This window comes from Ictalurus punctatus, chromosome 3, assembly GCF_001660625.3.
Source record: "Ictalurus punctatus breed USDA103 chromosome 3, Coco_2.0, whole genome shotgun sequence".
NCBI classification, from domain to species: Eukaryota; Metazoa; Chordata; class Actinopteri; order Siluriformes; family Ictaluridae; genus Ictalurus; species Ictalurus punctatus.
The window spans coordinates 37,572,866-37,644,954 of NC_030418.2; the positions used below are offsets into that span (position 1 = coordinate 37,572,866).

At 39.5% G+C, this 72,089-nt stretch overlaps 3 protein-coding genes across 6 annotated transcripts; 2 read left to right on the plus strand and 1 right to left on the minus strand.

Moving 5' to 3' along the window:
* The first annotated feature begins 3,687 nt into the window (after window positions 1–3,687).
* On the plus strand, window positions 3,688–13,521 carry LOC108263794 (macrophage mannose receptor 1). Of its 4 annotated transcripts, XM_053679964.1 has the most exons (8): window positions 3,688–3,847; window positions 4,162–4,821; window positions 4,999–5,396; window positions 9,489–9,545; window positions 10,131–10,502; window positions 11,426–11,758; window positions 11,868–11,959; window positions 12,172–13,521. In XM_053679964.1, exons 4-8 carry the CDS (start codon window positions 9,509–9,511, stop codon window positions 12,295–12,297), a joined length of 960 nt encoding a protein of 319 aa, XP_053535939.1. In that variant the 5' UTR covers window positions 3,688–3,847; window positions 4,162–4,821; window positions 4,999–5,396; window positions 9,489–9,508; the 3' UTR covers window positions 12,298–13,521. The 4 variants fall into 4 exon arrangements, with proteins under 4 accessions (XP_053535939.1, XP_047009257.1, XP_017320437.1 ...); XM_047153301.2 differs by having other exon boundaries at window positions 3,688–4,821; XM_017464948.3 differs by lacking the exons at window positions 3,688–3,847; window positions 4,162–4,821; window positions 4,999–5,396 and adding an exon at window positions 7,198–8,486.
* An 11,437-nt stretch (window positions 13,522–24,958) lies between these two features.
* On the plus strand, window positions 24,959–28,821 carry LOC108263798 (putative C-type lectin domain family 20 member A). Its single transcript, XM_017464955.3, has 6 exons — window positions 24,959–25,081; window positions 25,576–25,632; window positions 26,059–26,430; window positions 27,371–27,703; window positions 27,813–27,904; window positions 28,122–28,821. The coding sequence occupies exons 2-6, from the start codon at window positions 25,593–25,595 to the stop codon at window positions 28,245–28,247; spliced, it is 963 nt and encodes a 320-aa protein (XP_017320444.1). The 5' UTR covers window positions 24,959–25,081; window positions 25,576–25,592; the 3' UTR covers window positions 28,248–28,821.
* Window positions 28,822–51,679: 22,858 nt separating this feature from the next.
* LOC108263788 (zinc finger protein 883) lies at window positions 51,680–68,416 on the minus strand. Its single transcript, XM_053679959.1, has 7 exons — window positions 68,244–68,416; window positions 65,646–65,729; window positions 65,246–65,408; window positions 64,562–64,833; window positions 59,864–59,931; window positions 57,527–57,717; window positions 51,680–53,455 (listed from the first exon to the last, which is right to left on the minus strand). Exons 3-7 carry the CDS (start codon window positions 65,394–65,396, stop codon window positions 52,587–52,589), a joined length of 1,551 nt encoding a protein of 516 aa, XP_053535934.1. The 5' UTR covers window positions 65,397–65,408; window positions 65,646–65,729; window positions 68,244–68,416; the 3' UTR covers window positions 51,680–52,586.
* Window positions 68,417–72,089: the final 3,673 nt, after the last annotated feature.

Sequence of the window (72,089 nt, forward strand, 5' to 3'; positions counted from 1 at the left end):
TTCAGTAATTTTCCCAACACAGAATGTTACTACAATATGCTCAATTTTAAAGTATTTGTATAGCATATTTCTTTATTTGTTCATTGATATATTATTATTATTATTGTTATTATTATTATTATTATTATTATTATTATGTTAGCAGTTGCAGCTACATTTGCAGTTAAAGGAATCCTGAATGTCAGGTTGCTGCAGCAGCTTCCTCATCACTCATACTTCCTGCGTCCTCGCCTGAGTGTGTTCACCCAACCACACTACTTCTACCCAAACTCTGATTTGGTTTAATCAAGGTTTTATTTAAAGTAGGACAAAGGTACAGACAGGTTTGCATAAGCCAATTTACATGAAGGAAGCAAATGAGCAGCTCAGTTTATTACCAAAGGGAAAAAATCATGTGTATTCTCCCTTTGTACCCATGCCTGTTGATCCTGTTTTGAATAGTTTGTGTTCTAGTTGCATCTGGTAATTCTTATTGATGTCTGCGGCAATTCCTTGCTGCTGTTTCTCACTTGTTTTTCTTGATTTACTCATAATTATCCTGCACAGTCTGCAGCTGGTCTTTCTGGGTCAGCTTGTACATTGTGTCTTACAGAAGTCCTACAGAGGAATAAAATTATGTATCTAATGTACCCAGGTGACCATGGACACCAAGCACATCACACAGGGAAACTGATTTTCTTACGCAAAGCAAAGTGTGTCTGCAACTTTTAGCCAGAATGTGCCAATGTGCCTAGTGTCATGTTGGAAAAGCAGGAGGGCATGTGAGTGTCAGGAAACCTGTAGGGATTATACAGCATAACGCAGGTCACTTTTTGCTGGAGCTAATCAAGTGTTAATAAAGAAAATGTTGCACATCATTAAAAGAAGATTCCGTGGCAAACAGAGTCGACTTACACACCACCTGAGTCATTAAAGCATATCACCGTTTTAAACAGTGCTACAATTTGTTTTAATTTCTGTGTTCATATTGGCTTGCATGTTGCATATATTTTCATATTTAATATTTTTTCATATATATATATATATATATATATATATATATATATATATATATATATATATATATATATATATATATATATATGTATATATATATATATATATATAAAATAGCTAGTTCCATTAATATGAATTGACTGGGTTTCACAAAATGTTCATCAAACTGGTGTGTTTAATTAAAATAGCTACATAAATTATTTAAACTTCATGTATATAATTCATTTGTAAAAGTACAGTAACGTTTCGCAAATTTCTGACTAGGGGCCGAATACTCAGGGTTACATTAGTTTGTCTTCTAATGCGTAAAAACACACTGTAGCACAATTTGGGTATGAATATTTTACAAAATTTACAGGATTTTCATTAATCCAAGAGCTATCCAAGATGGCAGCATGGTACCAGGCAGTGGCCACTTTGGGGCTACAAATATTGTGTACATTACATGTAGCCTACACCAATTGGAAAATGTTTACCAGTGTGCATCAGAAACACTGGTGCACATGTCTGGCATCTATGCTAGGCTAAAGTCCAACCATTCTCCTCTTCAATGTTCACTCCCTCAACAGTAAACTGAAAAAAATATTGAACATGCTAAGAAAAAGCAGTTCTCCAAGGCAAGGAAAGGCAAAGAATCAGCTGAAATCCGTAAGTAATTATACCTCCTATCTGTGCAAATTAATATCAGCTGGGTTAGTAAATTGATGGCCTATAAAAAGGCTTTTAATTACCCAGGTGTCACACAAGAAACATCTCATGATGCATAAAAGCAAAGAGTTCTACCAAGACCTTCACAACCTTATTGTTGCAAAACATTGATGGAATTGGATATAGACGTATTTCAAAACTTCTGAATACTCCTGTAAGCACCATTGAGGCCATTAACCACAAGTGGAAGCAACATCACTCCGTCATTAACCAGCCACACACAGGAGCTCCTCGCTAGTTTTCTGAGCAGGGAGACAGAAGAATAATCAGAAGAGTAGTCCAAGCGCCAAGGACCACTCAGAAAGAGCTCCAGAAACACTTGGAGGTACCTGCTGAATCCAAGTGTTTCTGGAGCTCTTTCTGAGTGGTCCTTGGCGCTTGGACTACTCTTTTCATAATTCTTCTGTCTCTCTGGTCAGAAATCTTGTGAGGAGCTCATGTGCATGGCCGGTTAATGGATAAATTCCACCAGCATGTTGATTTTGCGACCCATGGAACAAACACGTTAGACCTTATTACACCAACATTTATGGTGCTTACAAGGCATCATCTGTGCCCTACCTGAATGACTACCTGCCTGTTGCACTCACACCTATCATCATGAAGTGCTTTGAGTGGCAAGTCATGAAATGCATAAAGAGCAGTTTTCCCACCACACTGGACCATTTCAGTACGTCTACCATCCCAACTGCTCAACATAAGATGCTATTTCTGCTACCATCCACCTTACTCTGAACCATCTAGACAAAAGTGACAACTATGTAAGGAACTATGTAAGGTTCATAACTTCAGTATAGCATTGAAGACAATCATCCCACAACAGATGATAACAAAGCTTAGTCTGCTGCGTTTTACCACCTCCCTCTGCAACTGAATCCTGGATGCTCTGACTGGAGACCCCAGTCTGTTAGACCCCACTGTAGAGACAACAACCTATCTCTTAATGTTGCTATGAGACTAAGATGATTGTCGACTTCAGGAGAACCCAAGTGGACCACTCACCACAGCACATCAATGGACCATGTTTAGAGAAAGTCAAAAGCTCCAAGTTTCTTGGTGTTCACATGGCAGAGGACCTCCCCTCTCACTCTCAATACCAACTAACCAGCCAAGAAGGCCCAGCAGTGCCTCCACTTCCTGTGGAGCCTGAAGAGAGCCAATCTTCCCTTCCTCCCATTCTCAAGACCTTCTGTACAAGGACAATAGTGAGCATCCTGACCAGCTGTCTCACCTTGTGGTTCAGGAATTACACAGTCTCAGACCCCAATATCTTACAGCAGATTGTGAGAACAACTGAAAATACCATCGGGGTCTCTGTACCCACCATTGACATCTTATACACTTATATCACTACATCTTCAATGCCACCAGTATTGCAGACAACCCATCTCACCAGTCTTCATTATCTCAAGGTACAGCGGACTTCAACAGACTCTGAAACAGTTTCTTCCCTGAGGCAGTCAGATTACTCAACAGCTTGCTTCCTCCAATGCTCACCTGGGCTAGTCAAACACCTAACCCAGTTTGACCACATACCACTGCACTTTATAGTATAACTCTGCATCAGACACTATATGGAACATTAAACATACTGCTGCTACCCAACCAATAGTTTACAGTTTACAGTCAATGTCCTGTATCTATTGTCTTGTGCCTTTATTGTCTTGTGTATTTATTGCCTTGCTCTCATCCCACACTGTAGTGTATATGCCCTTTATGTAGTCTTGTGTACTGTTATGTGTTGCACCATGGTCCTGGAGAAATGACATTTCATGCAAAATTATTCAAACTATATAGATGAATGACATTAAAAAACTCACTTGACTTCACTGCATATTTCTTGTGTAAGTCCTTGTACAATTTACAACTAAATCAATTTGTACCTAGATTGATAAATAAGGCCCAGAATTGGTTTAGGGTCATTATTTTACTGGAATGTGCATTTTTTCCCTTTATTCTAAAAAATTATTTCCTTTAAAAGGATATACATACTGATGCAAACAGGTTATTTTAAGTTTTTTTTTTCTTTTGTTTTATTTGTTTCTATTTGTGTCACATCACAGCCTAACCACGACTCAGGTTCCCAGGAGGCTCCGTGAACTACAAACATGGCCGCTGAGGACTACACTTCCCACACACGCATGTGAGCACCTTCCCTGGAGTTCTAACTGCACACACCTGCAACCAATCTCTCACACTCACACACAGAATATAAGAGACTTTGGTAACTAAAGACTTTGCGAAGTAAACGTTCAGTAGACTTGCTCTCTGCCATTTTCCAAGCTATTTCATAGTGTGTTTTAAAAAAGTGACTTTGACCATTGTTTCCATCCCGACCTCGATTTCTGCCTTGCCTTGTTTTGTTTGTTTGCCTGATCACTGACCACTAACTTTGCCTTTCCTTTTGGTTCAGCGGAACCACGAAGAATTCATTATTCCCCCTTCCTGTTTTGTCAGTTCCCTGGAGTGGGAGTTGGACCAAACCTTAGAGAGCATCCCCAGGTCTTAGGTTCCAGCAGCATGCCCCTAGGGAAGACAATTTGTGCCCGAGCGGCACTGACAGGAACTTATTGTCTGGGCCCACATGGCTGTTGCCACAAGTCACCCAGGTGCACACTGCACTTACCATCTGTTGCGGGCTAAGTACTGGTGGTCAAATATGGCAAGGGAGGTTCACCATGTAGTGTCTTCCTGGTCATCATGTGCCCAATGTAAGGTTCCATGGACACTACCGGCCGGCAGGCTCAATCCCCTACTCGTACCGGAATGCCCCTGGTGCCACATCTCCATTGATTTTGTCACAGACCTACCAGAATCCCAGGGAAACATGACCATTCTAGTGACGGTGGACCGATTTTCTGGTGGACCCAGAAAGCCGTTTCATAGTGTGTTTTGACAAAGTGACTTTGACCAGTGTTTCCATCCCCGACCTTGATTTCTGCCTTGCCTTGTTTTGTTTGTTTGCCTGATCGCCTGACCCCTGCCTGTTTCACGACCACAAACTTTGCCTTTCCCTTTGGATTATATTGCTTTGATTCTGTATACCTGCAACTGCTTCAGTCTCCACCTACGGATCATGACAATTTGTTGTTTGCTGGTTACTATTTCACATTAAAGGTGGGAAAAGATCTAACATGATTTATTTTGGTTAATTTTTTTTTACATCACAAAAATGGTTGATGTGAATGTGATTTAAAAAAAAAATTTTTAACACCATTTAAATTTTTTTTATTCCATTTATATTTGAAAATCATTGTGTGATACTACATACTAAAATCTTAATAATATTTTCAGTGGTTTCCACTCAACAACCTTCATCGACCACGTGTGTGCGTACTGGGTCGTTCTATTGTCCCTACTCACATCATCATGGCTGCATCACACACACAGGTCAAGATCCACAGGAGAGAATAACATGGTAAATACACAAATTTATTTTTATTTTAAATGATAATTTCTATAAACCCCACACAGTTGATTACATAATCCATTAATTAAACTAAAACCTGGATATCCTGTAGTCTGTGTGTGTGTGTGTGTGTGTGTGTGTGTGTGTGTGTGTGTGTGTGTGTGTGTGTGTGTGTTTACGTGTGCATGATGCCAAGACCATCAACAAAGTGGCCATGCCTTATAAATACCAACTCATCACATCGCTCTGGTCCTTTTACTCTACCCACCTCGTACCAAAGCAGGTAACAGACTTCTATAATATCTTCATGGCAGTGGTTAGTGTATTCTTATACTTTTGAGGGCATGGAAACTATGGAGCTATTAGCTGAGTGGGGATACCTCTACTAGAGTTTTATCATCTAACTAACTAGCCTTGTTACTGTCACTACTGGTCTGTCTGGGAGTTCAGATGCTCAGTACGGCACTCGCCTCTCTGTCTGTTAACAAGTGGTTTCTGAGGTTTTTCACAAAGCCGAGTGTTTCAGGACGTGCAGGCCTGTGAAGACAAGCAGTTAGCATGGTTTAATGGTTCTCCCTCACTATACCACACTCTACTCCATTGAATGAAATTGACGGGATTCTGCTAACGCACATACACTGGCCGATATTGGGCTTCATCCATTTCCCTGTATTTGTGATGAGTGAGACTGCCTTCTTTACCAGGTCTGCCCCTGAAAACCATGTGCCCTAGTCCAGAATGCTGCTGGATGAATTGTGTACATTTTCCCCAACTCACCCTTTTGCCTCATCACCCTTTTGTTGTGTTCCATCCACAGGTTTTGTGTAGCTGCTGCATCAGATATAAAGCACCTCCAAATACTTACAAACTCACCTACAAAGCAAAAAAAAAGAAAAAAGAAAAAAAGACCAGTACCAGCTAATTTAAAGCACTAATCACACCCTGATCTGCACTAAACTCCCTCAGAGCCTCTAGCACTCTTCAACCCATTAGTTATCAAGATACAAGGAAAATCTATAAATGTTTCTCATTCACCAATTCACACATGCACACTCACACAAGGCACTAACCTGTCATTGGGAGCAACTTGTGATTCACTGTCATGCCCAGGGACATGTGGAGGCATGGGCGCCAGGAATCGAACCACTAACCCTGTGACCCACCTGAGCCACAGTCGCCCAGGGTTAGATCAGGTGTAGACCTATAAGAACAGTCTTCTCTGTCCTGTATCTGTCTCTGTCCACCCAGGTGGAGGAATGAGCTTTTCCTGTCTGTCTGAACAGTTCAATTCAATTCTGTTAATTGTATAGCGCTTTTAACAATGGTCATTGTCTCAAAGCAGCTTTACAGAAACATATTAACACAGGATACAAATGTTAAGTGTGTGAATTTATCCCTATTGAGCAAGCCGGTGGTGACAGTAGTGAGGAAAAACTACCTAAGATGATATGAAGATGTAACCTTGAGAGGAACCAGACTCAGAAGGGAACCCGTCCTCATCTGGGTAACAACGGATAGTGTAAAATTAAAGGAAAGTTCATTATGGTTTTAACATGAAGTCTGTTTGTTGAACTAGTCCACTGTTCACTAAAGGAGATCTGAGTGCAGAACTGCATGTGGTAATTGCAGTCCTAAGGCCATCACAGCAACCATAGTCCCAGCAACCACAGCTAGAATGTCCATGTGGAATTGTGGTCCAAAACCATTTCCATGGTACTTCAAGCGGCACTGTCCTCAGCAATCTCCAGGCCGCACTGCTTGGGATTGTCCTCAATGGCAGAATGTAGCCTCCAGTTGATGAGAGCTCCATCCAGAGGTAGGTCATCAGGGTGGATCAGGCAGGTCTGGAGAGCAGAAAGTGTCAGGATCACTGGCATCTCCATAAACTCATGTATGGCTCGACAGAAGGAGAGAGGGAAAGGGAAGTAAAGAAAGGGAGAGATTTTTAGGTATGCTTACTATCCTGTTATGGATAAGACTGTGTAATTTGCATGAAGCAAGTAAGCTTGAGTAAACAAATATGTTTCAGCTTGGACTTAAACACAGAGTGTCTGAGTCCCAAACACTAATTGGAAGGCTATTCCATAACTGTGGGGCTTTGTAAGAAAAAGCTCTTCCCCCTGTTGTAGCCTTCACTATTCCAGGTACCAACAAATAGCCTGCACCTTTCGATAGAAGTAGGCGTGGTGGATCATAAAAGACCAAAAGTTCTCTTAGGTGCTGTGGTGCGAGACCATTCAGTGCTTTGTAAGTCAATAATAGTATTTTATAATCAATATGAAATTTTACTGGGAGCCAATGCAGTGTGGATAAGATTGGGGTGATGTGGTCGTATCTTCTGGTTCTAGTAAGGACTCTTGCAGCTGCATTCTGGACTAACTGGAGTTTGTTTATGCTCCTTCTGAAGCATCCAGACAGTAAGACATTACAATAATCTAGTCTAGAGGTGATGAAAGCATAAACTAATTTTTCTGCATCATATAGTTCCTGAACAGTTTAAACATGTAACTGAGCTCATTTTAACTGATTCAGTAATGCCCAGTATTTAACCCATTAATGCATATGAAAAGCATATGAACATATGTGTTACACAACAGCGAACTCGCGGCTGCAGTTTACAACGTGCAGTGCCACCCAAGGACATGGCGGAAGAGGACTACACTTCCAAGTCATGCCTGCGCTTGAGTTCACTGGAGTTCTGATTATGAACACCTGCACTGCATCCAAAGTTATAAAAGGGCCTCGTTAACGCCAGCCGCTTGCGAAGTAACCGTTCAGCAACCTCGTCTCTGTTCGTTTACCAAGCATTAACCTCATATACGTTTACCTGGTTGTCTATATTCGCTTTCTTTAGATTACACTCCTGCCTACACCCCGTATAACCTGATTACCCGATTATACTGACTCTGATCTCTGATCCGTGTTCCGTCTGTCGTCCACCCCACGTTATCTCAAACGCCAGTCCGTGTTTGTCTCCGCCTAAGTGTCGTAACAATATGATACAAGCATCTGGGTTTGTGGTAAAAAACAAAGTCATAGAAACTATTTCGTCTCAAGTTTCTTGCCATCTGTCTATGAGAGTTTTATCACAGAGGACACACAAATTTAGTTTTGCACCCATCAACCAGAGAATATAATTCCATCTGGATGGGGTTCTTATTTTCAGTCGTGCCCAGCCCATTTCAGATTTCCATCCTATCTGTTTTGTAAAGTAAAAAAAGGAGGAGGAGGAGGAGGTGGTTTGCATTTAGTCATCAAGTCTAAAAGAAGATAAGATAGTAACTCAGTTAGTCAGATACTGCAGAACATCTCTGAAAGACACTGTGATCTATAAAAGCTACAACACTGATAGTTTACCTCCTTCACATTTCGGGTAGGTTTCAGTACTTTACTGAAATAATTCAGTTATTTCAGGAAATGTGTTATAGAACTTGACATGTGGTATAATGAATGTTTTTAGTATATTTGTGTTCTTAAGAGCAGGGCTTTACAGAGATCTTTACTCCAGCAGGAGATTACAGTTAAAAAGAGACTCGTGCATTGAGGTTTTAGAACTTTAGGTTTTAGACTACAGCATAAGAATCAGATCCACTGATAAATTTACATTAGATAGTCTGATGCTGTGTGGTATCTCTATTTATATAACAGTTTTTAATTTGAGTTTAAAATTTTAAACAAAAAAAACATGTTTTGAGTTCGATGTCATTTACATTGTGCGTGCTGGTCATTTAAATTTATTTATTGTTTATTATTATTATTATTATTATTATTATTATTATTATTATTATTATTATTATTTTATGATCAGCATCCTACACTGACCCTATATCACAATACTGGGTGATCTATCATCACTTTAATTTTTCTCATTTTTGTCTTTTTTTTGTTCTGTTTTTCCTTGTCATCTTCCTGACCTGTCTAACCACTGTGAACATATAACCGCTGTCCCTCATTACATATCCAACTAACCAACCAACCAAACGAACAAACAAACAAACTAACAAAAAAATAAATTGTCAATTTTTTTTCACATCCCATCAAGGTGAGCAAAACCTGGTTTTATTATGATCTAAACTCACCATCACATTCTTCACCATTTGTTCTTTTTTCTTGAGTCCTTTTTTTTTTTATATCTCTGTTACAAAATAACAATGTGTCATTTTGCTGTTATTACCTGCAGTGACCGTGACACTGAATCATGTTCCAAATGACACCACCTGAGGAATAATAATATTTCATTAATTACATTATTAACTACAATGCATCTGCATTGATTTAGGTTTTAACTTCAGATAGCATCATGTGTAGTGATGTGGTATGTGCAGTTATCAGTTTTACTGGAGTCACTGTTTTAATCACATTTATTATTTCTTAGTGAGTTTCAACACTTCAGTGATGGAGCAGCATCTGTTCATATTCCTGTTTTTTACAGGTGAGGGAATTGTGTCAAGACTCAAGTTATTTATTTGTCATTTGCACAGTTACACTGAGTACACTAGGCAATTAAATACTTGGGACAAGGCTCCGATTTAAACATTACAAAGTGTAAAGACAGTACAAAGACTTATTTGACATAAACAAACACATTTGGACATTAAGACTGAGCAGGGTGAGTTCAGTCCTTAATGATTTTGTGGGCCCTCCTCAAACAACGTGTTCGGTAAATGTCCTGTAAGACATTTTGTTACCAGTGGGGAGTTTGTTACCAGTGATGAGCTCTGCTGTTCTCATCACTCTCTGAAGATAGATGCAGGACAGGACATCTGTCTGATACAGGACATCTCTAAAAACATGAATTATAATATTTATAGGAGACACAGCACTAGATGTAGCTAGTTACAGATATATGAAGCTTATGTAGATGGTTTTATAAACAGAAATAAAATGTAGCATTTCATGTTTTACACTCAGTAAAAAAAAATGGGGGAAATCATTTTAGAACATTTTAAAGTAATTCAAATAAAAAAGTCTGACACTGAGCTGACATTGCATAAACTTTTAAAACTCTCCTTCACAGGAGTTGCCCCCCTCGTCTTGTCTGTCTCTCGTAAGTACTATCTGATCCAACAGGGAAAGACCTGGAGTGATGCTCAGGCTTACTGCCGAGCCGAACACATTGACCTGGCTATCATCGAAAGTAATGATGACATGGTCCGACTTCAGACTGAAATACTGAAACAACAATTCAGTTCCAGTGCTTGGATTGGACTGTACGATGACATCAACAGCTGGTACTGGTCCCTTGGACATGAGACACTGGGAAGTTGGAGACTGTGGAATTCAGGACAGCCTGACAACTGGGTGGCACAGGAATGGTGTGGTGCGGCAACTACGTCAGGTTGGTCTGATGTGCCATGTACAAGCAACTACCCCTTTGTGTGCTTTGATGGTAAGGAACAGCATTTGTTTTCTCATTAGTGAAGGATGTCCGTGTTCTCATTAAATTTAAATGTGCTCTAAAAATGATAAATACCACATCTTAAGTGGGTCAACAGAAACAAACAACCGATCTTTTCAAACTTTTACATTTGGCACTTAGCAAATAGTGTACTGGAGTTAATAGTTTTAGAATAAACTGTCTTTCTTCTAATTACATTTTTTTATTATTATTATTTAATCCATTTAATTTGGTGTGAAGTCTGTTTGCTTAACACCCATACACATGGGTGAAAAACTGAGCCTTCTGTTTAGATGAGGCTGGTAAATGTTATATTTCCTGCTTCTGTGATTGCAGAGGTCTTTGTGAAAAGAAAGAATAGAAAAGAACTTCTCTTTACTTATGGAAAAAAAATTATTTGATTTTCTGAGAAGATATTAGTTGGTGAATCGAGTAGCTGGTTGTCTTGTAGTCTTTGTTTTCCCTGCCACTGTTGTTTTGGCCTCTGTAATTTTTTTTTTGTTGTATTTTTGTTCTTGTTCTTTAAAATCTGCCGCTCTTATTTGGCAAAGTAATTTCCTCTGCCACGGAGGATCAGAGTTTGATTCCCACGGTTGAGCACTCCATTCCTCACTTTATTCTGTCTGAGCTCTCATCTATAGGCCTTTCTGGTATTCCTGCCACACCATCTATTAATGCTGGTTGGTGGAACAGTGTGTTAGAGCGTTTGTAACTGAAATCCTGAGAACCAGGTTTAAGCCCCACTAAGCACAAACTTCACTTCCCTCATTTTGACTAAACAAACTCTGCTATTGGTTCTATTCTTTGGGTGCTCTGCATGTGAGGGTTGTTAAAATGCTCATCCTGATTACAGGGCATCTTACAACCCCATTACAACTTATAATCAACAAATAATCATGTTTTTATTCTCACAGACACTAAAACTGGCAATCAGAGATACATTTACATCTCCAACACTAAGACGTGGTATGATGCTCAGGCTTACTGCAGAACGTATCATACTGATCTGGCCAGTGCTAGAAATGCAACAGAATACTCTGTTATACAGGGACTGGTCTCTGGGGTCACTTGGTTTGGTCTGATCAGAGACACCTGGAAGTGGATAGACAAAACCAACTTCTCTACAATCAGCTGGATCTCTGGAAAACCTGATAATGCCCTGGGGAATGAAAACTGTGGTTATTTAAATAACGGTCAGGCTGGTGATGCACAGTGCTCAGACATAATGCCTTTCTTCTGTTACAGAAGTGAGTTAAAGTTTTATTCAATCTCATATTAATAAATTTAAACTGATTTTAGAAAGTAAGTTTGTGTTCATGTTTGTGCTTGTATGTGTCTTTACATTCCTACATTCAGTAACCACAGGACAACAACAAATCGTAAAGGTGAAGGTGCGGTCCAATCAGGATGTGAACGATCCTGCAGTAAAGGCGGCCATCTTGGAGCAGGTGGGTCTCATCTTCCTCAAGACTACACTTATAATGTACATTCTCCTCCTCATTACTGCAGCCAGAGCCTGAGTCTTCATCAAACTCTGACATTTCTACACTGTACTGTAATCACAATCTGTTGTGTTCAGTATATGTAGCATTTTTACAGGTTTCACAGGGGATTAGTGCCTCCATCATGTATTACTGAGTAATTAAAGTCCTGTTTTCAGATCAAGCAGGAACTGAAGGATCATGGGATGGCAGAGAACATCACAGTGAAATGGAGAGAGCAACCAGATGGAAAGGTGTTTCACAAGGACACTGAAAAGAACACTACAGGAAAAGAAGAACTCTAAGTCTTTATCTGTGTCTCGAATTGAAAATAGTTATTTTAGTGTGAGTAATATCAGGGCAGGGGTGGAAAAAGTACTGAGAAGTTATACTTAAGTGAAAATGAAGATAATGTGACGTTATCTTACTCAACTAAAAGTGGAAGTATCCAGACAAAAAAAAGAAAGTAAAATGTTTCTACTTTTAAATATATTCAAAGAGTAAAAAAAAATGTTTTTATATGATGAAATTAGATCGGTGACAAATTTTCATATAAAAAGACATTTTTATTACTTATCTAAACCCATTAAACCCGTTTGTTTAAAAAAAAATTTACCCCATTTTGCCTAAAACATTATTCGATCTGTAAGTGTGCTGCACAGTTTACTAAAGAATTAATTAGAAGTAAAGTATCTCACAAACACCTGATATTTACTATTAGCCAGGGTCACTCATCCTTAAGTAACAAACTGCAGTTTGGTGGACTATCTGTATTCACACACACACACACACACACACACACACACACACACACACACACACACACACACACACACACACACACACACACAGATAGATAGAGCACTAACTACATTGTGTAGAATGAGAAGGTTAGAGAACGTGAAAAATTGGCATGAATGCAAGGTGTAAATAAATAAAATTACATTTAAAATTATGTTCTTGTTAGAGAATTAATATTAATTAAAAATACTTAGAGTATAAATACGCCAAAAATCACACTTTAGTATAGTAAGGAAGTACAATTACTCAAATATTTTGCACCCCTGACTCTGGGACGTTTAATGAGACGTAGTTCACTATTAAAGTTATGGTGAAGCATGATTTACACGAAGTTTTTATTTAAATTTAATTCTAAGGCAATATTTGTCATTTTCATTTAACCCTCTACAATGTCTCTTTCCCTTAAATGAAGCTAATCAGCTGGGCTGTTTTTTTTTTTTTTTTGGGTCTTTACATCTTTAGTGTTGCAGATACGATGCTAATGTAGCTAACATGTAATGAAAGTCTCTCACCGAAAATATTTTGTGTAAAAATCTTTATATGCTCACTTCTAATAAACTTTAGAGTAAGTAACAACTAAGTAATGTTTTCCTGTATATTAGCTACACTTATAATTTATATAACTCAGACAGACCTTTACTTCTTAATTTTACTGTTTTTAGAATTGCACTGATACAAAAAATGTCAATTTCAGCATTGAAGACCAATTAAATAAAAAAAAATGAGAAAAAGAATCAGTGTCCTGTAGTTCATGAAGAATTTAATGGTTAATTAACCTGAATGATGAAGTTGCTTGCAATTCTTATTTTTTTTAAAGGAAGGATGGTTGGGAGACAGACACCTTTCTCTACAATTCCACACGTTTTAATACTAATTGTACCTTCATCCAAAATAAGAGCTGAATTTTCACTTAAGTAAAATATGCAAGTCCAACAAAATGTACACAGGTAAATGGTAGCAGTTTAATGTTAAACTTCTTAAAAAGAAATAGGTACGTTTTCAAAATTGTAATAACATGGACATTGTATCAATATGTAAAAGCTACATATTTTACTTAAGTGGAAATTTGATTTTTGATTCAAATACATTGGAAAATGTATAATTTTTTATACATTTCATTTTTCATATTTTTATAATTTCAGTGTATTATTATATAAGTATATGATCTATCTGTCTAAAGAGGTAGAAGGTATGGACACAGTGTGCCAGGGGTGGATAAAACCTGAATATAAAGCCATTAAGTACATCTCCTTACGTCAGGCAGCAGAGATGGTTGCGGTTGCAGCTGTGGTTTACATGAAGCAAGGTCACACTCAGAAAGAGGGAGAGATTCAGATGATCAGCAAACCATATAGACAAGACAAAATGCAGAAATCATGGAACCAGGTAATAAACAAAAGTCAGAACCAGAATAGCGAGACAAACAAACAAACAAACAAAAGGTTAATCAGCCACTGATAAGTATTACTTCACAACTGGCTGCATATAAATAGTCTTTATATGAGTGTTTATATAGGTGCAGGTGTGACTGGGACCAGGTGTGCATGATTAGAAGTCCAGTGACTGAGAACATGTGAGTGAGGGTGAGTGATGGGAATCGTAGTCTGTGGCAACCAGGATTGTAAGCAGCAAGGCATTCTGGGAAGTGGAGTTTGCTGACATAAAACCTTAAAATAACTGAAACACTCAACAATAACGCTCAGGAGACCAGAACAAGGCTTAACAATATAACCTTCTGAACCTCCAGAGTCCAGGCACTGAAATGAGGATAAACATAAATGTCTTGTTTGTTTCTAATCCACAGCACATATATTCTCTTGATAATATCTACAATTATGTCACTATACCACATAATAAATTAGTCTTCGTATGATGAAATAGGCTGCTTTCGGTTCCTCTTCCCTTTCCAAAGTGAAGCAGCAAGGTTATTTAGTCTAACTTAGTTTAGGACAAAATAATTATTTAAGCTCAGCTGCATTAGAAGGGAACAGAAGGTAGCCAAGTGCATTTCAATAAGATATTCTTCTTCTTGTTCTGTATGGTTAAATCATGTTACAGGTATTCGTTCAGTAATATCCCATAAATACATGTTCACGATACGCTATATAAAACAGTTATTATAAAATTAAATACAAATTATTCTTTATATGACTGTATCATACATTTAAGTGAGACAGCATGGACTGAAAAACATTAAAAAGATTATTAAGAAGTCATCATGTAGCATCACCACAAGATGGCAGTGTGACTATGTCAGTTCTCCTGAAAGTTCTCAGTTCTCATGTTTTAATTCAGACAGGAAGGACATTAAAATGATTCTCTACTGAAGTGTTGCCTTAAAGATAGTAACAATAATAATGGTACAATAATACTAATAACATTAACGGTAACATAATTATTCATTATTTACATGCATAAGGAGGGGGAGGGGGAGACAGTGGGGAGTGATCATCATTTGGGTTACAGGACGACAAAAAGGGAGGGTACAATGCAGAGATGTGCTGGGTGATGGACTTGTAAATGGCCCAATATGGACCCTATTGAAGAAGCTGTTCAGCTCATTTGCCCTCATCCATCTGATTACAGAGCAGTTTGTAGCCTGACACTTTCATTATCCCATTCCATACCTCTTTCACCTTACACCTTTAAAGACTAACCTCCTCCTTACTCTCTCTAATCCTTATCCTCAACTCATGCCATCCCGGTCACCAGCATTATTAAAGACCATCTTCTTCTTGTTTAGCAGGGCCTTCGGTTCACCATTGTACCAAGTTTTGTTGTTGCAAAACTTTGGAAAGACTTAGATGACACAGCAGTGTCCACACAGAAGTTAGACCATCAATGTCCTCAGTGTGAAGTTCACTAAGAATGTCCCAGAAAGTTGTTTTAAGGCATCAATGGCATATAGCCATATAAGTCCACTGGCTTAATTTCAATGTTGGGGCAACTGACATACTGTCTGAATGTGGGCAGAGTAAAGGAGAGATTAGCATGATCAAAGCCCCAGAGCTAACAAACAGGGCTTGCGTGTGACAAGTCTGTAGTCCCCCCGTCATATTGTGGATGACATCACATACAGAGACACCGACAGCAGGATGTAAACTACTTTCGTGATAACATGCAAAAATTCCCTGGATAGGTAGCAGGTTGCATGTTAACTACTAATAGCTCAATGTCCTGAGTACACAGTTACTCTTTTACAGTAGTATGCCTTGGATTGCACCACTTACTGTTCATAAAAGCTTTACTGTTTACCAACCCACCTCCTCTCCACTTTCCACTCTCCCTGCGGATCCAGTCCACTCTCATCAAAGGGAAAAATCAGCGATGAGATCATCAGGTCACCAAACCGCAACCCCTCCCCACCATGACTATGCCTCGATATCCTGTCCATGAATATCACAAACAGGGTTGGCGACAAAGCGCAGCCCTGGCGGAGACCAACCCCCACCTGGATCGAGCATCCGGACAAAGCTCTCGCTTTTGGAGTACAGCGATTGGATAGCCCTAAGAAGGGAACCCCTCACCCCATACTCCCTCAGCACCTCCCACAGTAAACCCCTGGGGACCTGGTCATATGCCTTCTCCAAATCCACAAAACACATGTAGACCGGATGGGCATACTCCCAGGCCCCCTCAAAGATCTTTGCAAGAGTAAGGAGCTGGTCCATTGTTCCACGACCAGGAAGGAATCCGCATTGTTCCTCTTCAATCCGAGGTTTGACTATCGGCTGAACCCTCCATTCCAGTACCCTGGAGTAGACTTTACCAGGGAGGCTGGGAATTGTGATACCCCTATAGTTGGCGCACACTCTCTGGTCCCTCTTTTTAAACAAGGGAACTACCACCCCGGTTTGCCACTCCTTGGGCACTGTCCCCGACTTCCACACAATGTTAAAGAGGCGTGTCCCAAGACATCCCCTCCACACCCAGAGCTTTCAGCATTTCTGGATGGATCTCATCAATCCCCGGGGCTTTGCCACTGTGTAGTTGTTTGACTACCTCAATGACCTCCACCAGGAAAATTGACGATGATCCCCCATCATCCTCCACCTCTGCCTCTACCATAGAGGGTGTGTTAGTCGGATTCAGGATTTCCTCAAAGTGTTCCTTACACCGTGCAATTACTTCCTCAGTTGAGGTCAAGAGTGTCCCATCCTTACTGTACACAGCTTTGTTGTTTCCCCATTTCCTGAGGTGGGGGATGGTTTTCCAGAAACACCTTGGTGCCGACCGAAAGTCCTTCTCCATGTCCTCTCCGAACTTCTCCCACACCTGCTGCTTTGCCTCTTTCACGGCAGAGGCAACCTCCACAGGGGTGCGAGAAAAACTCAGCCGGAGGTGTGAGTTGAAGATCTTGTGGACAGGGGCCTCCATCTGATGTTCCCAGTTCACCCACACTACCCGTTTGGGCTTTCCAGGTCTGTCCAGAATCTTCCCCCACCCCTTGAACCGACTCACCACCAGATGGTGATCAGTTGACAGCTCTGCCCCTCTCTTCACCTGAGTGTCCAGAACATGTGGCCTCAGATCAGATGATACGATTACAAAATCGATCATTGACCTTTGGCTTAGGGTGCTCTGGTACAACGTACACTTATGAGCCTGCTTATGATTGAACATGGCATTCGTTATAGACAATCCATGACTAGCACAGAAGTCCAACAACAAACGCCCACTCGGGTTTAGATCAGGGAGGCCGTTCCTCCCAATCACGCCTCTCCAGGTATCTCCATAATTGCCCATGTGCGTGTTGAAGTCTCCCAGCAAAACTATGGAGTCCCCTACTGGTGCCCCATACAGGACTCCGTGCAGGTTCTCCAAGAACGCTGAGTACTCTGAACTGGTGTTCGGTGCATATGCACCGACAACAGTCAGAGTTTCCCCCCCACAACCCGTAGGCATAAGGAGGCGACCCTCTGGTCCACCGGTGTGAACTCCAATGTAACGGTGCTCAACCGGGCACTTGTGAGTATTCCCACACCCACCCAGCACCTCACACTCTGGTCAACTCCAGAGTAGAATAGAGTCCATCCCCTATCCAGGAGTACGGTTCTAGAACCAAGACTGTGAGTTGAGGTAAGCCCCACCAGATCTAACTGGTAGCGCTCCACCTCCCGCACAGGTTCCAGTTCCTTCCCTCACAGAGAGGTGATGTTCCACATCCCAAGAGCCAGCCTCTGCCACCCAAGTCTGGTCCGTCGAGGCCCCTGACCTTCACTGCCACCCATGTAGCAGCGCACCCAACCCCCACGGTTCACCCCACGAGTGGTGGGCCCATAGGATGGAGAGGGGGGTGCCACGTTGCTTTTTTGGGCTTTGCCGGGCTGGGCTCCATGGCAAACCCAGGCACCAGGCGCTCACAGTCGGGCCCTCCCTCTGGGCCTGGCTCCAGACGGGGACCCCGGGCTTCCTCCGTGCAGGGTAACTCCTCCTCCCTTTATTTCTTCATGAGGGTGTCTTTGAACCATTCTTAGTCTGGCCCATCCCCTGAGACCACTTTGTCTTGAGAGACCCTACCAGAAGAACAAGGCTCCAGACAACACAGCCCTCAGGTTCTTAGGGACACACAAACCTCTCCACCACAGTAAGGTCACGGTTCCCAGAGAGGTTTTCACGGAATTCAATTAAATTCAATTCAGTATTATTCATATAGTGGTTTTAACAATGGACATTGTCTCAAAGCAGCTTTACAGAAAAATATAAACAAAGGATACAGATTTTAAGTGTGTGATTTTATCCCTATTGAGCAAGGTGGTGGCAACAGTGGCAAGAAAAACTTCCGAAGATGATATGAGGAAGAAACCTTGAGAGGAACCAGACTCAGAAGGGAACCCATCCTCATCTGAGTAACGATGAATAGCCTGTGTGGATAGAAATGGTTGAATCTTTCTGAAGTTGTAAAGAAGAAATCAGCATGAGCTTGTCAGATTAGCAATGTGAAAGAAGAACAGAAGGTGAGATCTGAGAGTTGCCCATTTAGATCACAGCATCCTGACATGGGAATGCATCACCTGGGATGAACTGCATTTCCATTTTGCTGGGATTAAGTTTCAGCTGATGAGCTGCCATCCATGCTGAGATGTCTGCCAGACATGCTGAGATCTGAACAGAAACATGACTATCTGAGAGAGGAAAGGACAGTATAAGTTGAGTGTCATCCACATAGCAGTGGTATGAAAACCCATGTGAGGATTTGACCTCACCAAGAGATCAGGTATAGAGGGAGAAGAGGACCAAGTACTGATCCTTATGGTACACTATTGGATAGTCTGCATGGACCATATGTGGATCCTCTCCATGTCACCTGATATGACATAACCTCCAGTTACAGTAGGAAGCAAATCACTGTCAGGCTGTACCAGTAATTCCCAGTAATAACTCATAAGGACAGACAAGAGCGTCTTGTGGTTGACTGTGTCAAACTCTGCTGAAAGGTTGAGCAGGATGAGGACTGTTGATAGATTGGCTGATCTAGCAGCATTGGGCTTCACAGTGATGTCCACAAGAACAGTCTTTGGAAATGTGCCACTTTGAAGCCAGACTGAAAAAAAAGATTTTTTTCTTGCTAGGCTATATGCTGCAGTATCCCCAAATTTAAAAGCAGCATTTCAGGCTCTCAACATAGAACAGATTTCCCCACTTAGCCACGTTTCTTATTGGTGCGCCTCTTGATGATTTTGACCACTGTCACACCGTCTTTGCATTCATCAATACAGCCAATGACGGACTCTGTGCATTCCTGTAGGTCAGTAACTCTGCCATGTGTTGCTGCCTCTCAAAATCTCGCACTGTGTGGTTTCAAAAAAAAGTAGATTGTGGTGGCCACAATTAATTTCTGTGATAGCTGGCTTGGCCAGGCTCACCCTGGGTCTGTATGCTGGAGTGAGCATAATGGCCAGGTGGTCAGAGTTGCCAATTTGTGGAAGCTTTATATGAGTCTTTAATATTTGTGTACACCGAGTCTAGTGTATGTTTCCCCCTGGTTTCAATATTCACATGCTGGTAGAACTTAGGTAGAACAGATTTAAGACTTGCCTGGTTAAAGTCTCCAGCAACAATGAAGACAGCATCTGGAAGGTTTATCGGCTACTCACTGATGTTATTGTAGAGCTCTGACATTGCCTCCTTCTTGTTAGCACTTGGTCTATCATAGACAGTTGTTATAATGATTGCCATCAGCTCTCGCAGCATGTAGAAGGGTCGGCATCTTACCGTCATCAGCTCTATATTGCAGAGAGCAAAAAGCAGAAACCACCATGGCATCTTGACACCACAATTTATTGATGTAAACAGCCGTACTTTATCGGTCGCACCACCGTCTCAAGAAGGGGAGGAGGTCTTGTGAGATGATCTGGAGCATTGTGGAAAAGATTGGATAAAATGGTCAGGTGGTAGGATTGCAGGACAATATGACTTGCAGGATCTGTTCTGTTGATAGATGAGATAAATGTGTCAGAGAAAGGGAAAAGGAATCCTGAGTGTTACATGTAGGAGTTGGGGCAGGAGTAAAGTTCTGCCAGATTTTTCCCTTCATGAAAGATGGCTTCAGCAGTCAGGTGGGAAGGAAATGACAGCGTATTAAGAAGTGAAGAAAAGATATTTTGGAGTTTGAGAGGCTCTTGTGCATAAGCTTCCAGCTTTTCCTTGTAGAAGGTAGTCTTAGCAGAAGTCAGATGAGAATTTGGACAGGAGAATGGGGTAAGAGATGAGATCTGTGTTAAGTTGTGATTTCTTCTACTTTCTCTCTACTGTTAATCTTATCTGTTTGCTTCACAACACATCTGATAGTCAAGGAACAATGTGAGAAATCTACTTGAGTTTAGAAGATAGAGGGCAGACAGGTCCATGGATGATACAAGTGAGGAGAGGAAATTGTCTGTCGGTCACTGCAGCCATAGAGAGTTAAAGGAGGTAGGGCCTGGAAGGGATCATAGGGTGCAGGAAGCTACAGAGGAAGGAGAGATAGAGTGGACGTTTCAGGGCATGGGAGATATTGATAGGGTTAGGCAAGATAGGGAGGGTGATGGTGAAGGATACCAAATGATGATCAGAGATGTGGAGTGGGATAGCATTGATGTCTGTACCTGAAGATGGGTGACTGAACACTAGGTCCAGGACATTCCCTCCCTTGTTTGTGGGAGGGGCAGCTGTTGAATGTCAGGGAGAATGAATTCATAAGAGGAAGAAGGCAAGAGGACTGGAACTGTCAGATGGGAGGTTGATGTCTCCAAGAAGAGTGAGAAAGATGCACTTGGTAGGGAAAAGATTGAGGACCATGTCCATTTCTTCAATAAAGTCTCCTAGGGAATCAGGAGGGCAGTAGATGACAATGATAAGAAAGTTGATCGGAGAGGTAACTGTAACTGCATGGAATTCGAAAGATGAGATGTTGAGATGAGACAGGGAAAGACGTGTGAAGCACCATCTCTGAGACAAAAGCAAACCTGTAACGCCACCCCTGCCAGTTTCTCGGGGAGTGTGAGAGAAAGTATAAGCAGAGGACAGAGCAGCTGCTATTAGCATAGAACAACATACATTTCTAAACAACACAACAGAATCACTAATACTAGTGGCATAAGGCTCACTCCAACAAACTCCAGTAGATAGTACACAAAGGTCAGAATCCTACCTTACCAGTAAAGAATCAATCCAAGACAGAACAACTTAAAGCACACTGAAAAAAGATTTGAATATATTTTACATTAGGGTTGTTACAGTGTCACAGTTTCACTGTCAAAGTAACAAAATTAAGGTCAAAGTTCAAATTTATTTATATAGCATGTTTACACAACCACAGCTAGCAAGGTGGCACAGCTGGATATTGTCTAGAACACAGAAGGTAACCTGTCCACTAAAGATGGAGACAGACTCATCATATCTTCATGGCTGAAGTGAGTGTATTCTTATACGGTTGGAGACATTGGAACTATGACCTGAGGGGCTGTGAATACACACAACTAGCATGATCTAGTGGTTCTCCTCACTATCCCATACGCTACTCTACTGTGCAGCAACACTACAGGAAATAACCTGGCCAAGTTGTGTTTTTATCTCGTCCCTGACTGCAACTTGCTGCTCTCTCTGAGAGTCAAGTCCACAAGCAGCTGAACTCCAACACAATGATAGGAGAGTGTGTTTGTGTCTTCCAAATGCATTCATTTGTGGATCTTGTTTTAATTCTTTGTGGATCTCATGCATAGATCTTCCACACTGTCTGTCTGCACCCCTGTGAGTGAAAAAAAAAGAAATTATAGATATGTTACATAGTAGACCATTTAATCATCTCGCTCAATTCCAACAGAGGTGTCGGTGTAATGAAGGAACACCTGTATAACCAAACACAATAAATGTTGTGTCCTGAGAACAGGGACACAGGAAGGTGTTTTACATTTACGTCACACCCAAATGAAAATCAAATATTTTTTCTTTTAACAGAGAATGTGGAACATAAATGATTAGCTTAATGTGCTCATTCTAATATGTTATAAAGAGCCATATGTTTTTCATTAATAAATTCGCTGTGCTTTAAGAGGAATAATACCTACAACATTCAAACTCAAAAACTGCTCAAAAATATTAAAGTTTGTGTAACTTGTTTCTGTAAAATAACCAAATTTAAAGTATTTGTATAACATATTGTTTATGTATATATTATTATGTTAGCAGTTGTAGCTGCATTTGCAGTTAAAGAAATCCTGAATGTCGGGGGTTCTGCAGCAGCTTCCTCTGCACCCAGACTTCCTGCCTCCTTGCCTGAGAGTGTTCACACACACACTTCTACCCAAATCCTGATTTGGTTTAATCAAGGTTTTATGTAAAGTAGGACAAAGGTACAGAGAGGTTTGCATAAGCCATTTTGCCAGTTTTCCACATGGAGTTGTGTAATATAATTACAGTGGATATTCAAAAAAATGTCTACACATCCCTGTTAAAAGGTTTTTGCGATATAAAATATTAAACAAAGATTAGTCATGTCTTTTTCCACATTTAATGTTATATAGCAACCAACAAAATTCAAGTAAAAAACGAATGCATTAGGTGAAAAAAAAAGACTTATAATAACCCGGTTGCATAAGTATGCACACCCCTTAACTAATACAGGTTTGTGCAGGTTTTGTGACAAAATAGATTGGTATATGGAGCTATCCATGATTTCCTCTATCTTGACTAGAGCTTCAGTCCCAGCTGAAGAGATACAGCCCCATAGCATGATGCTACCACAACCATGATTCCCTGTGGTCTTTGAGTGATAAGTTGTCTTGTTGTCTTCCATCTAGCTACCGTACCCAACTTGTGAAGTATATGAGACGTTGTTGTCACATGTAGAGTGTGACCAGTACTTGCCAGATGTTACTGTAGTTTTCCTCTTCTCCTTTGGTCAGTTTTGTAGGGAATGTGGTGTCCCATCTCCTCCATTTGTTGATGATGGTCTTAATGGTGTTCCATTCTAATATTTTCGAAAATCGTTTGAACACCCTTTCCTGATCAATACCTTGGCACTATGACCTCCCGTATGTGCTTTGTAAGCTGTTTGTGGACCATGGCTTTAGCAGTTGGATAAAATCAAAAAAAAGTTACGAAAATTGTACAGAAATAGCTGATCTTTATTTGGGGTTAGTCAGGATTACTTCATTGATGACAGCTGTATGATAATTACTTTTGAACATGACTTTGTGTGTGATTTCTGAGCACAGTCACATGCTCCATTATAATAGGGTGTGCATAAAAAGATTCTATTTGTTTTTCAGTAGGATTTTACTGGTTGCTATATCACATTAAAGGTGGGAAAAGATAATAACATGATTTATCTTAATTTAATTTTTTACATTTAACAATGGTCATTTAATATTGTGATAGTCATGCTGTATAAGACAAAACCAGATCATACCCATGAACATTTCAAACCGTACCACCTCTACTTCACCTAGTGGCCCACAGTAGTGGCAATAGATGAAACAGGTTCTGTTTAAGAACAACAGCTGTGTCATACAAAGACACCTGATGGACATTTTCTACTGTCAACATATTTAAATTTAAAAGTTTATTGTTTATTACCAAACCGCTGAACACAGAGCTATCAAATTCAAAATTACCTTATTTTTTCCTTACAATGTTACATTTCTTCAGTTTAAACATTTGATATGTTTTCTATGTTCTATTGTGAATAACATACGGGTTTATGAGATTTGCAAATCATTGCATTCTGTTTTTATTTACACTGCTATTGTGACATCACGTATATATCAACCCTTAAAATAAGTGGAATCACAATACTACTGCAACATTTTACCAGAATAAAACACCGGTGTCACAGCTCAGATGTCGTTCAGATGACATGCACATATCGCAGCTTTTGGGAGTAGACCGACCATCGTGTTTCTGAATTTTTGGCAGAAATGTCCGGAAAATGTCCTTATTCCGGCCCCATTGAAAGTAATGGAAAAATGTGGACCCCCAAACTCCCACAGTGTCCATGACAGAGACATGAAAGATGTATCCGCGTTTTCGGCTTGGTCCAGAGAATCAGGAAATCACATTTGGGAATGGATCCCCCTGTGCACGTCACATTGAATTTCCCGTCAGAATTCCCAATAGGCAGTAATGTAAAATGAGTCTACAGAAGCAACAGAGGGCATAAACTAATCACCAAATTAATATCATACATCAAAACAATCAGATACATAAAAAATGACAAGAATTGCATTATGGGTATTCCAATGATGTCACGTGCACCTTAACCCCTAAAATAAGTGGAATCGCAAAACTACCTCAACAAAGACATGTGACATTTCAAAATGCTCGGCTCAGTGAGGAGAATTGCGGTATGGATATTCAGACTGCCATGAAACCTATTATATTAAAAACTCGAGTTAAATACATTCATTACAGATACCGATATATGTCAATTACATATGCGTCAAAAAACACATACACATATGCAGCTGCATGTCAGTGTCGAATTTTGCAAGCGCCAGTCATAATTTCTTCCGAAAATGTAAATTCTAGTTCTTTTTCAAATTACACACTATAGACAATGTAATAAACATCTCCAGTCCTCTGTGGGTGTTTTTCCAGTCGTGCCCAGCCCATTTCAGATTTCCATCCTATCTGTTTTGTAAAGTAAAATAAGAAGAAGGAAGAGGAGGAGGTGGTTTGCATTTAGTCATCAAGTCTAAAAGAAGATAAGATAGTAACTCAGTTAGTCAGATACTCCAGAACATCTCTGAAAGACACTGAGATCTATAAAAGCTACAACACTGATAGTTTACCTCCTTCACATTTCAGGTATGTTTCAGTACTTTACTGAAATACTTGTTATTTCCTAAGACTTAATAAGGGAAATGTGTTATAGAGCTTGACATGTGGGATAATGATTGTTTTTAGTATATTTGTGTTCTTTAGAGCAGGGCTTTACAGAGATCTTTACTCCAGAAGGTGATTACACTTTAAAAGAGACTCATGGTTCAAGGTTTTAGAAACAGACTACAGCATAAGAATCAGATCCACTGATAAATTTACATTAGATAGTCTGATGTTGTGTGATATCTCTATTTATATAACACTTTTTAAATGGGTTTAAAATTTTACAGTGCTTTACATAGTAAAATTAAACATAGTAAACAGATTTAATTAAATTTACAGTGAAGCACCTATATTGCTGGTATGTACCTTGCAGTTCCAGTGCTTCCTGTATAAACAGAACCATTTCCTCTACACAATCATATATACTGGTGTGTAGTGATGTGGTACTTGCAGTAATTACATTTCTTATTTCTTAGTGCGTTTCAACACATCAATGATGGAGCAGCATCTGTTCATAATCCTGTTTTTCACAGGTGAGAGAGAGAGAGAGAGAGAGAGAGAGAGAGAGAGAGAGAGAGAGAGAGAGTTTGTGTGTGTGTGTGTGTGTGTGTGTGTGTGTGTGTGTGTGTGTGTGTGTGTGTGTGTGTGTGTGTGTTGTTTTTAAATAATGGCTTCACCTGATTTACAGAAAGAAAGCACTTGGTAGTCCTGTCTGATACAGGGCATCTCTAGCAACATGAATTATAATATTTATAGGAGACACAGCACTAGATGTAACTAGTTACAGATATATGAAGTTCATTTAGATGTTTTTATAAACAGAAATAAAATTTTGTGTATCATGTCTTGAACTCAAGAATTTTTTTTTCAATTTCTTATTGAAAAAATGTTTCATTAGTTAGAATTAACATTTTTGACATAGCTACCATTGCATAAACTTTTAAAACTCTCCTCCACAGGAGTTGTCCCCCTTGTCCTGTCTGTCTCTCGTAAGTACTATCTGATCCAGCAGGGAAAGACCTGGAGTGATGCTCAGGCTTACTGCCGAGCCGAACACACTGACCTGGCTATCATCGAAAGTAATGATGACATGGTCCGACTTCAGAATGAAATTCAGAGACAACAATTCAGTTCCAGTGCTTGGATTGGACTGTACAATGACATAAACAGCTGGTACTGGTCCCTTGGACATGAGCCACTGGGTAGTATGAGACCGTGGGCTACAGGAGAGCCTGACAACTGGCTGGGACAGGAATGGTGTGGTGCGACAAATACTTGGGCTTGGTCTGATGGGTCATGTACAAAAACATTACCCGTTGTGTGCTTTGATGGTAAGAACAACATTTGTTTTGTCAGTAGAGAAGGTTGTCCTAATAAAATCATTGTCGACAGTCCCATAAGACCTACATCTCCTATCTTGCACTGCGAGCATTACTGGTAGCACCCTATTTATGTACATGGGTGAAAAACTCAGTCTCTGATTCTTCTGTTTAGATGAGGCTAGTAAACATTATATTTCTTGGTTCTGTGGTTGCAGAGGTCTTTGTGAAAATAAGAAAATAACTTCTCTCCATCCATCCATCCATCCATCCATCCATATTCTGTACCACTTATCCTACACAGGGTTGCAGGGAGCCTGGAGCCTATCCCAGGAGAATCAGGGCACAAGGTGGGGGACACCCTGGACGTGGTGTCAACCCACTACAGGGGACATTTCTCTCTATTTAAGAAAAATATCTATTTATTTATTTGATTTTCTGAGAAGATATTAGTTTGTGAATCGAGTAGCTGGTTGTCTTGTAGTCTTTGTTTTCCCTCTCACTGTTGTTTAGCCCTCTGAAATTTATTTTTTGTTGCGTTTTTGTTTGTGTTCCTGTAAAATCTGCCGCTCTTATTTGGCAAAGTAATTTCCTCTGCCACGGAGGATCTGAGTTTGATTCCCGCGGTTGAGCACTCCATTCCTCACTTTATTCTGTCTGAGCTCTCATCTATAGGCCTTTCTGGTATTCCTGCCACACCATCTGTTAATGCTGGCTGGTGGAACAGTGTGTTAGAGCGTTTGTAACTGAAATCCTGAGAACCAGGTTTAAGCCCCACTAAGCACAAACTTCACTTGCCTCATTTTGACTAATCAAACTCTGCTATTGGGTCTATTCTTTGGGTGCTCTGCATGTGAGGGTTGTTAAGATGCTCATCCTGATCACAGGGCATCTTACAACCCCATTACAACTTATAATCAACATATAATCATGTTGTTGTTTTTTCTCACAGACACTAAAACTGGCAATCAGAGATACATTTACATCTCTAACACTAAGACGTGGTATGATGCTCAGGCTTACTGCAAAACGTATCATACGGATCTGGCCAGTGCTAGAAATGCAACAGAAATCTCTGTTATACAGGGACTGGTCTCTGGTTGGACTTGGTTTGGTCTGATCAGAGACACCTGGAAGTGGATAGACAAAACCAACTTCTCTACCATCAGCTGGATCTCTGGAAAACCTGATAATTCCCTGAAGAATGAAAACTGTGGTTATTTAAATAATGGTCAGGCTGATGATGCAAAGTGCTCAGACATAATGCCTTTCTTCTGTTACAGAAGTGAGTTAAAGTTTTATTCAGTCTCATATTAATAAATTTAAACTGCTTTTAGAAAGTAAGTTTGTGTTCGTGATTGTGCTTGTATGTGTCTTTACATTCCTACATTCAGTAATTACAGGACAACAACAAATCGTGAGGGTGAAGGTGCGGTCCAATCAGGATGTGAATGATCCTGCAGTAAATGCGGCCATCTTGGAGCAGGTGGGTCTCATCCTCCTCAAGACTCCACTTATAATGTACATTCTCCTCCTCATTACTGCAGCCAGATCCTGTGTCTTCATCAAACTCTGACACTTTTACACTGTACTGTAATCACAATCTGACTGTTGTGTTCAGTATCTGTAGCATTTTTACAGGGTTCACAGGGGATTAGTGCCTCTATCATGTATTATGGAGTAATTAAAGTCCTGTTTTTCAGATCAAGCAGGAACTGAAGGATCATGGGATGGCAGAGAACATCACAGTGAAATGGAGAGAGCAACCAGATGGAAAGGTGTTTCACAAGGAGACTGAAAAGAACAGTACAGGAAAAGAAGAACTCTAAGTCTTTATCTGTGTCTCAAATTGAAAATAGTTATTTTAGTGTAAGTAATATCAGGGCAGGGGTGGAAAAAGTACTGAGAGGTTATACGTAGGTGAAAGTGAAGATAATGTGTCGGTTAAAAGTGGTAGTATCCAGACAAAAAAAAAAAAAAAAAAAAGAAAGTAAAATGTTTCTACTTTTAAATATAATCAAATATTAAAAAGTTTTTTTAAGAAATGTTTTTATATGATGAAATTAGATCGGTGTCATATTTTCATTAAAAAATATATATTTTTTATTACTTATCTAAACCCGTTAAACCCGTTTGTTTTTTGTTTTTAAATTATCCCATTTTGCCTAAAACATTATTCAACCTGTAAGTGTGCTGCACAGTTTACTAATGAAATAATCAGAACTAAAGAATCCCACAAACACCTGATATTTACTATTAGCTAGTGTCACTCATCCTTAAATAACACACTGCAGTCTGGTGGATTATATGTATTCACTCACACACACACACACACACACACACACAGAGAGAGAGAGAGAGAGAGAGAGAGAGAGAGAGAGAGAGAGAGAGAGAGAGAGAGAGAGAGAGAGATAGCACTAACTACATTGTGTAGAATGAGAAGCTCAGAGAATGTGAAAAAATTGGCATGATTCCAAAGTGTAAATAAATAAAATTATGTTCTTGTTATATAATGTAATTAATAAGACTTAAGTAAAGTATAAATATGCCAAAATCACACTTTAGTATAGTAAGGAAGTATAATTACTCAAGTATTTTCCACCCCTGACTCTGGGAAGTTTAATGAGATGTAGTTCACTATTAAAGGGATGGTGAAGGATGATTTACACTAAGTTTTTATTTAAGTTTAATTCTAAGGTAATATTTGTATTTTTCATTTAACTCTCTACAATGCCTCTTTACCTCAAATGAAGCTAATCAGCTGAGCTGGGTTTTTTTTGGGTCTTTACATCTTTAGCGTTGCAGATACGATGCTAATGTAGTTAACATGTAATGAAAGTCTCTCACACGAAATATTTTGTGTAAAAATCTTTATACTCACTTCTAATTAAATTTAGAATAAGTAACAACTAATAAGTAATGTTGTCCTGTATATTAGCTACACTTATAATTTATATATGTCAGACAAACTATTACTTCTTAATGTTACTGTTTTTAGAATTGGACTGATACAAAAAATATCAATTTCTGCATTGTCAATCATCTGATTCTAGATCATATTTACATGAAGACCATTTAAATAAAGAAAATGAGAAAAAGAAAGAGAATTCTGTGTCCTGTAGTTCATGACGAATTTATTAATCTCATGGTTAATTAACCTGAATGATGAAGAAGCTGCATGCAATTCTTATTTTTTTAAAGGAAGGATGGTTGGGAGACAGACACCTGTCTCTATAATTCCACACGAGTTAATATTAATTGTACATTCATCCAAAATAAGAGCAGAATTTTCACTTAAGTAAAATATGCAAGTCGAACAAAATGTACACAGGTAAATGATAGCAGTTTAATGTTAAACTCCTTAAAAAGAAATAGGTACATTTTCAAAATTGTAGTAACACGGACATTATATCAATATGTAAAAGCTAAATTTTTTACTTAAGTGGAAATTTGACTGTTGATTCAAATACATTGGACCATGAATAATTTCTTCAGTATATTATTATATAATTATATGATCTATGTGTCTAAAGAGGTAGAAGGTATGGACACAGTGTGCCAGGGGTGGATAAAACCTGAATATAAAGCCATCAAGTACATCTCCTTACGTCAGGCAGCAGAGGTGGTTGCGGTTGGAGCTGTGGTTTATTAAATTCAAGCAAACAATCCAAAAAATGAAGCAAGGTCACACTCAGAAAGAGGCAGAGATTCAGATGATCAGCAAACCATATAGACAAGACAAAATGCAGAAATCATGGAACCAGGTAATAAACAAAGTCAGAACCAGAATAGCGAGATAAACAAACAAATAAAAAGACTAGGTAAATCAGGCACTGATACAGTATTACTTCACAACTGGCTGAATATCCATAGTCTTTATATGAGTGTTTATATATGAGGCTGCTTTCGGTTCCTCTTCCCTTTCCACAGTGAAGCAGCAAGGACTGCGTAATTTTGTCTAACTTAGTTTAGGACAAAATAATTATTTAAGCTCAGCTGCATTAGAAGGGAACAGAAGGTAGCCAAGTGCATTTCAATAAGATATTATTCTTCTTGTTGTGTATGTTGAAATCACACGTTACAGGGATTTGTTCAGTAATATCCCATAAATACATCTTCACGATATGTTATATAAAACAGTTACTATGAAATTAAATACAAATTACTCTTTATATGACTATATCATAAATTTAAGTGAGAGCATGGACTGAAAAACATGATTAAGAAAAGATTATTATGACGTCATCATGTGGCATCAACACAAGATGGCAGTGTGATAATGTCAGTTCTCCTGAAAGTTCTCTGTTCTCATGTTTTAATTCAGACAGGAAGGACATTAAAAAGATTCTCTACTGAAGTGTTGCCTTAAAGATAGTAACAATAATAATGGTACAATAATACTAATAACATTAACGGTAACATAATTATTCATTATTAACATGCATAAGGAGGGGGAGACAGTGGGGAGTGATCATCATTTGGGTTAGAGGACGAAAAAAAGGGAGGGTACAATGCAGAGATGTGCTGGGTGATGGACTTGTAAATGGCCCAATATGGACCCTATTGAAGAAGGTGTTCAGCTCATTTGCCCTCATCCAACTGATTGCAAAGCAGTTTGTTGCCTGACACTTTCGTATAGCCATATAAGTCCAGTGGCTTATTTTCAATGGTGGGGCAAGTGAAATACTGTCTGAATGTGGCCAGAGTAAAAGAGAGATTAGCATGATCGAAGGCCCAGAGCTAACAAACAGGGCTTGCGTGTGACAAGTCTGTAGTCCCCCCGTCATATTGTGGATGACATCACATGCAGAGACACCGACAGCAGGATGTACACTACTATCGTGATAACATGCAAAAATTCCCTGGATAGGTAGCAGGTTGCATGTTAACTACTAACAGCTCAATGTCCTGAGTACACAGCTTTACTATTCACCAACCCACCTCCTCTCCTCTTTCCACTCTCCCTGTGGATCCAATCCACTCTCATCAAAGGGAACACATCGATGCTAGCATTAGCACTGGGAATCAATCCATGTAGCCACACCCGGCTATCATGTCATGTGTGTGTGTCCTGCCAAGACCTTCAACAAAGTCACACAATGACCCTGACACAGAATATATTAGAAATACCTTCTCATCGTGTTTCTCTGCTTCCTTTACACTACTCACCTTGTACAATGCTGTGTACAAATCTTGTGCATCTTGGATCTATGTGACCTATGGTCAGAGCTGCAGGTAACCTGTCCTCTATAGCTGGAGATCATATCTTCATGGCTGCAGTGACTGAGGTCTGTTTTTGATTTACTTGTGGGTGTTTTTGAGGAACTTCTGTTATTTGCAGATGATGATTTTTACAGAAATTCTCACATAGACCTTCCACACAGAACATCTGTCTGTCTGCATCCTCTTGTGCTCCGAGTGGAAACAGTAACATGTTGCTCAGTTATAGTGTTTTCAGTTTAATCATCTGGTTAATTTCTAAAGAGATTTCAATGTAGTGAAGAAATGCCTGTATAACTAGACACACTAAATGTTGTGTCCTGAGGGTGTGCAAACTTTTTCGCTCAGATCACTCTGTGTACCAGTCACTGTGATTCGGTTTAATCGGAGTTTATGTAAAGTAGGACAAAATGGACAGAGTGGATTGCATAAGCTAATTTGCCTAAAGTGTTACGGCCCAGTCTAGGTTAGGCCGCGCAGAGTAACCAGCTCAGGATTCAATGGAATTGACCTTTAAAAATGAGGGAGCCAGGAATAACAACACAAACAAGGTTGCTCAAAAAGGTTGTGGTATATTGTAAAACACAGAATTATATACATATAACTGTACAAGGAACCAAACCAGGCGTAACTTCAGGGTGGACCAAGGCCAAAATAATAGACAAAAGAATTCTATTGTTTAGGTAGCTAGCTTATCTAAAAGGAAAATAAAGAAAATACAAGTACTTCCCTAACTACCTAAGCCAAAAAACAGAGACAAAAGGACCCTGTCCCAAAAGAAATGGCAGCCACACCCTTACTGCTAGTGAATCAAGTGAACATTTATACAATGGTGGATATAATGCACATAAACAGGCACAGGGACAACCAAACTCAGAGTCAAAAATCCAGGCAAAAGTCAAAAACCAGAACAGCAGTCAGAAAATAGCATACAAACAACACAACCAAACACACTCTCTAGCCACCAACACATGTAACCACCTCCAACATCCCACACCATTCTCACCCCTCTTCCTCTTTAAATATGGCCACCATTTAGCGATGTCATCCTGGGAGGCAGGAGCAAGGCAGGCTAGGGAAGGTTGGAAACTCTAGGAGGGAGTTTGGACCTGCACACAAAACATGGCACAGCACACAAAAACTTCCCATCCCAAAGATAGCAGGTTGTAACAAAAGGAAGATTCATAAATGTCTGAGTTTACCACTAAATAGAAAAACGGCCTCTGAAGGTCACACAATAAAGTAAAAACAAAACATTTATGGCTTACCTCCAAATTTCTACTTCCTGCTAATACACTATACCAACACTCAAGCTATTAACACTTAATAAGGAGAAGTGTTTAGTGTCAAAGTCACAAAATGAAGGCGATGCAGAATTTGTTATAAATACCCACAAACGACTTCACAAGAGAGCAAGGGCAGAACGCCAACCTGAGACCCACGAGGTGGTCTTACCCACAGAGCTCCAGCCGGAGGTCAACATGGCGACCTCCTCCCCAGAGCTCCAACCTGAGACGCATGAGGTGGTCTCACTTGCAGAGCCCTAGCACGAGACCCACGAGGTGGTCTCAACTCCAGAGCCTCAATTGGAAGTCAACATGGTGAACTTCTCCCCAGAGCCCTAGCATGAGACCCATGAGGTTGTCTCATCTCCAGAGCTCCAGATTAAAGTCAGGTTCCAGTCTGAGGGCGAAGAGACGGCTTCTCAAGCCAAGTTCCTGTCCGAGGTCGAACAGAGAGCATGTCAATCCAAGTTTCTGTGAGAGGTCAAAGAGATGACCTCCCAAGACACGTTCCTGTCCAAGGTCGATGAGATGGTCTCTCAAGCCAAGTTCCTGTTCCAGGTCGACGAGGTGACCTCCCATGCCAAGTTCCAGTCCACGGTCGCTGACATGGAAAACCAAGTTCTGCTCACGCCCAAGTCTCCTGACACGGCCAGTCAGGTTCTGCTCATGTTTGAGACTGACAACATAGCAAACCAAGCTCTGTGTACACCTAAGGTTGGTGACACAACCAACCAAGTTATGCTCATGCTCGAGATTGACGACATGGCCAACCAAGCTCTGCGTACACCTGAGTCTGCTGACACAGCCAACCAAGTTCAGCCTGCAGAGTCGATGGAGAATGACGGTCAGCCTCTCTGCGGAACTGAGGATGCTGCTCAGCATCCCTATACAACTGAGGATGCCACTCAACCTCCTTGCTCAGCTGAGGACGTTTCTTCGCCTCCCGTTGCAGCCAAGAGCTCCATTCTGCTTCCCTACTTTGCCTCAGAAGTCACTATGCCAGGCTTCTCGACAGACGTTGCTCCGCCTTCCTGCTCCACTGAGGAGGTTGCTCTGCCTTCCTGCTCTGCTGAAGTCGCTCCACACTCAAGAAAGGCAGACGAGACGGCCCACCAAGTCAAGCACCTGTCTAAAGCTGACGACACAACTTCCCAAGCCTGGGTCTTGCCTAATGAGCCCCAGCCTCATGTCTGCTCCTTGAGGAACCTGCTACTTGTCGGACAGTGCCTGCATTGGAACCCGAGGGGCTGAGAAGACATTGTGCCCAGCGGGCCAGGACCACCGGGGGAGGGAGTGTATTGCGCCCTTGGGGGTGTGTGTTATATAACAGCAAACCAGTGACTCCATTTCCCAGGATGCACCACGAACTACAAACATGGCCGTAGAGGACTACACTTCCCACACACAAGCACACGTTCACCTTCTAAAGAATGTTAATCACACACCCCTTTTACCAATCTCACACTCACTCACTCCACAGTATATAGAGACTGTTTCAGCACAATGACTTTGTGAAGTATTACGCTTAGTAGCCATAGTCTCTGTCGTGTACCAAGCCTTTATTCCTAGCTTTATGTTTCATGGTTTTGATCTGGTTCTCGTCCTCATTATTTGAGTCTTGTCTTAGTTTAGTATATCTTGTTTGCTGATCGTCTGACCATTTGCCTGTTTTGACCACACTATTGTTTCATGATTTGTATTTGTCTGCCTATATATCCTATAATAAAACTCTTATCTGCATTTGCATCCGTCCTCAACCTCATTACTTGACAAAAATAGGCTGGAACAGACCCAGAGAAAAGATAATTGTTTACTACTGCTAAGATCCACATCGCTACACTATTAAAGATCTGTTTAAAAAAGTGAGTCAAGGGAAGAAGTTATGGGCATCAATTGAGCAACTATGTTCATTGAATAGGCCATAGAAATCATCTCAAATGTATTTACGAACATTGTGCAGCTGGGAGTGTCCAAAGGATTATCTTTTGAAGGCACAATTGACTGTCTGATTGCTATCTTCTCCACAAAGTAATTCAGAAAAAATTTCACACAATGTGGAAGACACAGCAGGATAGGTATTGCCTATAGGACGTATGACAGAATTTAAGATTTTGTAGCGTTTCACTACTAGTAGTAACCAGAGGGTTTCCTTCTCATTCAAGACTTTATTGAAGAACTGCAGGGTTACTGTTTTGGCCGTATCCCACATCGTACATAACAGAAAAAGAAAAATAGCTCGACGCTATCACTCGTCAACTCACTCTCTCCTCTCACTTCCCACTCTGAGCTATCTAGCCCCCTGACCCTGCTGAAACCCCACCCCTTAAAGTGAACAAGGAACTAACAGCTAGAACTGCTTCTTATTAAACTAACACTGTTGAATAACATCACATTAGCCAGTGTCTTCTAGCATTTGTAATGTCATTACAATATTTAACAGCGTTCTGGGTCTGTTTGAGTTCTGAGATATTATGTCGGTAATTTGACTTTACAGCTTTCACAACTTTTTGATATTTAATTAGAGATTTTTGTAAGATTTCAAAAGATACTTGTAGCTTGTTCTTTTTCCATCTACATTCTGCCTTCTGCAGGCTTGCCTTAATAACCTTAGTGTATTGCTGTTTAACCATGGTTCAAATTTGTTTTTATGATAATTCAGCTGTAGAGGGGCAACAGTATCTAAGATATTGTATATTAAACGCATTAAAAGATATTGAATTAAAGACTAAGAAACTCATCATCATTTTTGATGTGTGCAAGATGCTCAACAGAGTTCAAAGGACCAGCCTCACTAAAAGCTACAGCAAATTTTTCTCCAGTGTCGGACCAATTGTTCATGTCCATCATACAGGTCTAATGATTTCAGTATCATGATGAACAAGAGGAACAATGAACGTTACCGGCTTGTGGTCTGAGAAACTTATTTGGATGTCGGAGATTGACAGGCCATGGGACAACACCAGTTCTAAAATATGGTCATGTGAGTGTGTTAGTTCTTTCACTAGTTGTTCAAATCCAAAAGCATCAGTAAGACATACCCTAACTCTTTGGCTAATGCATTAGAGGCACAACAGGCATGAATATTAAAATAGCCAACAATTAAAAGTTGGGATATTTAGGAGTGGTAAGCCCTAAAAAGTATGAAAACTCACCAATAAAGTCTTTGTTAAATTTCGGTGGATGAAACACAACCACCATCACCAATAAGTTAAGTCTGGTCCATTGAAAACAACTGTAATTCAAAAAATGTATATGTCTCAGTTTCTAGCAACTGGCAACCAAAACTGTTTTTTTTTTTTTAACCTTTATTTAACCAGGTAAAGTGTTTAGATTCAAAATCACTTTTTCAAGAGAGACCTGGATAAGAGGGCAGCAAACAACATTTCAACAAGAAAATCAGACAGAGCAATGATACAATACAGTTAGCATGCCATCATAAAAAGAGTGGAGAATAGTAATTATATACCACAGCATTTATCGATAGAGCCATCTTCAATTAAATTTTCAATTCAATTCAATTCAGTATTATTCGTATAGCGGTTTTAACAATGGACATTGTCTCAAAGCAACTTTACAGAAAAATATAAACACAGGATACAGATTTTAAGTGTGTGATTTTTATCCCTATTGAGCAAGCCGGTGGCAACGGTGTCAAGAAAAACTTCCTAAGATGATATGAGGAAGAAATCTTGAGAGGAACCAGACTCAGAAGGGAACCCATCCTCATCTGGGTAACGATAAACAGACAAGAGTGTGGTTTACTGTGTCAAACATTGCTGTAAGGTTGAGCAGGATGAGGACTGTTGACAGTTTGGCTGATCTAGCAGCATTGGGCTTCACAGTGATGGCCACAAGAACAGTCTTTGGAAATGTGCCACTTTGAAGCCAGACTGAAAAAAAGAGATTTTTTCCTGCCAGGCTATATGCGGCAGTATCCCCAAATTTAAAGGCAGCATTTCAGGCCCTCAACAGTGAACAGACTTCCAGACTTCCAGGTTTCTGATTGGTGCACCTCTTGATGGTTTTGATCACAGTCACGTCATCTGTGCATTCATCAATACAGCCAATGACGAACTCTGTGTATTTCAGTAACTGTGCCATGTGTTGCTGCCTCTCTATAAAGGTCCCACTGTGTGGTTTCAAAACAGTCTTGCAGTGGTGAAGTAGATTGTTATGGCCACATTTAATTTCTGTGACCGCTGGCTTGGCCTATCTCACCCTGGGTCTGTATGCTGGAGTGAGAATGATGGCCAGGCGGTCAGAGTTGCCAATTTGTGGAAGCTTTATATGAGTTTGTAATATTTGTGTTATGTTTTCCCCTGTTTGCAATATTCACATGCTGGTAGCATTTAGGCAGAACAGATTTAAGACTTGCCTGGTTAAAGTCTCCAGCAACAATGTAGAAAGTGTTGGGATGGTTCATCTGCTGCTCGCTGATGTTATTGTAGAGCTCTGACATTTCCTCCTTCCCATTAGCAATTGGTGGAACATAGACAGTCGTTATAATGATTGGCATCAGCTCTCGCAGCATGTAGAAGGGTTAGCATTTTACCATCATTAGCACTATATTGCAGAGAGCAATAAGCAGAAACCACCACGGCATCTTGACACCACAATTTGTTGATGTAAATAGCCAGTTCACCTCCTCTTAGCTTGCCGGCTAGCGAGGCTACTCTGTCAAAAGGATCATATAAGCCCCTACAGCTGGATCGTGGTGGCCATAATGTTAGGATTTAATCATGTCTCTGCGAAAACGTAGACACCACAATCTTCACTGCATTACGAAGCTCTCCACAGTCTGAAGTAATCCAACTTATTTTCGATAAAGCAAACAATTGCCAGCATGAGTGCAGGTATGGCCAACTTGTGTGGATTAGAGGTTAGCCTGGCCATTTTGGCCAGCAACATGTGTCTCAAGATGGGGAGGAGGTCTTGTGAGATGATCTGGAGCATTGTGGAAAAGATTGGATAAAATGGTCAGGTGGTAGGATTGCAGGACAATATGACTTGCAGGATCTGTTCTGTTGATAGATGAGATAAATGTGTCAGAGAAAGGGAAAAGGAATCCTGAGTGTTACATGTAGGAGTTGGGGCAGGAGTAAAGTTCTGCCAGATTTTTCCCTTCATGAAAGGTGGCTTCAGCAGTCAGGTGGGAAGGAAATGACAGCGTATTAAGAAGTGAAGAAAAGATATTTTGGAGTTTGAGAGGCTCTTGTGCAGAAGCTTCCAGCTTTTCCTTGTAAAAGGCAGTCTTAGCAGAAGTCAGATGAGAATTTGGACAGGAGAATGGGGTAAGAGATGAGATCTGTGTCAAGTTGTGATTTCTTATACTTTCTCTCTACTGTTAATCTTATCTGTTTGCTTCACAACACATCTGATAGTCAAGGAACAATGTGAGAAATCTACTTGAGTTTAGAAGATAGAGGGCAGAGAGGTCCATGGATGATAAAAGTTAGGAGAGGAAATTGTCTGTCAGTCACTGCAGCCATAGAGAGTTAAAGGAGGTAGGGCCTGGAAGGGATCATAGGGTGCAGGTAGCTACAGAGGAAGGGGAGACAGAGTGGAGGTTTCAGAGCATGGGAGATATTGATAGGGTTAGGCAAGATAGGGAGAGTGATGGTGAAGCATATCAAATGATGATCAGAGATGTGGAGTGGGATAGCATTGATGTCTGTACCTGAAGATGGGTGACTGAACACCAGGTCCAGGACATTCCCTCCCTTGTTTGTGGGAGGGGCAGCTGTTGAATGTCAGGGAGAATGAATTCATAAGAGGAAGAACGCAAGAGGACTGGAACTGTCAGATGGGAGGTTGATGTCTCCAAGAAGAGTGAGAAAGGTGCTCTTGGTAGGGAAAAGATAGAGGACCATGTCCATTTATTCAATAAAGTCTCCTAGGGAATCAGGAGGGCAGTAGATGACAATGATAAGAAAGTTGATCGGAGAGGTAACTGTAACTGCATGGAATTCGAAAGATGAGATGTTGAGATGAGACAGGGAAAGACGTGTGAAGCACCATCTCTGAGACAAAAGCAAACCTGTAACGCCACCCCTGCCAGTTTCTCGGGGAGTGTGAGAGAAAGTATAAGCAGAGGACAGAGCAGCTGCTATTAGCATAGAACAACATACATTTCTAAACAACACAACAGAATCACTAATACTAGTGGCATAAGGCTCACTCCAACAAACTCCAGTAGATAGTACACAAAGGTTAGAATCCTACCTTACCAGTAAAGAATCAATCCAAGACAGAACAACTTAAAGCACACTGAAAAAAGATTTGAATATATTTTACATTAGGGTTGTTACAGTGTCACAGTTTCACTGTCAAAGTAACAAAATTAAGGTCAAAGGTCAAATTTATTTATATAGCATGTTTACACCACCACAGCTAGCAAGGTGGCACAGCTGGATATTGTCTAGAACACAGAAGGTAACCTGTCCACTAAAGATGGAGACAGACTCATCATATCTTCATGGCTGTAGTGAGTGTATTCTTATACGGTTGGAGACATTGGAACTATGACCTGAGGGGCTGTGAATACACACAACTAGCATGATCTAGTGGTTCTTCTCACTATCCCATACTCTACTCTACTGTGCAGCAACACTACAGGAAATAACCTGGCCAAGTTGTGTTTTTATCTCGTCCCTGACTGCAACTTGCTGCTCTCTCTGAGAGGCAAGTCCACAAGCAGCTGAACTCCAACACAATGATAGGAGAGTCTGTTTGTGTCTTCCGAATGCATTCATTCATTTATTTGTGGATGTTGTTTTAATTCTTTGGGGATCTTGTTTTAATTATTTGTGGATCTCATGCATAGATCTTCCACACTGTCTGTCTGCACCCCTGTGAGTGAAAAAAAAGAAATTATAGATATGTTACATAGTAGACCATTTAATCATCTTGCTCAATTCCAACAGAGGTGTCGGTGTAATGAAGGAACACCTGTATAACCAAACACAATAAATGTTGTGTCCTGAGAACAGGGACACAGGAAGGTGTTTTACATTTACGTCACACCCAAATGAAAATCAAATATTTTTTCTTTTAACAGAGAATGTGGAACATAAATGATTAGCATAATGTGCTCATTCTAATATGTTATAAAGAGCCATATGTTTTTCATTAATCAATTCACTGTGCTTTAAGAGGAATAATACCTACAACATTCAAACTCAAAAACTGCTCAAAAATATTAAAGTTTGTGTAACTTGTTTCTGTAAAATAACCAAATTTAAAGTATTTGTATAACATATTGTTTATGTATATATTATTATGTTAGCAGTTGTAGCTGCATTTGCAGTTAAAGAAATCCTGAATGTCGGGGGTTCTGCAGCAGCTTCCTCTGCACCCAGACTTCCTGCCTCCTTGCCTGAGAGTGTTCACCCCCCCCCCCCCCCCCCCCCCCCAACACACACACACACTTCTACCCAAATCCTGATTTGGTTTAATCAAGGTTTTATGTAAAGTAGGACAAAGGTACAGAGAGGTTTGCATAAGCCATTTTGCCAGTTTTCCACATGGAGTTGTGTAATATAATTACAGTGGATATTCAAAAAAAGTCTACACATCCCTGTTAAAAGGTTTTTGCGATATAAAATATTAAACAAAGATTAGTCATGTCTTTTTCCACATTTAATGGAACCAACAAAATTCAAGTAAAAAACGAATGCATTAGGTGAAAAAAAAGACTTATAATAACCCGGTTGCATAAGTATGCACACCCCTTAACTAATACAGGTTTGTGCAGGTTTTGTGACAAAATAGATTGGTATATGGAGCTATCCATGATTTCCTCTATCTTGACTAGAGCTTCAGTCCCAGCTGAAGAGATACAGCCCCATAGCATGATGCTACCACAACCATGATTCCCTGTGGTCTTTGAGTGATAAGTTGTCTTGTTGTCTTCCATCTAGCTACCGTACCCAACTTGTGAAGTATATGAGACATTGTTGTCACATGTAGGGTGTGACCAGTACTTGCCAGAGGTTACTGCAGTTTTCCTCTTCTCCTTTGGTCAGTTTGGGAGGGAATGTGGTGTCCCATTTCCTCCATTTGTTGATGATGGTCTTAACGGTGTTCCATAAAATCTTTTGAACACCCTCTCCTGATCAATACCTTGGCACTATGACATCCTGGATGTGCTTTGTAAGTTGTCTGTGGACCATGGCTTCAGAAGTTGGATGAAATCAAAAAAATGTTACGAAAATTGTACAGAAATAGCTGATCTTTATTTGGGGTTAGTCAGCATTACTTCATTGATGACAGCTGTATGATAATTACTTTTGAACATGAGTTTGAATGTGATTTCTGAGCACAGTCACATGCTCCATTATAAAAGGGTGTGCACGCTTATGCATCAGGTCATTATGTTTCTTTTTCTTTGTCCCCCATAAAAAGTTTCTATTTGCTTTTCAGAAGGATTTTGCTGGTTGCTATATCATATTAAAGGTGGGAAAAGATGATAACATGATTTATCTCAATTTTCATTTTTTAGCCATGCTGTGTAAGACAAGACAAGACAAGATCATACCAATGAACATTTCAAACTGTACCACCTCTACTTCACCTAGTGGCCCACAATAGAGGCAATAGATGAAACAGGTTCTGATTAAGAACAACAGCTGTGTCACACAGAACCTCATTACTGCAGCCAGATCCTGTGTCTTCATCAAACTCTGACACTTTTACACTGTACTGTAATCACAATCTGACTGTTGTGTTCAGTATCTGTAGCATTTTTACAGGATTCACAGGGGATTAGTGCCTCTATCATGTATTATTGAGTAATTAAAGTCCTGTTTTTCAGATCAAGCAGGAACTGAAGGATCATGGGATGGCAGAGAACATCACAGTGAAATGGAGAGAGCAACCAGATGGAAAGGTGTTTCACAAGGAGACTGAAAAGAACACTACAGGAAAAGAAGAACTCTAAGTCTTTATCTGTGTCTCAAATTGAAAATAATTATTTTAGTGTAAGCAATATCAGGGCAGGGGTGGAAAAAGTACTGAGAGGTTATACGTAGGTGAAAGTGAAGTTAATGTGTTGGTTAAAAGTGGTAGTATCCAGACAAAAAAAAAAAAAAAAAAAAAAAAAAAAGTAAAATGTTTCTACTTTTAAATATACTCAAATATTAAAAAGTTTTTTTAAGAAATGTTTTTATATGATGAAATTAGATCGGTGTCATATTTTCATTAAAAAATATATATTTTTTATTACTTATCTAAACCCGTTAAACCCGTTTGTTTTTTGTTTTTAAATTATCCCATTTTGCCTAAAACATTATTCAACCTGTAAGTGTGCTGCACAGTTTACTAATGAAATAATCAGAACTAAAGAATCCCACAAACACCTGATATTTACTATTAGCTAGGGTCACTCATCCTTAAATAACACACTGCAGTCTGGTGGATTATATGTATTCACACACACACACACACACACACACACACACACACACACACACACACACACACACACACACACACACACACACACACAGATAGATAGATAGATAGATAGATAGATAGATAGATAGATAGATAGATATAGCACTAACTACATTGTGTAGAATGAGAAGGTCAGAGAATGTGAAAAATTGGCATGATTGCAAAGTGTAAATAAATAATATTATGTTCTTGTTATAGAATGTAATTAATAAGACTTAAGTAAAGTATAAATACGCCAAAATCATACTTTAGTATAGTAAGGAAGTACAATTACTCAAGTATTTTCCACCCCTGACTCTGGGAAGTTTAATGAGATGTAGTTCACTATTAAAGGGATGGTGAAGAATAATTTACACTAAGTTTTTATTTAAGTTTAATTCTAAGGTAATATTTGTATTTTTCATTTAGCTCTCTATAATGTCTCTTTACATCAAATGAAGCTAATCAGCTGAGCTGTTTTTTTTGGGTCTTTATATCTTTAGTGTTGCAGATACGATGCTAATGTAACTAATCATTCTATACCTGATGAAGTAGAGTTCATAGACTATGTGATGTGAGAATAAGTGAATAATTTGCAGGATATTTCCCTCTGCTGAGTCTCTCCTGCTTTCTCCTGAGCTCCATCTGCAGGAGTTCCACTGTGTTCCTCGTTTCACTCACTGGGATCTATACCTCTGATGATGTCTGTAACGCTGCTCTGAAACAATCTCTACTGTAAAAAGCTCTATAAGAATACAACTCTATTCACAGCTCCACTATTCATCATGACACACATGCAATCACTTGTTTAACTAACATCAAACTGCTCACTATATAATAAGTGTGTGTTTTCCAGTGTATTAGCTGCACTAGTGATTTTAATGACCTTTCAGCATCTTTAATCATCTGTTTCCAGAATGTATTTTCATGAAGACCATTTAAATAAAGAAAAGGAGAATAAGAAACAGGATTCTGTGTCCTGTAGTTCATGAAGTATTTATTAATCTCATGGTTAATTAACCTGAATGATGAAGAAGCTGCTTGCAATTCAACTGCAGTTCGCTGACATGACACCTTATAATAACTCCCACATCTTATTAAGCTGTGTAGGTTCCGTATTGTTAAAAATCTAGAAACAAACTTGAGACCTCACATTAATTAAAATCACTGAACAATAATGTTCTGGAGACCTGATCAGTGCTTAGCATTATGATCTTCTGAACCTCCAGAGTCCAGGCACTTAAACAACAATACAGTGAATGGTAAATAGTCTGCACTTATATAGCGCTTTTATCCAAAGCGCTTTACACTGTGTCTCATTCATCCATTCACACACACACTCACACAACAATGGTAGCACAGCTGCCATGCAAGGCGCTAACTTGCCATCGGGAGCAACTTGGGGTTAAGTGTCTTGCCCAAGGAAACTTTGGTATGTGGAGTCACATGGGCCGGGAATCGAACCGCCAACCCTACGATTAGTGGACAACTAATCAAAACAAATTATCTGCTAATTCTTAGTAAATTGCCTGGTGAGTGAAAAAGTTAATTTCAAACCCTGATTACACAGTAATAATGTAGTGTATGTGGTGTTTATTATATTATCTTTTAAACGGCTACCAACGGAGTGTGTGTGCGTGTGTGTGTGTGTGTGTGTGTGTGTGTGTGTGTGTGTGTGTTGTAAGGCATTATGTAGCTGTGCTGTCCCGGCCGATGGAAGAGTCCTCTGTCACAATTTCATATGTTAATTACTATATAGGTTAATATCAAATTGAAAAATTACTTAAACATTCTATTTCAATTTATAATTAACAATATTAATTGTTTAAAATACATCTTACCTACTGAGAAATCCATGGTGTCTGAAAGTTTTGAAGGAGAGATTGGAAATTCTTTCAATACTTTGCCGGTTTTCCAAAGATGTGAAAACTCTTAGGAGTGTTAGCCTTTTATAGACAGGGCATATTCGTGTATGAGTTATGGGGGGTGCATCTGAATGTATTTATCTATGTGAAGGACTACTGATATTAATTATTAACCTATGAACTAAATATGTATCAGCGTTATGGAACACACCAGATTCAGTTTTAAAGCATATGTGTAATATAGACAATATTCATTTCGCTATGAACTTATTATTTAAACAGATTTATGCTTAGTCAACAGTTACTATCGACATTTTTAATGGAGGTTGGATGTTATACGTGTCTCAAAGAGGAGAAATAGATATAACTCACTTGAATGAGACAAACAGTAGTTAGCATTTCATCTTGTATTTACTGAAATGCCCGAAAAAGAGCGCTACCTCCTCCGCATACATGAAGACGAGTGGGGAACTGTATTACAATCAACTCAAGTCACACAAAATAAAAGGAAAAAAAAGAAATACAAGTTATGGTCTCAGTAGCATGGCTCCATTGGCTGTGACCCGGGACCGAGAACTTGAAAAGTTCCGGAGATGGCCCGGAGATCATGGGCATCCAATATTGATTTTCACCCTCGTCCCTTGCGCACAGAGATTTATCACTGTGGTATGTAAAAATCAGAGCTTTTAAAAAAATAGATGTAGTTAACAGCTGAACTCTGGGAAAATGGTGGAAGTTGAAATATACATAAACGTAAATTGCAGTATTTCTGAACATACGCCATTTTAATATCTTTGAGATTAGGCTATCCTATAACAATTTTCAGACTAACAAATTAATCATTCATCAATATCTAAGCAATGCTTTGAAAGATAGGATACCTATAAATTATAACTTGTCAAGCTATAAGCTTCTTATGATTTAAAGCAGCAGAGTGTTTACTGTGACTTTTTCTCCACAGGTAATTTGCATTTATGTTATTTGCACTGGGATGAACACACACCAGTCATTGCTAGAGTAGTGTGTGCAATTGTGCAATACTACACTGAGTGTGCCATAGATACCTGTCTCAGAAGCTGCATTGCTATCATCTGGGCTTGTTGTTGTCACAAACAAGTCTGCAAGTTTGGTACATTTACTTCAGTCTAACTCTAATGCCTTTCTCTTCCTTAATTTGGCCTTTTCCATTCCCCTTTTCTTTTTTTGCAGTCCATATTGCCATATTTGCTGTCTATAGTGACTGATGTTGTGGACAAATCAACCTTTTTAGCCTAAGTCAAAAACTTCAAAGACAGAGAGTTTAGTAGATGTCAAAAAGTAAATAAACTTTATTGAAAACCAATAAAGCGTGACAGTCTACAGAAAGTCCAAATTATGCAAACATACACAGCCCTTTATATACCTTTCTCCACAGAGTATCCATCTCAGGCGGGGTTTTGCTTTTCCTTATTAAAAACAGACCAATCTTCTTTGCCACAATTAAATATTCATGCCTATGTTATCTTAAATTTGTGGAGCATGCACAGTTAGTTGTTTTTTTCTCAAAATGATTTCTTAAATTGTTTTTTTTTTTTTTTTTTTTTTTTTTTTTTAAAAGGTTTCGCACAAACTGAGTCCTAACCTTGATCCACACTCGCCTTTTTTAAGTCTTATCCTAGCTTGTTATTTGGTATCAGGCCTCAAAGTTATTTGCTTCTGTGGAGAAAGATACAGGCTGGTACAGAAAGAACAATTATTGTACAGTAAGACACAGAGTAAAATCCAACTCAATACACACTCAGAATATAAATTGATCAAACATTGTTCTATGGATTTAGATTATGCTTCTAACTAATGATTATACATATAGATTCTGCTTTTTAACCAATATTGATCATTCGATTATGCTTAAGTAATAATTCTAAATGTTGGTTATACATATTGAATACACTTTATTAACATATCCAAATGTTAGTTACACATATTGATTATGCTTCATAAATATTTTCTATACTGACAACATCACAGAGTATTTAAGCATGAGAGGAGTGAAAGTAGAGTGACCATATTCTGTTTTTATGCTGCTATTGTCAAGCAACTGTTTGACGGCAAACACAACAGCGCTCCACCTTCATGCGTTCGCTGAGACTAATGAGACTGAAGTAGGCTAATGGTTGAGAGGCGTGAATTTGGTCAATAGTTGTTGCAAGCCTTTTATAATCAACCAATTGGTATGCGAGAAGGTGGGATTTACAGAGAGAAGTTAAAGCAATGCAAACATGTGCACACATGATGCAGTATTAGACCATAAACACATCATAATTTTCTCACATTTAGAAATCCTGGCCGGACGCTTTTTTAAGGGCTGAAAAAGAGGACGTATGTTTACCCTAGTGAAAGCCATTGGAAAGAGATGATGACTAGGATCAGATCATGGACTAATAGTTGTGTAATTGAAAAGTCAGTATGAGTCAGAATGTGCGTATTGGATTAAAATTTTAAGTGTAAGTGGGTACTGGCCTTCAAGCAGCCAAGTGAAATATTTGGCAGACCTACATGGGAATCTTGCAAGTAACAAGTGATTTTGACCGATTTTTTTTTTTTCCAAATATTTGGAAAATTAAGGACCCCCTCTTGTATGGTATCAACCACATATGAGTAATTTATTCAGCTCATGAGTGATCAAGTGCTCTCAGATTATTAGTGATGTTAAAATGGCCAAATATATTTTAAATCGGTGATCAGAATCAAAATGTTTTTATTCATCAAATACAAAGAATTCTATTTGGTTTAGTGTCACACATAATACAGGACAGAACATTAACCAAAAGTACAATACAATACAATACAATACAATACAATACAATACATCTGTGCAAGAAGACAATGCCAAAAAAAGTATAATGTGATATGTGAATACTGCTTATACAGACTCTGCCTCTTTAAGATACTCTTTTTATACCCAATTGTGTTACTGACCATTTGCCAATTAACTGTTGTGGCCATCAAATTCAAAATTACCTCATTTTTTCCTTAAAACATTTCCTCAGTTTACATTTATTCATTTATTCGTTTAAACATTTTGTGTTTTCTATGTTCTATTGTGAATAACATATAGGTTCATGACATTTGCAAATCATTGCATTCTTTTTATTCATATTTTACAGTGTCCCAACTTTTTTGGAATTGGGGCTGTATCTGCACTCCCAATGGTGCACTGTAGCTTTAAATTGGAGTGTGTTGTTGCAGTGCCCAGGAATCTGTGTGACTTTATATGTTGACTGTTCAGCAACTTATTTCTATAGGAACCTGTGGTGGATGCTTCCTTCTGAAGTCAATTATCATCTCCACAGTTTTTGCCAGGTTCAGATCTAAGTTGTTAGCATGACACCATACCACCAGACCTTTGATTCATCTTTCTCAATGAGTCAGACCAGGGTGGTATCATCTGCAAACTTGATGAGCTTGTTGGAGTCTCTCTCAGAATTTAGCATACACTAAATTCCAGGGGTTTTAGTACTGTAATGTAGAATAGGTGTTTCTGGAGGTATGGCGAAGACGCCTCCTTCCAAAAAAATTACAGTCCACTGAACATGCGCAGAATACTTGCGCGGCAATTCCTAGGACCAGTGATGCATGATGAAGGACAAAATAGTCATACCGATAACTATTTTTCCAATGTTTAAAAAAAATCTTGAATCTTGAAAAAAGACTTGAATCAACAGGTTCTTCAAACGTTTTTGTTGTCAACATTGCTCTTTCTGTGTAAATAAAGTTGTGTATGAAAGCGTGGATAATGATGAGTTTGTTTTTAATAATGGGAAACAGCAGTGGAAACAATGCTGAGGTTAAAAACAACTAAGGTTTCACTGCAGATTTTTAGTTTGACATGATTGGACACGTAATAGAATTGATGTAAAATCAGTAAGACTTTGAGCTTATTTAAGCGAAACAAGGATTTCATAACTGAATTATATTTTTCAAACTTGAAATCCCTGCGGTCATGGACAGGTATATGAAGATGTAGCAGAATCAGTGTAAAAGGGTATTTGGCAGGAAACCCCTGCAATCACAGAAAGACAACTATCCACTGCAAATGGCTTTACTTCCCAAGCTGCGCATGATCGTTGTCCTATGTAGATTCTTAAAACAGGCCACGCCTGCCTGATAATGCAATATCTGTTACGCTGTCCCGAAACCCCTGGAGAAAAGTGTGTGCCCTCAGAAGTTCAGCCATTGGTGTTCAGTGAATAAAACAGAGGAGAAAGCATGCCATCTTGTGGAGCTCTAGTGTTGAGGAAGAGCAGGTCTAAAATGTGGTCACCATCTTGACATATTGCTTCCTATTGGACAGGAAATTAATAATCCAGCAGCAGACAGACGGAGATATGTAAAATTGCTTCAGTTTGTCTGAAAGTAGGTCAGGGATGATATTATTGAAAGCAGAGCTAAAATCCACAAACAAAATGCAGGCACAGGTGTGACAGCAGTCCATATGGTGCAGGGAGTAGTGCAAAGCCAAGTTTATGGCATCATCCTTCAACTGCAGGGGATCTTGAAGGGCATCATTAATGTTTTTGAGATGCAGTAAAATCAGTCTTTTGAAGTACTTCATGATTATGGATGTTAAAGCAGCTGGTCTGTAATCATTTAAGCAGGAGATTGTCCGTTTATTGGGAAAATGAATGATGATAGAGATTTTGAAACAGCTTCACAGAGAACATCTAAGGACTCCTCTATTAGTTTTAAGGGAAATGCAAATTAGCAGGTTTTGCTGTTGTGCAACTTATAATCAATACACAGCCGCAGAATCCCACCCTTCTTCTTAGCCAATACTAAGCAGTACAGTGGTAGCTCAGTGGTTAAGGGTTTGGGTAAAGGGCACCCTTTAGAATTTTCTTTTAAGCCATTCTACCAAAGAATGGTTAAAGAAGAAGAAAGTTAATGTTTTGGAATGGCCAAGTCAAAGTCCTGACCTTAATCCAATAGAAATGCTGTGGAAGGACCTGAAGTAAGCAGGTCATGTGAGGAAACCCACCAACATCCCAGAGATGAAGCTGTTCTGAACTGAGAAACGGGCTAAAATTCCTCCAAGTCGATGTGCAGGACTGATTAACAGTTACCCCAAACGTTTATCTGCAGTTATTGCTGCACAAGGGGGTCACACCACATACTGAAAGCAAAGGTTCACATACTACCACTCACAGATATATAATGTATTTTCCTCGATAAGTAAATGACCAAATATAATATTTTTATCTCATTTGTTTAATTGGATTCTCTTTATCTACCTTTAGGACTTGTGTGAAAATCTGATGTTATTTTAGGTCACATTTATGCAGAAATATAGAAAATTTACAAACTTTCAAACACCAATGTATATGGCACATTGGAGCTTGAGACATACCAGATCAGCTACTTACAGTGCATCCGGAAAGTATTCACAGCACTTCACTTTTTCCACATTTTGTTATGTTACAGCCTTATTCCAAAATGGATTAAATTAATTATTTTCCTCAAAATTCTATAATACCCCATAATGACAACATGAAAGACGTTTGTTTGAAATCTTTGCAAATTTATTAAAAATAAATAAGCAAAAAAAAGCACATGTACATATGTATTCACATATGTCGTTTCAAATTACCTATGGTAAATTCAGTTGATTGGACATGTTTTGGAAAGGCACAAACCTGTCTATATAAGGTCCAACAGTTAACAATGCATGTCAGAGCACAAACCAAGCCATAAAGTCCAAGGAATTGTCTGTAGACCTCAGAGACAGTATTGTATCGAGGCTCAGATCTGGGGAAGGGTACAGAAACATTTCTGCAGCATTGAAGGTCCCAACGAGCACAGTGGCCTCTATCATCCGTAAACGGAAGAAGTTTGGAACCACCAGCACTCTTCCTAGAGCTGGCCGCCCGGCCAAACTGTGCGATCAGAGGAGAAGGGCGTTTGTCAGGGAGGTGACCAAAAACCCAATGGTCACTCTGACAGAGCTCCAGCGTGTTTCTGTGGAGAGAGGAGAACCTTCCAGAAGAACACCTATCTCTGCAGCACTCCACCAATCAGGCCTGTATGGTACAGTGGCCAGACAGAAGCCACAGCCTGAATGGAGTTTGCCAAAAGGCACCTGAAGGACTCTCAGACCATGAGAAACAAAATTCTCTGGTCTGATGAAACAAAGATTGAACTCTTTGGCCTGAATGGCAAGCGTCATGTCTGGAGGAAACCAGGTACCACTCATCACCTGCCCAATAATATTCCCTACAGTGAAGCATGGTGGTGGAAGCATCATGCTGTGGGGATGTTTTTCAGCGGCAGGAACTGGGAGACTAGTCAGGATCGAGGGAAAAATGAATGCAGCAATGTACAGAGACATCCTTGATGAAAACCTGTTCCAGAGCGCTTTGGACCTCAGACTAGGGCGAAGGTTGATCATTCAACAGGATAATGACCATAAGCACACAGACAAGATAACAAAGGAGTGGCTACAAGACAACTTTGTGAATGTCCTTGAGTGGCCCAGCCAAAGCCCAGACTTTAACCCAATTGAACAATGAAAATGGCTGTGCACCGACATTCCCCATCCAACCTGATGGAGCTTGAGAGGTCCTGCAAAGAAGAATAGGAGAAACTGCCCAAAAATAGGTGTGCCAAGCTTGTAGCATCATACTCAAAAAGACTGGAGGCTGTAATTGGTGCCAAAGGTACTTCAACAAAGTATTGAGCAAAGGCTGTGAATACTTATGTACATGTGCTTTTTTGTTTTTTATTTTTAATAAATTTGCAAAGATTTCAACCAAACTTATTTCACGTTGTCATTATGGGTTATTGTTTGTAGAATTTTGAGGAAAATAATCAATTTAATCCATCTTGGAATAAAGCTGTAACATAACAAAATGTGGAAAAAGTGAAGCGCTGTGAATACTTTCCGGATGCACTCAATAGGTCAATTACAGCTCATCCTTCTTTTATATATCTGTAGTTCTTCTTTATTGAATGACTTGTCTTATTTGTTTCTAAGTACAAATTTTGGCTTAGATGATTACTGTGTGCATTAAGTCAGTAAGAAAAGTTTTCGAAACATTAGTTTTTCAACAAAAAAAATTGTTACAGGAAGATGTACGTTAGTAAAGAAAGGAACACATTACATTACAAGTCACTTTCAAAACACATAATGAATGCTTTCAGGTTTTACCTGCAAAAAACAATATCTAATTTCCCAAAACACTTATAAATATATACTAGCCACAGGAACATATACAAGGCGCAGTGGCTTAGTGGTTAGCACATTTGCCTCTCACTACCAGGGCTGGGGGTTCAATTCCTGCCCTCGCTCTGTGTGTGTGTGGAGTTTCCTCCAGGAACTCTAGTTTCCTCCCCTGTCCAAAGACATGCATGGTAGGTTGATTGGCATGCCCAAAATGGGCATGTGACTGTGTCCCATGCTCTAGGTTCCCTATGACCCTGAAGGATAAGCAGGTGAAATGACTAAGCTTCACAAAATGTTAATTCAGTTGGTGTGGGTAAATATAAATAAATATGCAATTTAATCTTATACTGAGACAGTGCAAGGCATTTATAAAATCACAGTAACTCATAGCAAATTAGATTTGAACAAATTATGTTTACATTAATTTGTCTTTTATGCATATATTTACACAAACACACAAGTAGGATACATTTTGCAGAACTTTCAGGTTTTTCATGAATACCAAATTATGTACATGCTCCTATACACAAATTGTGAATAAATCTATTCTTATCCAGCCTGATAAATTATCTTTATGTTTAGATCAAACATGTCTTATATGCCTTTGTTTCTTTCTGCCAAAATTGAAAGTGCTGTTGTTGTTTTTTTGTTTTTTTAAAAAATACATTTCTGAACCATAAAGGTTGGGAGGTATGGTAATACAGTATAATCAGAATAAACACCACTAGATACAGTGCATCTGGAAAGTATTCAATTTCATTTGCTAAAATCTTTGCAAATTTATTAAAAATAAAAAACAAAAAAAAAGCACATTTACATAAGTATTCACAGCCTTTGCTCAATACTTTGTTGAAGCACCTTTGGCACCAATTACAGCCTCAAGTCTTTTTGGGAATGATGCTACAAGTTTGGCACACCTATTTTTGGGCAGTTTAAATAATGAATTTAGTCCATTTTGGAATAAGGCTGTAACATAACAAAATGTGGGAAAAGTGAAGCGCTGTGAATACTTTCCAGATGCACCGTATGAGGGAAGAATGATATTGTGTAGATTAAATTGTTATATCACACGAGCCTGGTCCTGTGAGCAGTGATCTTTTAAGCAGGCTTCTTTCCTGTGTGATTGCTCTGATGTCTTCGGAAATTACTGCGGTCAGTAAAACCCCTTCACTGTGAACAGTGATACGGCTTCTCTCCTGTGTGTATACGCTGATGTCGTTGAAGCGCACCCTTCTGAATAAAACTCTTTCCACACAGTGAGCACAAATACGGCTTCCTTCCTGTGTGAATGTGATGGTGTTGTTTGAGATAATCTTTGTGAGAGAAACTCTTCCCACACTCCGAGCAGTGATACGGTTTCTCTCCTGTATGGATGCGCTGGTGTAATTGAAGTTCATTTTTTTGAATAAAACTCTTCCCACAGTGCGAGCAGTGATGTGGCCTCTCTCCTGTGTGAATACGCTGGTGTCGTTGAAGATTACTCTGATGACTAAACCTTTTTCCACACTGTGAGCAGTGATACGGCTTTTCTCCTGTGTGAATGCGCTGGTGTAGTTGAAGATTATCCTGCTGAGTAAAACTCTTTCCACACTGTGTGCAGTGATAAGGTTTCTCTCCTGTGTGAACGCGCTGGTGTTGCTGGAAATGACTCTGTTGGGAGAAACTCTTTCCACACTGTGAGCATGGATACGGTTTCTCTCCTGTATGAATGCGCTGGTGTCGCTGGAAATGACTCTGTTGGGAGAAACTCTTTCCGCACTGTGTACAGTGATATGGTTTCTCTCCTGTGTGAATGCGCTGGTGTCGCTGTACAGAACTCTGATTAGTAAAACTCTTTCCACACTGTGAGCAGGGATATGGTTTCTCTCCTGTGTGAACGCGCTGGTGTCGCTGGAAATGACTCTGTTTAGAGAAACTCTTTCCACACTCTGAGCAGTGATATGGGTTCTCTCCTGTGTGAACGCGCTGGTGTTGTTGGAGATTAATCTGATCAGTAAAACTCTTTCCACACTCTGAGCAGTGATACAGCTTCTCTCCTGCGTGAATGGTAAATGGTGAATGGTCTGCACTTATATAGCACTTTTAAGCATTAACAGTTCTACAAAGCGCTTTACACTGTTTCACATTCACCCATTCACACACACACACACTCACACACCAATGGGACCAGAGCTACCATGCAAGGCACTAGCTTGCCACTGGGAGCAACTTGGTGTTCAGTGTCTTGCACAAGGACACTTACATTCATTTTTTGCATTTCACAGACTCCCTTATCCAGAGCGACTTACAGAAGTGCTTTGAAGTCTCTATCAATAAATAAACCCTGATACTAGTTCACTAGGTCATGGACTAAGAATATCATGAGTCTTAAAACTCTATTGGGAGGTAATATAGTAAGAATTTTGTTAAATGAAAAGTACTAATTTAAGTACTTTAGGAAGAGGTAGGTCTTTAGACATTGTTTGAAGACCGCCAGTGACTCAGCTGTTCGGACATCCAGGGGAAATTCACTCCACCACCTAGGCACCAGAACAGAGAAGAGTCTTGATGCATGCCTTCCTTGTACCCTGAGCGATGGTGGGACCAGTCTAGCGGTGATAGAGGTTTGGAGGGTATGTGGTGGAGTGTGGGTTGTGATAAGTGATTTGAGGTAAATGGGTGCTCATCCATTTTTGGTTTTGTAGGCAAGTATTGGAAGCCAGTGGAGGAAGTGTAGTAATGTGGTAGTGTGGGAGAACTTGGGAAGGTTGAAAACAAGTCAAACAGCTGCATTCTGGATCAATTGCAGAGGTTGAATGGCACTCACAGGAAGACTTGCCAGGAGTGAGGTGCAGTAGTCCAGTCTCAAAATGACAAGACACTGAACCAGCACCTGAGTTACTTGTGTGAGTCTGAGTAAATGGATGAATGTCCTGATGTTGTAAAGGAGAAATTGACATGAGCGTGTCAGATTAGCGATGTGAGAGGAAAAGGACAGTTGTTTGTCCATGGTTACCCCAAGGTTGCGTGCAGTAACTGAAGGTGGGATCAAAGAGTTGTCCAGGGAGATCACAAGATCCTGATATGGTGATCACAAGTTTTATCTGATGAGCTGCCATCCATGATGAGATCTAAGCAGAAACAAGAGTATCTGAGGGAGGGAAGAAGAAGATGAGTTGAGTGTCATCCGCATAGCAGTGGTAGACAGGGAGCAGATGGGTGGACAAGAGAGTCTTGTGGTTGACTGTGTCACACCTTAGCATGTGGAGTCATTTGGGCCGGGGCCAACCCTACGATTAGTGGATAACCTGCTCTACCACCTAAGTCACAGCCACCCTGTTGTTGGAGATCGTCCTTTCGATTAAAACTCTTTCCACAGTGCTGAATTTATTTCTGCATTTTGCTGGAAGAAGTGTCTGAACTGATAGTGTCAGATGATATCTCCTGACTATTGGAGCCTTTTGTGGGCATCTGATCCTCATATATAATTTCTCCTTCTTCTGCAGTCTTATATTACTCCTAGTGGCATGTCCTGATGTGTTTCTCAAGATAAATTTGAGATTTGAGAGGAAAGCGAGCATAAGGAGCAGGAGAAGATTTGCAACAGAGCTTCAGTTACTTCTGTAGAATTCAAAGTAAAAAAATATTACAACCCCAATTCCAAAAGTTGGGACACTGTGTAAAATGTGCAATAATTGGCAGTTGTCACAATCTCGTCGGCAGATGGCGCTGTGGCGGCCATGTGCACGGAGAGCGGGAGGGCGCGCGCGTGCACGAATCAGAACGAGCACATGCTCGCGAGTTACATAGGAACCATGGAGAGTTTGTTTACAATGGACATGTGTGTTTGTTTCTGTTTTGTCTCCGCCTTGTTTAGTTATTGGTGGATAAGCGAGGGCGCGTCTCAATTGTTACCAGCTGTCAGAGTTTAAGGAAAATGACATTAGTTATTTAAACCCCTCGCGTTGCTGCACACTTTGCGCAGTATTAAAGGTTTAAAGGAGTTAATTGTGTAATGGTGCCATGCAGTAGTGTTTCCATGCCCTGCTCTGGTTTTATGTTTCACACCTCAGTTCTAGTTAGATGTGTAAATGTGTAATTGTGCTAAGCGGTAGTGTTTCCATGCCATGCTCTAGCTTCATGTTTCATCCCTCGGTACAAGTTTTATGTTTAGACCTTGTTTCCCGTTTTCTGGTACAATGACTTTAATTGTAAATAAAGACTTTCATCTGCACTTGCTTCCTGTTCGAGTCCACTTAGAGTCCGTTACGTAACAGTTCTCATAAACCCATATGTTATTCACATTAGAACATAGAAAACATATCAAATGTTTAAACTGAGTAAATTTACCATTTTACGAAAAAAAAAAGGTAATTTCTTGGCTGCAACACGTCTCAAAATATTTGGGATGGGGGTCCCAACTTTTTCACCCTTGTCCCTTGCACACAGATTTCTCCAGATTCTTGGAATCTTTTGATTATATTATGTACTGTAGATGATGAGATATTCATAGTCTTTGCAATTTTACGTTGAGGAACATTATTCTGAAATTGTTCATCAAACGGAAGACGTAAAAATTTTTGCAGATTGGTGAACCTCTTCCCATCTTTACTTCTAAAAGACTGTGCCTGTCTAAGACCCTCTTCTTATACCCAATCAACCACCAGATGTTTCTTTTTACTAACACTTACTTTTACAGCCTTTTGTTGCCCCGTCCCAACTTTTTTGTGTTGCGGCCAAAGACCAAAAAGGGGGTGAGGCAGTTCCTGGGGCTATATCGCAGGTTTGTGCCTAAATTTTCGGTCATCACCAGTCTGCTGGTGGTAGCTCAGTGATTAAGATGTTGCACTACTGATTGGAAGGTTGTAAGTTCAAATTGAAGAACCACCAAGCTGCCACTGCTGGCCTATGAGCAAAGCCCTTAACCCTTAAATACTCCGCTGTATAAATGAGAAAATATAAGTTGTTCTGGATACGGGCATCTGCCAAATACCATAAATGTAAATGCTGACTGACCTCACTAAAAAGGGAGTGCCTGTTCTGGTCCAGTGAAACCATGTGGGGGCCTAATGTTGCATCCTCCTGACTTTTCTCTACATTTTGTTTTATAGACTGACACATCAGACACAGAGCTGGGGGCCGTTTTCTTCCAGGTGGTGGAGGGGAAGGAGCTCTGGAATGTCTGGCCATCGAGTCCTCAAACTCTGGTACTACCAACTTGAGCACCCCTTTACCCTTTGTCCCAATCACACCCTGCTCCAATGGCTCCACTGCATGAAGTACACCAATACACAGATCACTCTAGCCCTAGATCCATTCTAGCCAATCGAATTCAAGGTGGTCCACAGTCCAGGGGCACAAATCGTGATGGCAGATTATCACTATCACCTTACATCATGCCATCTAATGTCTTATTGCTTTATTACATGGCTACTGATGTACATTATAAACATTTTCCTGATTTGGGAACGCTATTGGTGTTTCGAAACAGAGTTTGCTTACTTAGACACATAAATTAGAAGACAATTAGAAGTTTGCCAGAAAGGTCCAATAAGCCTCTGGTTATGTTCAAATTGCCATTTGTTGTAATGTATTGTGAATGAAAATGACTTATTTTTCTATTATTTCAGTGTTTCCAGGGAACAGTGGTATAAACATGAATACAAATATAGGGCTAAACAGATACAGATAGTGGTATTGTGTTAACCCTTAGTGTAAATAATAAAACCAAAAAGAATCTGTGTTAGGAGGGTATTGTATTACTTTACACATCAGTGTAAAGTTCTGACCTCTTAAATAGGCATAGAAGCATCCAGTGTGCTTTGCATCACCTCTAGCAGTCAATACGAATGAAAAAAGAAATTCAATTCAATTCAGTTTTATTTGTATAGTGCTTTTAACAATGGACATTGTCGAAAAGCAGCTTTACAGAAATATATAAAATTAATTCGTTTGGTAATTCTGTGTTCCTGTTGAGGAAAACCTCGAAGCACACAGCATCCTTGAACTCAACTCAGTTCAAGAAAGAATTTAACACAATTGAGATTTTAGCTTTACTGAAGATTTTAATCATAAAATTAGTTTTAAGACAAAATAAATATTGCAGAATCACTATGTATGAACCTTACCACTGAGAGAGCACTTTATATTCCAGAGCTGGGCAAATATAGGGCCTACATCACTGGCATATTTCTCTTCATACCACACCAAGAGCTCTTGTCCTGGATTAATGGGTCGACAGCAACGGTACAGAATCCCTCCTCGATACTGAAACGCCACAAGATTTTGCTCGCCATCACTATGAGCACAATTCACATACCTGAGAGTTTGAGGTAAAATGGCAGAAAGAGGAACAAAGAAAAAAAAAACATATTGTTCTTACATAATGCAATTTAAAAAATCAGCAACTTATTTATAGTTTTTTATTTATTAGGGTGGACTTTGGAAAATGTAAATGATCAAAAATAGTAACAGCAGCATCTATAGCAAATAGTGCAAACAAAAGTAAAGGGGGGGGCACAGTGGCTTAGTGGGTAGCAGGTTTGCCTCGCACCTTCAGGGTTAAGGGTTCAAACCCTGCCTCCACCCTATGTTTGTGTGTGTGTGTGTGGAGTTTGCATGTTCTTCCCATGCTTCAAAGGTTTCCTCTGGGTACTCTGGTTTCCTCACATAGTCCAAAGGCATGTGTTGTAGTCTGACTGGCATCTCTAAATTGTCCACAGTGTGTGAATGTTTGTGTGATTGTGCCCTGCGATGGGTTGAGACCCAGTCCACCCTTACAAATCGCGCCAGTTATAATAAATGACAGAAATGACACTGCAAGTGCACAAATACAGCATTTAATGACAATAAGAATATAATGACTTAAGGTTAGTGTTAACCCTAACCCAACTCACACCAGTTTCTCCAACCCCTTGCAGACCGGGTAGCATTTTGGATATAAACATAAATTTCTGCTCGAGCATCACTGATGTGTGTCTGTGCTACGCAAGCTCCACTTTGTAAAGTTTACAGGTTACAGTCTTCTTCATTGCACTTAATATAAAATGCACCCCTGCCTTAGAGGACTTGGGTCACACACTTTTTTCTGTCACTCAATGATTACACCTTCGTCTGATGGTGACTGAGGTCATGTTGTGCCTCAAAGGTAGCGCTGACAAACAGTAAACTGAAGACATTCAGTTTTCATTTTCATTGACATGTATTGTCATGTCTCTGGGGATTCTGCTAAAGCTAGTGGTGTCGCATTACCTGCGTTTGCACCTATGCGATAAGCTCAGTTGTCAGCAAAGTGCTGCCTGTTTATCTTGTCGTTTATTTATTTATTTGTTTGTTTTTAGGGATGCACCGAATATTTGGCAACCGAAATTATCCGGCCGAAAATAGCAAAAAAAGCACTTTAGGTGTTCGGCCAAATAAGTGAAAAGGCTTAATAAATTTGACCGAACAGTGACATGTTTGATGATGCAACCAAACAGCCTAGCAACCAGAGTGAGACGCGCGAAGCTTTAATTGCAGCAAACATGTCAGCAGCGTGGAAGTGTCAGAGAAAAATGTAAGAATGGTCGTTAAAGAAGTAGGCATATGTCTTGAACAATTATTCATTTGTTGTGGGTCCATCCACTTTTTTGCACTCTTGCCAATGCACATTTTTTTGTAGGCTACAGAGTGTTACATTCTTTCAGCAGTCAGTTATAGGCCTAACATAGGCTATTCAAGGGGGGCTCAAAGATGATCTCACAAAAATATTTTTACTTTACTAATTTATTTATTTAAAGTTATATTGTGCCTTGTTGGTAGCCTATGCCTGCTGGAATGAAAAAAAAAATTGTGTTAAATAAATATTAAAAAATTGTAGTTTTTGTAATTGATTTTTTCTTTGAAAAGCAAGACAAAATACTAAAAAGCACATTTTGACTATTTAATTTATGCAATGGTGAAAAAAAAAAACACATTTTGACTATTTAATTTATGCAATGGTGAAAAAAAATGGCAAAATAAATGGAAAAAAAAACGTATTCGGCCAAGTTTTTCATTATATTCGGCTTCGGCCAAGAATTTTCATTTCGGTTCATCCCTATTTTTTTTAGCACACAGTGTTTGGGAGACGCTCAGGTTGTAGGAGGCCTTTATCAGGTTAAAACAGGCTGTGTTTTTCCTTTGTATTGGTTTAAACGAATAAGTAGCATTTACAGATGTTGTAATATATATATATATATATATATATATATATATATATATATATATATATATATATATATATATATATATATATATATAAATAAAACAAACGTGCAATTTGAACATTCTGAAAATCACGAACATTAATTTGAATTAATCGTGAAAATCACCTAGCAATATGTCAGAGATGCAGACTGTGAGAAAAAGGTAAACAATCTTCCAACAAATTAGAAATTGTAAAATTATAGACTAAATAAAGACCCAACAAGCAGTGTATTCCTCACCTCATCCAGTTAGCATGCACCTCTCTCTTAGCATCTATGTATTTTTCACACTGCCGACTCATGTATATCTGCAAAAAAAAGCCACGTTTACATTTTATCCATCAGCACATGAGCATATGACTATATGATCAATATCCTCTTCTAACAAAGTTTTTAATGTTTGTGGCCTCGGAAAGTCTCTGACGAATTTTCCAGCTGTGTGGTGCTTGTGAAATATATTATTCCAGTCTGGCTGGTGTCTTTAATTTCTCTTTATGTTTAATCATGAGGTAACTGAATACTGTGCTAGCAGTGAGTAACACAGCTTTGCACTAAACTTTATTTTTGCTCAGTTCTAGGGGCACCTCCATGAAGGTCTTTACATTTAGATAGTCACTGGCTGCAGAAAGTGTTTGCAACAGAAGCAGCTACAAAAGCAAAAGATGAGGCATGGGAGGAGTTTGGAGAGGCCATGCAAAAAAAAAATTTTGTGGCCCCAAAAATTAAAACCATGGTAAACCATTCAGCATCACAGGAGGGGGAGACAAGATCATGCATAATCTTTGCTAAGCAAGAAGGGGTGACCTCCACTGGGGATATTGTTTTAAGGAAACAATGGAAGGATCTTTGAGAAACTCCATAACCCAGTGGGCATTCCCCGCCTCCGGGAGGCAGTTTTGGAGTCCACTTGTGAATTGAATTGAATTCATTTTTTCTCCAGAAAATAAACCAACATTCAGAATCCAGGTGGGAAAAAATAAATACACCTTATAATTCAGTAACGTGTAGGACCACGTTTAGCAACAATAATGAAGTAAACACGTTTCAGTCTCTCACATTGTTTTGGAGAAATTTTAACCCACTCTTATTTACAACACTGCTTCAGTTCATTGATGTTCGAGGGCATTAGTTTATACACAGCTCTCTTAAGATCCCTGCTGCAGCATCTAAATGGGGCTCAGGTCGGGACTCAGACTTGGCCATTCCAACACATTGATTTTTTTTCTTCTTTCACCATTCAGATGTCGATTTGCTGATTTCAAGTTGCATGAACCAATTTCAGCCCACCTCAAACTACTGGACAGATGACGTCTCATTTGTCTCAAGAATATTCTGGTATAAAGTGGAGATCCTCATTGTCTCAGTGACTGAAAGTTTCCCAGGACTTGTGGCTGCAAAACAAGTCCAAATCATCATCATCCCTCCACCACCATGCTATGGGGTGTTTCTGTTGATACGCTACATTTGGGTTTTTGCCAAACATGGTGCTGTGCATGATGACCAAACATCTACACCTTGGTCTCATCAGTTAGAAGGATATTGTTCCAGAACTTTTGTGGATTGTTCAGAGGCAATTTTGCAAACCTAATTCATGTTGCCATATTCGTTTTTAGAAAGAGGGGGCCTTTTCCTAGCCACCCTACCATATGTCTTCAGTCTATTTCTGATTGTACTGTTATGAATATAAACATTCACATGTGCTTCAGAGGCCTGAAGGTCACACGATGTAGGTCTTGGGTTCTTTATATTTCTGAACAACATACGATCTGACTTTGGACTGAATTTGCCGAGATGGCCATTCAGACTTACAACTGTCTTGAAGGTTCTCCATTTGTACACAATCCTTCTCAGTGTAGAATGGTGAATTCAATTTGTTTGGAGATGGCATTATAACCCTTCCCAGATTGATTCCCAGTAGGAACAGTTGCTTCTCTGAGGTCATGGCTGATGTCCTTTCTTCTTGGCATGATGCAGACACACACCTGAGTGCTCCAGAACACCAAACTGACTAAAGTTCTGCTTGTATGAAAGTAGTCACACTTCTTAATAATTAACTAATCTTGTGTATGTCATTAGGAACACCTGGCTGCTAATTACTCTCCTAATGATTGTGGAAGTAAGAAGGGTGTATTTATTTTTTTCCCAACTGGTTTTTGAATGGTGGTTTCTTTTTTTGAGGAAAAAAAGATTACACATTGGATATTTATACTGCTTCGTGTTTTGTCACCTGAGGTTATTTTACATTACATTACATTTATTAATTTAGCAGACACTTTTATCCAAAGCGACTTACAAATGAGAATATACAGTATCTCACAAAAGTGAGTACACCCCTCACATTTTTGTAAATACTTGATTATATCTTTTCATGTGACAACACTGAAGAAATGACACTTTGCTACAATGTAAAGTAGTGAGTGTACAGCTTGTATAACAGTGTAAATTTGCTGTCCCCTCAAAATAACTCAACACACAGCCATTAATGTCTAAACCGCTGGCAACAAAAGTGAGTACACCCCTAAGTGAAAATGTCCAAATTGGGTCCAAAGTGTCAATATTTTGTGTGGCCACCATTATTTTCCAGCACTGCCTTAACCCTCTTGGGCATGGAGTTCATCAGAGCTTCACAGGTTGCCACTGAAGTCCTCTTCCACTCCTCCATGATGACATCACAGAGCTGGTGGGTGTTAGAGACCTTGTGCTCCTCCACCTTCGGTTTGAGGATGCCCCCAAGATGCTCAATAGCGATTAGGTCTGGAGATATGCTTGGCCAGTCCATCACTTTCAACCTCAGCTTCTTTAACAAGGCAGTGGTCATCCTGGAGGTGTGTTTGGGGTCATTATCATGCTGGAATACTGCCCTACGGCCCAGTCTCTGCTTCAGTATGTCACAGTACATGTTGGCATTCATGGTTCCCTCAATGAACTATAGCTCCCCAGTGCCGGCAGCACACATGCAGCCCCAGACCATGACACTCTCACCACCATGCTTCACTGTAGGGAAGACGCACTTGTCTTTGTACTCCTCACCTGGTTGCCACCACACACACTTGACACCATCTAAACCAAATAAGTTTATCTTGGTCTCATCAGACCACAGGACAGTAATCCATGTCCTTAGTCTGCTTGTCTTCAGCAATCTGTTTGCGGGCTTTCTTGTGCATCATCTTTAGAAGAGGCTTCCTTCTGGGACAACAGCCATGCAGACCAATTTGTTGCAGTGTGCAGTGTATGGTCTGAGCACTGACAGGCTGACCCCCCACCCCTTCAACCTGTGCAGCAATGCTGGTAGCATTCATACGTCTATTTCCCAAAGACAACCTCTGGATATGACGCTGAGCACGTGCACTCAACTCCTTTGGTCGACCATGGCGAGGCCTGTTCTGAGTGGAACCTGTCCTGTATGGTCTTGGCCACCGTGCTGCAACTCAGTGTCAGGGTCTTTGCCATCTTCTTATAGCCTTGGTCATCTTTATGTAGAGAAACAATTCTTTTTTTCAGATCCTCAGAGAGTTCTTTGCCATGAGGTGCCATGTTGAACTTCCAGTGACCAGTATGAGGGAGTCTGAGAGCGATGACACCAAATTTAACACACCTGCTCCCCATTCACACTTGAGACCTTGTAAACACTAACAAGTCACATGACACCTGGGAGGGAAAATGGCTAATTGGGGCCAATTTGGACATTTTCACTTAGGGGTGTACTCACTTTTGTTGCCAGCGGTTTAGACATTAATGGCTGTGTGTTGAGTTATTTTGAGGGGTCAGCAAATTTACACTGTTATACAAGCTGTACACTCACTACTTTACACTGTAGCAAAGTGTCATATCTTCAGTGTTGTCACATGAAAAGATATAATCAAATATTTACAAAAATGTGAGGGGTGTACTCATTTTTGTGAGACACTGTTCAAGCAAAGCGATATATCAAGCGGAGAACAATACAAGTAGTGCTACCATACAAGATCTTTTAATTGAGTGTGCAGAGAAGAGGTGTAAGTGCCAGAGCAATTTTTTTCTTTTCTTTTTTTATTTAAAGGGATAATGATGGTTTTTGGCATTTTAGGGGTTAGTTGGGTGTTTAGGGAAGAGGTGGGTCGAGCTGTTTTTTGAAGATAGTGACAGATTCCGGATTGAGGTTGGAAGTTCATTCCACCACTGAGGGACAGTTAGTGTGAGGGGAAGTAAGCCTTCAGGAGAGAGTTGAGGTAGGAGGTGCTATTCTAGACAAGGTCTTGGTGAGCATCAAGGGCTTGAATTTGATACGGGCAGCTACAGGAAGCCAGTGGAGGGAGATGAAGAGGGGTGTGACATGGGTCCTTTTGGGCTGGTTGAAGACGAGACGTGCTGCTGCATTCTGAATCATCTTAAGTGTTATTTGTTTACAGAAGTTGATCAGGACCAAACAATGGTTATTTAGGCCCTGATAAATAAAAACATAGAATTGAAGGAGAGTGTGCTTCCTTTTTCCAATGACTTCATGCACATGTGCATGAAGAAGATCAACATTACCACAATTCTGGCTGTGTTTAGTAAGGTTAATCTAGCCCATTTACCACAGCAAAGAGGTGGAACTGCCTTTTTAGTGTAAAGCTAATAATAACTACATTTCTTAAATTAAAAAAAAAAATCTTTTAGGCAACAGTCCTCGCATCAAGTCCACACATTCAGATTCCGGCAGTTCATTTAAGCAAATCAGTCAGTAAAATGTTCTCTAGGTTTTAAGTGCTAGTAAGTTTGAGGAAGATGAAAGCGTGTTTAAAGTGTCTCCACATATCACTGGCAACAAGAAACTGGAATTGATTTGAATGAACATTTATCCAGTAGTGAGTAGAAAAATGTAGAAGGTAACATTATCCCCATAATTTCACCAGTGTGGTGAATTCTATCCAAATATTAAATGTTTATTTATTTGTTTATAAATGAATATTAACTTACCACCCAAGAGTAGACACTGTTCATGGCTTCCTCTTTGTCTACCAGCTCTCCCTGGTAGGGTCCAAAATGTGCACCTACTGGAACAGTCTCCCCCTTATTAAACACTCCCAGGCCTGCGTCAGGAATACCGGACTTCTGAATCTCCAGCCCAGGAGGAAGAGTTTGTCTGGCTCGGTCAGCAACCCCCATGGGAACAGGACTATCAGCGATGAACAGCGCCGGACCATGGACCTCACATTTACTAAAGAAGACGGATTTGCAAACCTCACAATCTGGAAAGAGAGAAAAGCATGGGGAGAAATGATGCCCCAAATGTTTTTAATTAGTTTTATATTGTTAATTATTTTTAAAAGTGCAATTTACACATGCATGTTAAACTATTTTTCCCAGCAAAATGTTCCAGATTTCTCAGCAATGTCAAATGACACAGAAAAAAGGTGCAAACATTAACAACAATAAAATCTGAGCAGGCAGAAAGAAATGTAGGTATGCATGTAGGTATGCATGTAGGTAGGTAGGTAGGTAGGTAATTAGGTAGGTAGAGGTGTGCTTTATTAATGCCCAGAGGGGAAATTAAGGTGACTCCCTTCAGGACCTTAGTGCACTACATAATATGTAGGGAGAATAGTCAGTGAGAGTGTTACTGGGCTCCAGACTGGACTCTAAAGTATCCTAATGTCTTACAGAGGAAGTCTTTAACATCAGCTTCTTCCTCTTTAATGGAGACAACTTCAGGTATGATGTGGAAGCTGTTTCCATGGTTACTGATGCTCAATTCCAGTGTCTCTTTCTTCACAATGCCTTCTGTTCCTCCATCTTTAGCCTCTGTTTTCATCTCCTCACACAGCTAAAGATCAAATAACAAAAACATTTATTCAGCAAACAACATCCACAATGTTTATAAATCTCTTTATATCCGTACAGACTCTAGTTCGCTAATATCAAACAGTTTTAGATTTTTCAGTCCTGATTAAATATCATTACGTTATGAGTGATTTGCAAGACAGACAGTAACCGACTGAAGACTGGTCACACTTTAACATCATGATGTTAATTTCTCACACACATCATCATTCAGCTTTACCTGTGAGCGAGCAGGATCAAGAGCTGGAGACTTCCTGGAAGAGGCAGTCTGTTTCCTGCTGAACTTTTATTTAACTTCCTTGACCTAGAAAAATATAATTTATACATGACTGTAATTCTTAACATTATTTTTTATCAGACAAGTGACTTAGTGAGAATGAGAGTGTAAAAATGAGCCTTTTCTGCTCGTCCAATCATGTTCCATCTTTAACAGAAGTGGTCCAGGTTATTGTTCTCCAGTCTGATCAGATGCAGGAACACTGGCTGTGTTTAAATGTAAAGTCTGAATGAAATCATTTAACTAATTTTATTTAATCCTAATGAACTGTTTATGCATACCATAAACGCAACAGTCTGTAAACGGCGATCATTTATATGCACATTACATAATAAAAATCAAAGCTCTCTGTGTACGGGGAGCAAGATTTAGTGCCAATGTTATCGGTACCATGTAGTTAACCTATATAAAACATATTAACCCATTTAAAATGCATTAGTATTTAAATGTCCATTAATAAAAACAGTACAGTTATGTTGGATAAAACCAAATAATATGTACTTTTTTAAAAATGGTGAAGCATAATAAAATAATATTTCTTTAAGTATATTTATTGCAATATTAATATCTAAAATTAAATTGGGTATTAATGAGCCAAAACATTATAACCACTCACAGATGAAGGGAATAATGTTGACTATCTAGTAACAACGACACATGTTAAAGCTCTGTGCTATATTAGACAGTAAGTAACAGTCGGTTCCTGTAGTCAATGTGCTGGATGTGGGAGAAATGAGTAGGAGTGAAGACCTGTGCAACTCTGTCAAGGGCTAAATGATTATAGCCGGGCGACTGGTTCAGTGCATCTCCAAAGCAACAGAGGTTGTGGAGTGAGTCCTGGTCAACAGTGGTGAGGACCTACTGCCAGTGGTTTGGGGAGAGACAAACCACGAACCGGCGACAGGTTGTTGGGCGACCAAGACTCATTGATGGCTAAGGACAACAAACCGAGGGAAGGGCTACTGTAGCACAGAAGTCACAGAACATTTTAACAATGGTTACAGGAGGAAAGGGTCACAACTTGCTCTGTATGGGGCTGCGTAGATGCAGATCGCTCATCATTCCCATGCTGAACCCTGTCCACTGCCGAAAGCAGCTACAACAGGTGACTGTCAGAACAGTACCATGGGGTCATAGAAGACAATCCTGTGGAGGGAGTGTGATGTTCTGGACAATGTTCTGCTGGGAAAACCTAAGGCCATGTATTCATGTCACCATTGTAAAAAATATCAATTCTTTGATTTTAATCAATTTTCAATTTAACTAAACAATATAGACTCAGGAAATCCCCGAATCGATTCTTAATGCGCGTTCTACTTGAGAGGATTTGAATATTATCTGTAGTTCACCTCCTGAAAATGTCGCCATCTTTCATGTTTTGAATTTTGAAAACGGTTATATTTCTTAAACATGTTTCAAGTTGTTAATGAATTTCACTGTTGCACATTTACAATTATTTATTTATTTATTTACAGTAATGTGCAGTTACAATGTTTGTTACTCAAAGTAAAAAGTAATTAAAGATAATTGTGTGGGCCCTATTGCCAATGTAAATGTGTATTTCAGAAATATATCTAAGTAGGAGGGTTTCAGGTACCAGCATTTATATTAAAACATAGATGTCTGCAAAACTAACATTTTAAATAGTGATAATTAATCAATATTGAATCGAATCGCCAAATTGGTCGCAGTGCAAAGCCCTAGTGTTCGCAAGAAATTTGGTATTCATGAAAATCCTGTACATTCGGAAAAACGTTTGAATCCTATTCCTGCTCCTGAGTGTGTGTAAATTTTTGCATAAGAAGACTGACTAATGAAAACCTCAACTGAACAACTTCAAATCATATAATCTGCATGGATTACTGTACAATTGTTTATGTTATTACGCTCACAGCATTTAGCGACTAATAAAAGAGCTTTGGAATCAAAAACACATCCTTGGGCTAGTTCACTAGGTCAGGGACTAAGAGAACATTTTGTGAAATTTTATTGGCATTAATTAGTTAATATGAAAAATAAAGAAAGTGAGCCCAAACATATCCATAAATCAACACAAATAAAACTAATCATATAATTATGGCAAAAGAAGTGGAGGTGTATAAAGGGAGGACGGCCGGTCAGTCTGCGCAGAGCCGTGAGCCGTAAACAAACGACTCAGCTGATGGAAGATTTAGCGCTCACTTTTTATTATTATTAACTATTATATATTATTACATATTTTTTATTGACATAGAAACGAGTCAAAATACTTCTGCATTTTAACCTTTACCCTGATCGTTCATTTCGTGTAAAATGTTATTAAATGTCTTACTGTTCTAAATAAAAAAAATTGTAACAATTTAATTGTTTTATTAACTTAAAATCACTGTCCCACCTTATCTGAAAATACACTTACAGTGAAAAGCAGCGCCTAAAAGTGCTCAAATGTTCAAATCACTGTCACATTAAAGCTATAATGAAATATTATTGTTCCTAATGTTTTGGCCTCTCGGTGTTTACAGGGAGAATGGCTAAAGCGCACACAGCTTCAGTTAAACTCACCCCCGGGTTTAAAGCAGAAAGGAGTTTTAAATCCTCACGGAAACGCGCTTTTTAAATTTCATTATAAACTCACAGTCTCCGATAAAAAGAGTTTATTGTCAGACAACGGAGATGTTCAGGAGAGAAACCTTTCCTTCTTCAGTGTTTTCTGGAGGTTGGAGACGCCGCTATCTGGCGCCTTACCGCCACCACCTGGACAGGAGTGGAGTTTCAGGGTGGAATATAATGAACTGTAATAAAAATCCAAAAGACCTTCTAATCAGTTTTGATATATTTTAGTTTCTGAGTCTCTGGTACATTATTAGAATGAAAACAGTAGAAGGGTCTCTACGTGTTATCTGTAACTCTCACTGATATCCACACACGTGGATAAGGACTGAAGCATTATTCTGTTATTCTCTCATAAGCATTTCTTAATAAGCATTATTCTCTCTCACACTGTCATACTCTCTCACACTTTCAAACTCTCTCACACTGTCATACTCTCTCTCACACTATCATACTCTCTCACACACTATCATACTCTCATACTTTCATACTCTCTCACACTATCATACTCTCTCACACACTATCATACTCTCTCTCATACTTTCATACTCTCTCACACTATCATACTCTCTCACAACATCAAACTCTCTCACACTATCATACTCTCTCACACACTATCATACTCTCTCACACTATCATACTCTCTCACACACTATCATACTCTCTCACAATATCATACTCTCTCACGCTATCATACTCGCTCACACTATCATACTCTCTCTCACGCTATCTTACTCTCTCACACTATCATACTCTCTCTCACGCTATCATACTCTCTCACACTATGATGACGATGATGATCATGACGATGATGATGATGATAGTGATGACGACGACGACGATGATGATGATGACGATGATGATGATGATGATGATGACGACGATGATGATGACGATGACGATGATGATGACAATGATGATGAAGATGATGACGATGACGATGATGATGATGATGATGACGATGATGATGATGTTGATGATGACGATGACGATGATGACGACAATGATGACGATGACGATGATGATGACGACGATGATGATGACGACAATGATGACGATGATGATGACGACGATGTTCACGATCACGATCATGATGACGATGATGATGTCGATGATGATGTTTATGACGATGATGACAATGACAATGATGACGACGATAATGATGACAATGATGTTGATTTATTCATTTATTATGTTCTTAAGACCGATTCTCTGTCCTGCATAATTATCGTTTTCAGCGAATCATCGTCCGTTTTTTTTCTGGGTTGAAACTAGGTTATAATTAGGTATTTTATTTACTTATTCTATGTATTAGATTATTATAATCATTATGTCATTTATTTCACGTGTTATTTATTTATTTATTATTATATTATTACTATTTTTTGTTTTTGGTTTAAGTGTTTGGGATAGGTTATGATTAGGTTGTGATTATATTGTAGGTAGGTTATAAGTAGGTTAGTGCTAGGATTAGGTTACAATTAGGTTATTTATTTATTTATTTATTTATTTATTTATTTATGCTGATTAGTTTGTGGTTTGAGATAGGCTATATATTGGTTGTGATTGTACTGTAGTTAGGTTATAAATAGATTAGGGTTAGGATTAGGTTTAAATTAGGTTATTTATTTAGTTATTTATTTATAATGATTAGTTTACGGTGTGGGATAGGTTATGATATGGTTATAATTGTGTTGTAGTTAGTTTATGATTAGGTTAGATTACGGTTATGGTAGTGTTTGATTATGACACGGTTAGGGTTAAGTTATTTATTTATGTGGATTAAGCTATAATCCCTGGTCTAGGCTTTGTTGGGGGGAATTGAACAAGACTATGTCGGTAGTTGGTTGGTTGTTTCTTCCATAACGCTGGGTTATCACATGTCGGTGTTATGTTGAGATAAGTTTCCGGCAGGTTTTATCCTGCATGTCGGAATGATAGGTTAAGCAGAATAAAGAAACGACTACCTGTCTGGACAGTACATTCGCCATGCCTGTCTAGTCTTGTCTCTGCTCACCTATCCAACAGGCTCCCTATCCCCTGATTAAAGGGTTAAGAGATTGGACAGGTGTGGTCAATGGACACGATTGTCATCAAAGCTCATGTTCCACCAACGCAGTTGGAAGTGGTATTTAGTTGTCTGGGGTTAAGATGTTACTCATGATTGAGGCTTTGCTGATGATATTGGACTGTAATTCTACCGGAAGTTGGGCTTTCTTCTTTTATCTGCAGTTGAGTGTAGAAGCCATTGAGCTCTAGGTTGTTACTCCTGAGTGAGGCTTTGTTGACGATATTTGGCTATAATTTTACCCGAAGTTGGGCTTTCTTCTTCTATCCATAGTTGAGTGTAGAAGTCATTTAGGTCTAGGTTATTGCTCCTGAGTGAGGCTTTGCTGACGATATTTGGCTATAATTTTACCTGAAGTTTGCCTTTCTTCTTTTATTCGCAGTTGAGTGTAGAAGACTAAGGTCTAAGTGATTACTCCTGAGTGAGGCTTTTGCTGGTGATATTTGGCTGGAATTCCACCCGAAGTTGGGCTTTCTTCTATATCTGTAGTTGAGTGTAGAAGTAATTTGGGCCTAAGTTGTTACTCCTGATTCAGGCTTTGATGATGGTGTCGGCCGTGATTTTATGATTAATTTATTTATTTTATGCGGGTAAGGCGCGTCTGGTTAGGCGTTTTACATTTACATTTACATTTATTCACTTAGCAGACGCTTTTATCCAAAGTGACTTACAAATGAGAAAGATACAAGCAAAGCGATATATCAAGCAGAGAACAGTACAAGTAGTGCTACCATAGAAGATCCATTAATTGAATTCCAGAAGAAGCAAAGTGCAGAGTAGAGGTGTAAGTGCAATTTTAAAAAAAAAAAATTTAATTAATTAATTTATTTATTTTATTATGAGTTGGTTAGGTGTTCATGGAAGAGGTGGGTCTTTAGCTGTTTTTTGAAGATGGTGAGAGATTCTGCAGTCCGGATTGAGATTGGAAGTGCATTCCACCACTGAGGAACAGTTAGTGTGAAGGTTCTGGAAAGGGACCTTGCGCCACGCTGAGTTGGAACTGCTAAACGTCGGTCGTTAATCGATCGCAGATTGCGAGAGGGAACGCAGGCCTTCAGGAGAGAGTTGAGGTAGGAGGATGTTGTTCCTGACAAGGTCTTGTAGGTGAGCATCAAGGCCTTGAACTTGATGCGGGCAGCTACAGGAAGCCAGTGGAGGGAGATGAAGAGGGGTGTGACATGGGTTCTCTTGGGCTGGTTGAAGACGAGGCGCGCTGCAGCATTCTGAATCATCTCAAGGGGTTTGATGGAGCTGGCTGGGAGGCCTGAAAGCAGTGAGTTGCAGTAGTCCAGTTTAGAGATAAGAGCCTGGACTAGTATCTGTGTAGCCTGTTCAGTGATGTAGGGTCGGATTTCCTTGATGGTGTAAAGGATGAACCTACAGGACCTTGCACCACAAGTGTCACCCAAGGTGTGCTTATGTAGACAGGGTGTGGTGTGTGTGATTGAACTTGAACTTGAAATAATTCTTCAATCCATTCATAAAAAATACATGTGTGAAGTTTTGAGGTGTAAATGGGTGTCACAGCGATTGTGAACCTTAAATACGCGCTCTGACTTCTGCCTTTTTAAGCCGAAAAACGCTCAATATCGGGCAAAATAATTATTTAAAAATTAAATCTCCACAGCGGTTCTGTTCCTGGAATGTTTTCCGATCTGGCCAGCGTGTTGGTTTCGCTTGGATCATTTAAAAATTTTTTAACAGTTTTCCGTGGTAATTCTCTCGCGAGC

Coding starts and splice junctions, on each gene's coding strand:
- LOC108263794 (XM_017464945.3), top strand. CDS start 9,431: ATGTGCAGTTATCAGTTTTACTGGAGTCACTGTTTTAATCACATTTAT. Junction 11,759..11,867: donor GCCTTTCTTCTGTTACAGAA/GTGAGTTAAAGT, acceptor TCCTACATTCAG/TAACCACAGGACAACAACAA. Junction 11,960..12,171: donor AGGCGGCCATCTTGGAGCAG/GTGGGTCTCATC, acceptor TCCTGTTTTCAG/ATCAAGCAGGAACTGAAGGA.
- LOC108263798 (XM_017464955.3), top strand. CDS start 25,593: ATGATGGAGCAGCATCTGTTCATAATCCTGTTTTTCACAG. Junction 25,633..26,058: donor CATAATCCTGTTTTTCACAG/GTGAGAGAGAGA, acceptor TCTCCTCCACAG/GAGTTGTCCCCCTTGTCCTG. Junction 27,905..28,121: donor ATGCGGCCATCTTGGAGCAG/GTGGGTCTCATC, acceptor CCTGTTTTTCAG/ATCAAGCAGGAACTGAAGGA.
- LOC108263788 (XM_053679959.1), bottom strand. CDS start 65,396: ATGAAAACAGAGGCTAAAGATGGAGGAACAGAAGGCATTGTGAAGAAA. Junction 64,834..65,245: donor TGATGTTAAAGACTTCCTCT/GTAAGACATTAG, acceptor CTCTCTTTCCAG/ATTGTGAGGTTTGCAAATCC. Junction 57,718..59,863: donor GTGCATGCTAACTGGATGAG/GTGAGGAATACA, acceptor TCAAACTCTCAG/GTATGTGAATTGTGCTCATA.